At 38.2% G+C, this 72,089-nt stretch overlaps 3 protein-coding genes and 2 long non-coding RNA genes across 5 annotated transcripts in view; 2 read left to right on the top strand and 3 right to left on the bottom strand.

The window, feature by feature from the left end:
* LOC104217723 (protein ALP1-like) overlaps nucleotides 1-2,125 on the top strand; it is a 3,140-nt gene extending 1,015 nt beyond the window's left edge. The window contains exons 1-2 of the mRNA XM_009768028.1: nucleotides 1-323; nucleotides 2,024-2,125. The exon at nucleotides 1-323 is cut by the window's left edge and continues 1,015 nt beyond it. Of these exons, the coding sequence (XP_009766330.1) occupies nucleotides 1-323; nucleotides 2,024-2,125 (425 nt within the window). The remainder of the gene's footprint in view (nucleotides 324-2,023) is intronic.
* A 2,650-nt stretch (nucleotides 2,126-4,775) lies between these two features.
* Nucleotides 4,776-7,168, bottom strand: LOC104217719 (uncharacterized). Its single transcript, XR_708841.2, has 3 exons — nucleotides 6,242-7,168; nucleotides 6,009-6,135; nucleotides 4,776-5,300 (listed from the first exon to the last, which is right to left on the bottom strand). It is a non-coding gene; the product is annotated as an uncharacterized lncRNA (long non-coding RNA).
* Nucleotides 7,169-25,177: 18,009 nt separating this feature from the next.
* On the top strand, nucleotides 25,178-25,909 carry LOC104217720 (uncharacterized). Its single transcript, XM_009768026.2, has one exon. The coding sequence runs from the start codon at nucleotides 25,178-25,180 to the stop codon at nucleotides 25,907-25,909; it is 732 nt and encodes a 243-aa protein (XP_009766328.1).
* A 2,101-nt stretch (nucleotides 25,910-28,010) lies between these two features.
* On the bottom strand, nucleotides 28,011-32,424 carry LOC104217722 (protein NUCLEAR FUSION DEFECTIVE 4-like). The gene is made up of 3 exons (XM_009768027.2): nucleotides 31,997-32,424; nucleotides 29,756-30,639; nucleotides 28,011-28,651 (listed from the first exon to the last, which is right to left on the bottom strand). Exons 1-3 carry the CDS (start codon nucleotides 32,318-32,320, stop codon nucleotides 28,186-28,188), a joined length of 1,674 nt encoding a protein of 557 aa, XP_009766329.1. The 5' UTR covers nucleotides 32,321-32,424; the 3' UTR covers nucleotides 28,011-28,185.
* A 22,949-nt stretch (nucleotides 32,425-55,373) lies between these two features.
* On the bottom strand, nucleotides 55,374-56,780 carry LOC138882307 (uncharacterized). Its single transcript, XR_011403837.1, has 2 exons — nucleotides 56,495-56,780; nucleotides 55,374-56,391 (listed from the first exon to the last, which is right to left on the bottom strand). It is a non-coding gene; the product is annotated as an uncharacterized lncRNA (long non-coding RNA).
* Nucleotides 56,781-72,089: the final 15,309 nt, after the last annotated feature.

Raw genomic sequence — 72,089 nt, 5'->3', positions numbered from 1 at the left:
ACGAGGAAGATGAGAGGAGTTCTGAGGAAATGGCGTTTAATTCGGTGCATAGTAAAGGAATGCAGTTGGTGGGGACAGCTTTTGGGAGAGTGAGGGCAAAGTGGAAGATTTTGGCTAAGAAATGGAATGAGCAGTGTGTTGAGGCATTTCCATTTGTAATTGTGACATGCTGTTTGCTGCACAATTTTCTTATCAAGTGTAGTGAAGCAGTGACAGATGAAACCGTGGAGTATCCGAGGAGTGAAGAGTTTCCGGTGTTTGATGGAGAGGTTGATGAAAGTGGGAAGAAGATTAGGGATGCGCTTGCCTCACACCTATTTAGGGTAAGTCAGAGGGAATAAATTCTGGCCTTATTTTTTTATTCTGCTTATAATCTTATAGTGGTATGTGTATATTGGTAGTGTGTTAAGTTGGCCTGGATAGAAATTTTGTAGCCTTTTGCCTAGTTTTGACATCTCCATTCTCCTTGGTTTCATGTAGAATTATATGGAATATAAAGTAACATTTAGCTGCTGATTCGGTATTTGAAGTTTTGTTGTTGTTCCTTGATGATCAGTATGCTAAATCAATGGCCAGAAATGGGCTTGTAATTACATGGAATTTAAGGAAGGAAAGCCTTCCCACATAAGTAAAGGCAAGATAGGAGCATAGCCCAAACAAGTTTTATCTTAATGACCCGTTCAAATCACCAAAAAAACAAAGTCGAAAAGAGCCAATATTGGGCTCCTAGTTAAGGGGGTTTGGAGAGTGGGATCACCATATCATAAAAAGAATAATTTTATGGTAATGATTTCAATGACAGAAGAAAGCTATCTCACATTATTCATGTTTAGTAGAATGCCAGTAGAAATGCAACTTAAAATACCTGCTGCTAAGTAGGGTGATTGAAATAAAAACGACTGTAACCACCAAGAAAAGGTCTCTTGTGAGAATATAAAGCTTAACAAAACGACGGCAGTTGATGATTTTCTCCTTCAGGTTTAAGTCTCTCCCTTCACAACTCCTTTACTGTGGCACGATGGGTGGATTCCTCATTTACTTTATTCTCTTGCTTGTTACATATTTGGTTCCTTTTCTTTCTGAATAAAATGTGCTGATTATATTCATTATAGTAGTGTCAAAACTAACTTCTTTACTTTTGTCCTTCCAAAATTGTGATTATGGGGAAATATTGATGTAAAACCTTTGTAAATGAGGTCATGTACAACAAATCAAGGTGTTCGAATCCCACATCAGTCAAGTGCATGGGCTGTAACATCTTTATATGGTCTTGGGCAATTCTCGCTGCTTGAGCTATCTCTTGGGATTGAGTTAAGCGCAAGCCACTAGGTTCATTTTTTTAACATGGTATTAGAGCCAAAATTGGCAAGTACTTTGACAACTGTGTTCTCTCTAGATGTTCTCTCTCTCTCTCTCTCTCTCTCAACTTAGTCAGCGAGCTGCTTGGGCTTCTCTCTCTCAATTCAGCTTATTGAGTCATTAACTTTGCTCCAGACCAAAAAATAAAAAAAACTTTACTCCAGTAATCCTCTACCTGTTGAGCCTACTGTCTGCATGTGTTTCAAGCCCTCTTCTTAATCTGTGAGCATATCATCTGTGTGTGTGTGTATATATAACTACTCCCGTCTTGTCTTCTTAGGCCAATCCCACTTGCTCAAATAAAACATAAGAGAAAAACTGATCTAAGAAAACATAAGAGAAAATTTAAAAGCAAAAAAAAAAATTAAAAAAAATAGAAAGAGATTCAAATTCACGTGTAAGCTCTAGAACAGAGTTACAAATGCGGGAGCGTATTAGAGAATATATCACCTGTCTCTCATAGGTTATGAGGATTTCCAAAGGTTCTTAACAAATGAGGGCTAAAGTTCGTGTTTTTATAATGGCACGAGAGCTATAATTCTAGTGCTAGATTTATCCTTGATGTTGGGCCACCCATGTTATGATAGTTCACACTCCTGATTTGTGTGGAGTATGTCAGAATCCTACATTGGTTAATTGTATAAGCTGTAATATCTGTATACAGTCTTACATAATCTCACCTCTTGAGGTAACTTTTGGCGCTGATTTAGATCCAAGATCTATTTTCTTGAAACACGGTAAAAGTAAATCTGTTAAAACTGGATGAACTTAATCAGTGCATGTAGATGATATGCAGAACTATAGAACTCAAAATGATGCTTTATAATCCTACTCATCTCATAGACAGTATCTTCTCCAAGTACTCGTTTATCTATCTTCAGACCAAATTTTGTTCTCTCACAGCTCCTTCTCATTAGGTAAATTTCTCCTGGAATATTGTGTATAAGCTTCTTGTCAATTTGATGGTTTTGGTCTAATCTGCTAAGGGGTCGTTTGGTTTGAAGACAAGTTATGCTGGGATAAGTTATACCGGGATTAGTTATATTATGATTAGTTATCCTGGTATTATTTATTTCTTATTGACTGTTTGGTATGTTGTATTAAGCCTAGGTTATCCTGGGATTACTATTCCACCGTATAATCCCACCGTCTGGGAGGTGTAAGTTATCCCGATACTGGTTTTAATCCTGGGATAACTTATCCAGAAATAGTAACCAAACAAGGGACAAAGTGGTACTAACTTTTTATCGCAAGATTATTTTTGCTTATTCATCATACTAAACGAACCCTTAGTGTTTGAAAAAGTGGTGGGCGGGTTCAGGTATCAGCGTATTGAATCACTTGTAGACAATAACTTTCCAATTCCTTCACTCAGCAATTCCTGATTGCTGCCATTTTAATATAGGTAGGTAAGCTTTAATTCAAACAAAAGTAGCACTAAGATTGTGCCAAGAATTACAATTGGATCTTTACAAAAGCACAAGTTTCAGTTAGGAACCTAGCGGAAAGACAATTTTTGTCGGTACTAATCTGCACGGGAGCTGAGAAAATCTAGAAAACTATCTTTTTATCTTGTACATTCTGCATTTTGCAACAAAAGGCTAAGAGAGAGAGAGAAACAGTTGAGCTTCAGCTTGTGTATGCTCTTCCTTTTGCCTTCAAAACATATGAGATTTCGTTCTTTCAAAATATATGCTTTGCTGGTATGGTTGCCAAAAGCTTCTTCTTGCCCTTTCCCCCTCCTTTCGCTGTCCGGCACTATGTTGCACAGACTCTCCAAAATAGCCGCCGCATTCGTGTCGGATCCTCCTAAAATATACTACTTTTGGAAGATCCGACACGCACTCATTGACATTTTCAGAGAGTCCGAGTAACATAGGACTCGTGCAGAGGAGTTTGATTGTTCTTAGCATAGTTCACTTGATTGATATGAATAAACAGATTTCAAAGCTGAGACAATATTCAGCAGTGTAGAAAGAGATGGTTTGCATCTTCAGTTGCGCTGCCCGTAATTCCCTAGAAACCAGAAAGTTCAATGGCAGTTAACTATAGACCGTATTTCCTTTATATGGCGAATAAGAGTACTAAGAGAAAGAAGCAAGTAAAAATATTGATTTTGTTCAGAAGTTATACTCCTTTCACCCTGCTAAAGCAATAATCCTCCTCTTAATTATCTCCTCAAATTGGTTCAATTGAAAATGCTTCTGACCAAGTTACTGATAACCTTGTATAAGCAAGATCACCCTGCTTTAAATAAGAAATGTTTTGATCATTCATGCGGCTTTTGGATGCCGCACTTATTCATTCTCCTGTTTAGGCTGCGTATGATAGACCATCGTAGTCCGACCCTTCCCGGACCCCGTGCATAGCGGGAGCTTAGTGTACCAGGCTGCCCTTTTTTATATATTTATTTATATATTTTTGTCATTTTGAAAAGTAATACCACTTTTCAGTATACTTGATGAATGATAGACCAAGGAAAAATGTTACTTTAGTTGCCAGTTTACGTATTGAAGTTTTGGAGTTGGTCATGCGTTTTTTTTTTTTATCCATTGCGAAAGAGAAAAAAAAATGTACTAGTTTTTACCCGTAGCGGACAACATTATACCATATTAAGAGTATAAATAGCAAAAGCTCCCGATCTTTGCTTGCCTCTTCCCATATTAAAGGATCTTCTTTATGTCTATGACCTTCATTTGCCAAAAAGTCTGCACATTTGTGTTCCACTCTCTCCATATGTGTGTGATATTCTCTTTGACTTTGTTGGCTTCAAGCAAGTATTTGCAATTTTCAAGAATAGCCCAAAGAGGGTGTTACTCATGACATACTTACTATCAGAGGCGAAGTCAGAGTGCTAGTTGCGGTTCGGCTGAACCAGTAGCTTTTGTTCAAATTTTGAATTTGTTTTTAAAAACTCATTGATTATATATAATTTTCTAATGCAGATCCTAGTAACTTATTAGAATCCCAAATGCACAAGCTTGTATGTCATTGTTTTTGCTAAGTTTGACAACAAATAGGCAGTTCGTTTCACTTATAATTCTTCATGTCCCATTTCTTTGGCTAATTTTAGTTGTCGCTTGATGCAATTGTGGGACTTTATACCCTGTAAGGAACAAGCTATGTAATAATTTCTAGTAGCATATCAATATAAGTATCTTTTCTACCCCCCCCCCCCCCCCAAACAAAAAAAACACCCCTTTTGCAGATAGTAAAATTTAGCATGCCTTTTTATCAATTTCTTTAATTACCAAAACAATCTAACAAATTAAAAAGCAAAAATTGTGCACTCAAGATATTGCAGAAATGTATTTCATATGTGAGCACAAGTTTAGAACTAGAGCAAGGTAAATCAGAAACTTATCACGAATTTGACTGCAAATATATATAATTATGTAAATTAAAGCAGGAGGTCTGGTTAAATCAAGGATGGATTTAGTAAGTTCAAATGAGTCTTCCTGTATTCAGATGGAACTATGCAAACAAAATAAAAAAAAATAAAAAACATAGTATGTAATAGTAAATCATACCAACTGACGTCTGAACCCACTAACTCTAAATGATGGTATACTTGCCCTCTCCATCCACTCCCTGCTTAATAGCTCGAGCAGGGAGTTGAGAGAGAGGGCGAGGACTATCAGAACCCTCATAAAGAGTCAAGTCGAGACCTAAGGCCACCTCTTTGGAAGCCGCGCTTACCACTCGAATGGCCAGTCGGCTAAGCTTGGTTTTTTCCATTTGAACATGAAAGTAGTCATTTGGTCAATCAGAGGTGTCGATTTCAACCAAGAATTATACAGAAGGGTGGTCATTTCCTCCTAGTTGTGTCTATAAAATTGTTGACTTCTTTTAGTTCACTTTGCCAAACAAAACTCAGTATGAAATGTGCATTCTTTACTGGAATTTTGCTCTTCTGGACATCCTATTAACGTAGGCAGCACCTATATATCAAAGAAAATCATAGTAAGTTATAGAGAATATGCTAATGTATATAAGCCAAGCAACAACATAAAGAAAATGCGAGGACAGAAATATTATCAACCGCAACAATAATACCAGTGTAATCCTACAAGTAGGGTCTGAGAAGCTAATGTATAAGCAGAACTTATCCCTTCCTTGAGAAAGGTAGAGAGACTGTTTTTGATAAACCTTCAGCTCAAGGAAAAATGAAAAAGAAGAAGCTGTAGTAATAAGCAGTAACACCAGTAAGATAACCGTAATATTACTTGTTGAGTATCCTACATCAGCTAAGGGATGGGGGACTTCGTCTCGACTTGGGCAATCCTTGCCTCAAGAGCTAGCTTTTGGGGTTAAGTTAGGTCCAATGCCCATATCTGTATCATGTTATTAGAGCCGGACCCATCCCAGTTCTTTGTTTCACCGATGTTGGCCCCCACATTAAATTGTCCGCGCTCCAGTTGGCAGGTCTGAGCATGCGGGGAGGGGGGAGGGAGGGTGTTGAGTCTCCCACATCGGCTAACGGATGGAGGAATTAGTCTCTTTATATGGCTTAGATAATAATCTTCACCTCAAAAACTAGCTTTTGGGGTTGAGTTAGGCCTAATGTCCATATCTTTATCATTATTGTTTCTGACAGTAATATTATCCCTTGCAATGAAAAGAAAAGATAAAAAAAAAAAAGAAATTACCTGGAGTAGTTTGCTATTTGTACTTGTAAGTATGGACATGATCGCTGGCTGCCCGAAACCCAAGGACATTAAATCATCTATGAATGATAATTTCTCTTGGATCTTCATAAATAAGGATGATCCCACTCTGCAATATTATTGTCAATAACATTCATATATAACTTAAACCAAATTCAACAAGTAATGTATAAGTCAAGAGGAAAGAAAAAAAAAGAACGAAAACTAGCTCTTACCTGCCTGCAAGTTATTACCAATATCCGGCCTTCAGAATAGTTGAACTTTTGAACAAAGTGATAGAGGATTGGTGAACCAAGTAGCATCCACAACTCCAAAGATTGTTCTTATTGTGCTCGGGAAGTAAAAATCGAGTGTGGCTCTTTCAAGTGTAGAAGGATCCATAGATAACAAGGGCATTGTGTCACCCCTAAAATAGAATTCTGTTATATTTGGAGCTTGAATCTTGACTTTTTCTAGATTCTTGCACCGTGCTAAGGTCAACTCTTGAGTTTTTCACTCACGATATCAATATTTTTCAGGCTATCGCAAAATATTGATTCCAATTCTGAAATGTTTGAGTATTTAGCGAACTGATGTTGAAGTTGTTGGTCTGTGATGTTGGTAGTTCTCAGTTTGAGTATTTGTAAGTTATTATAAGCATCCACATTACCAATTTCCCAATTCTCCTCTCCATATTCAAAGCTTCGAAGATTTGGAGCCTGGACTCTTCTGAGATAGACTTCATCTAAATAAAGATATTTATGATTACAGAATCTTATGATGTTGTTTGTGGTGATAATAGTATCAAATTCAAACTTGCAATTACTTAGTGTCAGATCTATCAGCCCTTTAGCAGTATAAATTGCATCAGGTAAACTATAGTAATTACCAGAAAAATGCAGTTGCAGTACCTTGACGTTAAGTTTAACCGCTAAATCAATCCATCCATCGATACGAGGAGTCAATTTTGGATTATGATGAGTATATGTTGAAACCGAAAAGTGCAAAGCTTTTCGTTAAATCAATTAATAAAGAAACGAAGGGTAAATCTTAGCCAAACATAATTAACTCTAGATCTAAACATATTGAATATGAGAATCGAAAGAGACCGAGCTTATATAACATTTCTTAAGATGATTAACAGACATCAAATGTAAATGATAAGCTTACATCTTTGATATATTGTTCCGTACTTGTAAGAGCAAAGAAGGAAAAGAGGGAAAGTTGTTGATAACTATGAGATCTATCTTTATTGATCCAACGATAATGATTACAAAAGGTTGTAACTGAAATCCGGGCTTTTGGTTTGTTGTTGGAGCTTTTGTGCCATCTCTCTCCCCCCCCCCTTCTTCTTGCTTTCTTCTCACATATATATTATCAATTTTCTCCTTTATCCAACGGTTTTTAACCAGCGTACTTTCTCATGAATGTACTCCTCTTTACTCGCCCAAGTATTACGACATGTGTTCTGCCGTGTAAGCCTTATGATGGCTCGATCTCGGCAATGGCCGAGACTAGGGGTGTCAATGGTTCGGTTCGGCCGGTTATTTTATAAAATTTGTACCATACCAATTTTTCGGTTATTCTATTATGTATAACCAAAATTAGACTTTTCGAAACCGTCCCAATCATGTCGGTTTCTCTTCGGTATTGGTACGGTTCGATTAATTTTTGGTATTTTTTTAATATCATATAAAAATTACCAGTAGAAGTAGAATTGCAATAGCATACGTTCTTTTATAGGACTTAGCAAAACTCTCTAGACATTTTTATTGTTTAAAGGGTGATGAATTTTAAAAAAATGGCTAGAGTATAGATCCATTAACTATTCTACAACAGCGTAAAAGAAATCAAACAAAGGCAAAGAAAATATTAATCACACGAGTTGAAAGATATACCAAGCTGGGACTCAAGAATAAAGTCAATCGAAGATTAAATATTCAAAAAGATAAATCTAAATTATATGAAAGAAAACATATTCAATACATTGTAGTTTGCTACTCATAATCGCTAGAATACTTTGTGTCTTGCTAATAAAGATACTTGAAATAACTTAGTTTAAGTAGAAGTAGCATAATAGGTTTTAGGAATTAGTATTTTGAGTTTAATTACTTGTTGGCTTGTAATAGTTTTCATAATTCCAAGGCTCAAAGAAAATTTAATGCATTATTAATTTTAAACTTACTAAATAAATATAATTTCTACATGTAAAATTTATTCGGTATGGTTCGGTATTTTTTCGGTTTATTTTTATAAAATAAAAAACCTACCCTAATTATCGGTGCGGTTATATATTCATATAAAAACCTACGGTTTCTTAAAAAGAAACCTAAAAATCGGTTCGATGCGGTACGGTTCGGTCGGTTTTCGAATATCCATTGACACCCCTAGCCGAGACACTCGTTGCTATTACGCCTTGTGGGCACGACTATGGCTTGGTTGACCCCTTACCATTCCTTTTAATGATAACCATCTTGTGGCCAGATTTTGACCCATACAGTTAGTCCCTCCGCCCGTCGGGGTCACCTTTTGGCGAGCTCGATGAGCGGATTCTGTTGATTCAAAAGTTAGGAGAAATCCGAACATTATGCAAGGAACGAGGTCCTTATGGCGAGGTGGGGCGTGACGTTTCAAGGATTTCATTGGACCGTTACGTCAGTTCAGAGTTAGATCTTTACATCGATTCAGGGTACCATGAATACCTTTTATGCATCATTATGACACACGTTTCCCAGGCACCGTATCGTTTCCCGTGCCCTTTGAGATTTTTTTTTGATTGGCGGCTCTTGGGTTTCCCGCTCAGGACATGTATGTCCCTATAAATAGGGGGAATCCCTCATTTGATTGTTGTGCTTTTCAATTTATCTGAGAAAGAACTTTGCAAACTTCCTCCTTCTCTAGTCTTTCATATTTCTGCTTTCGCTAGAATTCGACGTGACCATTATCTCTTTTCCTTCATCGTTCTTGTTTATTTCGATCAAGGAAGATAGATGGCTAGTACTTTTTCCCAATTCGATAGAGCTGTTGGTGCTCCGGTGCCGGAAAGTGATGTATCCCTATTCGAAGAGGGAGTGGAGGTGGTGGAAGACGAGGGATTTCCGACGGTGGACGAGATAGTTCCTCGTCCGGGGAAGGCGATGACTGATTTTTATAGCCCTTCTAGAAATGAACCGGAACCCGTTCCTTACACTATGGATGAGGCGGCGATCACGGCGCTTAAAGCTAAGTGGGGAATCCCTGCTCATATTGAAATGGTGTCGGCGGGGAAGGACATTGTGCATTTGCACCGCCCGGGCTACTGTGCGTTTTACGCGTACCCCTTCGTCATCGGATACACACTCCCATTCATTCTCTGGTGGTGGATTTCTGCCGCTTCTACGAAGTGTGTCAAGCTCAACTCTCTCCGTACGCGTACAAGCTCTTTCGTATGCTCATCAAGTATGCGGAGCTGGCCAGCCAAAGAATTTCCTTGGGGCACATGCTCCACATCTTCGCCCCTCATTTTCTTCAGGATATGATGATTCATATGCGCCATCGAGGAACCAAAGGCTTGGTGGTGAAGATGGACGATAAGGCCAATCGCTGCTTTTGGGAAAACTACTCCTATGTGCGGACAGAGCACCTTGTGGCAAACTCAGCAGGGTTTCCAGAGACGTGGAACTTTGCTCGTAAGTTTTTTTTTGTTTACTTTTGTGATTTTTTCTCAAGATGGTCGTCGAATCGTCTTCCTTTTATAGACTTTGCTGAGGACTTGTTTTATGTTTTTATAGTCGAGAGACTACCTCCCCCGTTAGTTGTCGATATTCGCGAGTGGGTGAGCGCAATTCTCCCCTACATGGTGAGGATTCGTGAGTGGGCGCTCTTCTATGAGAAGTTTGGGCGCAAGCCTCTTACTGGTGAGTTAGCTTGTCGTAGTTTCAATTTGTTCCCTACTTCGTAGTTTTTTTTACCTTGTCGTTGTATGATCTAATCCCTCCTCATTAGCAGGTCGGAGAGGAGTGAGGAGGACGAGGGCTCCTCCGCTCGCATTCCGTCAACCAGCGACAGCTGCCCATCCTGCGCCGAGGGCTGCTGCCCAGCCCGCACTAAGAACTACTGACCATCCTGCACCTGCGACCGAAGCTGTGCGCTTGGAAGTTACTCAGCCGGGGATTCCGACTCCCGCAGTCCGTTTAACGGGTGAATCTTCCCGCGCTAGTGGTGGGGAGGCCCCGTCGAAGAGACGAAGGGTAGTGTTGGAAGGGGTTTCTCCAGCCGAAACTTCTTCGAGGGATGTCCTTGCCCCGGCGGTGACTGAAGTTATAGGTGGTTCCAGCCCAGTCGTGGGGACGACGCCAATTGCGAGTGTTCAAGGGGCTAATGTGGCGGAGAGACGGAGTTCCGAGGATGCCACTGCTGTTTCGGGCGGCCCTTCAACATCTCGGTGAAACTGTACCCCCTCTCCGGCCAATGAGAGGCGGAAGGGCGCCATGGTTGAGGATTATGAATTCGAGTCCGATATTGACCCAGAGGACATGAGGATGTTTGAGGAGGGCTTCACCCGAACTGTAGTAAGAGAGGGAGGGCCTTCCCGAATACTCGAGATTTTGTTTGATCTCAACCTGCTGTAAGACACGGTGGACTTTGTGCCGCAGTTCGATCTTCTGTGCTCCGCTGCTGAAAGCGGAGCTCTTCAGGACGTCAATGACTCCGAGCTGTCTCGTGGTGTGGCTGCAATGGGCCTAAGGGTGAGTTCCTTTTTTGTTTCCTTTGCTTTGCGACCTTGGTTTTCACTAACTTCTTTTTTTTAGACTTACATGTTGTAGGTCGAGAGTGCTCGTAGGGCCGAGATACGGGCCGAGATTTTTCTGAAGATGGCTGAGAAGTATCTACGGTACCATAACAGATGCCGTGAAATGTACGAGCAGCTTAGAGCGGGCGCCAGTACCCAGTCTACCAGGGAGGAGTTGGAGAATAGGGATAAGGAACGGATGCGGTTTATTCGCAGATGCAGTGAGCTGGAAGGGCTGCTTCATGCAAAGGATGAAGAGCTTGAGGTGGGCAAGGGGGTTGCCTCGGAGTGCGAGGACCTTCAGGCAAAGGTATTGTCTCTACGAGCTGAGCTGGAGCAAAATGCTACTAAGGTCAACGCTTTGAGTGCGGAATGAACGGAGAATGTGGCCGAGCTGGAAAAGAAAGTGGCCGAGATGGAGAGAGCCGAGGACACTTGAGTGTCGGCTTTGGCGAGGGCGGCAACATTTGAGGATATTATTCGCGTCCTCAAGTCCGAGCAGGAGTTTGAGAGAGCGACGGCCACGCTAAGGGAGGCATGTCTCGAGGAGCGAATTGGTGAACTTGATCGGGACGCTTCGATCTTGGGAGACCGAGTTGCGGCCTTCGATGCTGAGAAGGCGCAGTTATTGGCTCAAGCTCTTCCTCAAGAGTCTGCTTCGGCCATCGTTCCCCAACGCCTGTATGAGCTATGGGTCCATGCTGAGGTCTATTAGAATAGTTATGTGAATGTATGTAATTAGTCCTAGTCCCTTATGTAATAGGAGTAGGTTATGTGTTATGTATACATATAAATAAGGCTTATTGTAACATAGTCAAGATTAATCAATAATATTTTCTCCCGTGCATTCTCACATGGTATCAGAGCTTTAGTGAGAAACCTATCGCTGTGCATCATTCCTACGACTTCCGAGAAGAAAGACCTTGTCGCTGTGCAATTTTTCGGCGACTTAGAAGGTTGTCCGTAAGCACATCATTTTCTATTGGTGTTGTGCAAAAAAACCAACACCACCACAGGACTCCTCAAGCTCCGGTGACTAAACCCCAGTCAACCCCACCGGAAAACACACGTCCACGCGCCCTCACGCGCCGGAAAAGGAAGAAATTTTCCGGCGAGATCTGACCTACGCGCCAGCGCGTGAGCCCTGTTCTGGCCAGATTTTGAAAAACTTCTAGTTGGATAGCCGGATCGCCTAGTAATTTCGAGTCTACCCATACCTTTTTCTTTTTGTTCCGATCACTTTGAGATTTTCCAGCAACTACACTAACTTTCCGGCAGCTACAATGATTTTTTTCTGGCAAATCTTTTTTGGACAGCTTACTCGGGAGGTTATTTCGAGTCTTTTCATTTAAGTTTAAATCAAATTGCGAAGACTTTTATATTCTCCGGCGCAACATTATAAAGGCATTTGTATGAAAAGCCTTTAACTCACAATCCGTTGGATCCAATTCATTGGATCCAATCCAGATGGTTTCGTTACCAGATTATATTGAGTTTCTTCAGTACAAAGCACGTAAACAGACATCTTCAGGATTAGCCTCCGTTGTTCCAACAAATAATAGCATGACTTGTGTCTCCCAATCTTCACCTTCTAAGTCTTAGGTCATTGATTCAGGTGCATTTGATCATATTTCTGGTAACAAATCTCTTTTCACTGGTATTTCATATTCTCAATCTCTTCCAACAGTCACAATGGCCAATGGGTCTAAAGCTATGGCAACTGCAATAGGTCAAGCAAGTCCACTTCCTTCCTTACCTTTAGACTCAGTTCTTTATGTTCCTGGTAGTCCTTTTAATTTCATAGTCGTTAGTCGCTTAGCCAAATCACTTAAATCTGATGTTTTATTTCTTGATGACCTTGTTTTTATACAAGAAAGCAGTACGGGGCGGATCAGTGGTACCGGACGTGAATCAGATGGACTTTATTACCTTATCCTTGAAAAATCACATGGACTCGCATCTTGTCTTCCTTCAATAACTTTTCCCGTTACTGATTCAGCAGATTTTTTACATAAACGGGTGGACATCCTAGTTTGTCAAAACTTCAGAAAATGGTACCTAGCTTATCTCACTTGTCCACTCTAGAGTGTGAGTCATATCAGCTCAGAAAGCATACCCGCTCCCATTTCCCGCAGCGTCTTGATAATCGAGCCGAGTTACCTTTTACTTTAGTCCATTAAGATGTTTGGGGTCCTAGTCGGGTCAGTTCTACCTTGGGATTCCGCTACTTTGTCAGTTTTATTGATGATTATTCCAGGTGCATATGGATATTTTTGATGAAAAATCGATCTGAGTTGTTTTCTATTTTCTAGACCTTCCATGCCGAAATTCAAAATCAATTTGGGGTTTCTATCCACACATTTCGTAGTGATAATGCCCTAGATTCTTTGTCTTCCCCATTTCAGCAGTTTATGAACTCCCATGAGATTATTTATCAAACATCTTGTCCGTACACATCCCAACAAAATGGGGTAGCTGAAAGAAAGAATAGACATCTTATTGAAACTGCTCGTACCCTACTCATACAATCTCATATTCCGCTACATTTTTTGGGGGACGTAGTTCTTACATCTTGCTATCTTATTAATCGTATGTCATCTTCAGCTATCCAGAGTCAAGTTCCATTCTCTGTCTTGTTTCCCACCTTACCTTTATTCTCTCTTCCACCCCGTGTCTTTGAGAGTACGTGTTTTGTTCATGACCTTACTTCAGGAAAAGATAAGTTAGCTCCTCGTGCTCTTAAGTGCATATTTCTGGGTTACTCGAGAACACAAAAGGGATATCGATGTTATTCTCCTAACCTCCAGCGGATTCTTATGTCTGCTGATGTTACCTTCTTTGAAACCCAATCATATTTCACAAGTCCAGTTAATCACTTAGACATTTCTGAGGTGCTACCAGTTCCGTCTTTTGGAGATTCAGTTACTATCTCCTATTCATCTTCCTCTATAACTCTAGCTTCACCACCTACAACTCCAGTTGCAGCTCAACCACCTATAGCTCCAGTTTCACCACCTAATCTAGTACAACCTTCTACAACTCCACCACTCCTAACTTATCATCGTCGTTCGTGCCGAGCATCAAGCCCAGCTGATTTACGTCCTGCACTTGACCCTGCTAATACTGCGGACTTGTCTCCTCTTAGTCAACTGATTGCACTACGAAAAGGTATACGGTCCACACTTAATCCTAATCCCCATTATGTCGGTTTAAGTTACCATCGTTTGTCATCATCCTATTGTGCATTTGTATCATCTTTGTCCTCTGTTTCCATCCCTAAGTCTATAGGTGAAGCACTGTCTCATCCAGGGTGGTGACAAGCTATGATTGACGAGATATCTGCTTTACATAGGAGTGGCACTTGGGAGCTTGTTCCTTTACCGTCGGGTAAATCGACTGTTGGTTATCGTTGGGTGTATACAGTTAAAATTGGTCTAGATGGCCAGGTTGATCGACTTAAGGCTCGTCTTGTTGCCAAAGGGTATACTCAAATATTTGGACTCAATTACAATGATACTTTCTCTCTCGTGGCTAAGATAACATCAGTTTGCCTTTTTCTATCCATAGTTGTTGTTCGCCATTGGCCTCTCTATCAGTTGAATATTAAGAATGATTTTCTTTATGGTGACCTTGATGATGAGGTTTATATGGAGCAACCACCTAGTTTTGTTGCTTAGGGGGGGGGTCTAGCGGCCTTGTATGTCGGTTGCGTCGGTCCTTCTATGGTCTAAAGCAGTCTCCTCGAGCCTGGTTTGGTAAGTTCAGCATAATTATTTAGGAGTTTTTGCATGACTCGTAGTGAAGCTGATTACTCTGTATTTTATCGACATTCTGCTTCAAATCTCTGTATTTATCTGGTCATTTATGTTGACGATATTGTTATTACCAGCAATGATCAGGATGGTATTAGTAAGTTGAAGCAACATCTCTTTCAGCACTTTCAGACTAAGTATCTGGGCAGATTAAAGTATTTTCTAGGTATTGAGGTCGCTCAGTCTAGCTCAGATATTTTGATCTCACAACGGAAGTATGCCTTAGATATTCTTGAGGAGACAAGAATGATAGGTTGTAGACCTATTGACACTCTGATGGATCCGAATTCTAAACTTCTACCAGGACAAGAGGAGCCTCTTAGTGATCCTACAAGATATAAGCGATTGGTTAGTAAATTAAATTACTTCACAGTGACTAAACTTGGCATTTCCTTTCCTATGAGTGTTGTGAGTCAGTTTATGGATTCTCCCCGTGATAGTCATTGGGATGCAGTTGTCCGCATTCTTCGGTATATAAAATTAGCTCCAGGCAAAGGCTTATTATTTGAGGATCGAGGCCACGAGCAGATACTTGGATACTCAGATGTTGATTGGGCAGGATCACCTTTTGATATACGTTCTACGTCTGGATATTGTGTCTTAGTAGGAGGAAATTTGGTGTCTTGGAAGATCAAGAAACAGAATGTGGTTGCTCGGTCTAGTGTAGAAGCAGAATATCGAGCAATGGCTATGGCAACATGTGAGCTAATTTGGACCAAACAGTTGCTCAAGGAATTGAAATTTGGTGAGATTAGTCATATGGGACTTGTGTGTGATAATTAAGCTGCTCTTCATATTGCGTCAAATCCAATGTTCCATGAGAGAACTAAACACATTGAGATTGACTGTCACTTTGTTTGAGAAAAGACACTCTCAGAAGATATTGCTACAAAGTTTGTGAAGTCGAATGATCAGCTTGCATATATTTTCACCAAGTCCTTCACTGGTCCTCGTATTAACTACATATGTAATAAGCTCGGTACATATAATTTATATGCACCGGCTTGAGGGGGATTGTTAGAATAGTTATGTGAATGTATGTAATTAGTCCTAGTCCCTTATGTAATAAGAATAGGTTATGTGTTATGTATACATATAAATAGGGCTTATTGTAACATAGTCAAGATTAATCAATAATATTTTCTCCCGTACATTCTCACAAGGCCCAACGTGATATATACAAAGGTTTATGGGAGGCGGGGAATGTTCCAGAGGCCGCCTTTGAAGATGCTCAAGCGAAGGCCCGCGAGGCTCGTACTGCCTGCGATTACGACCCTGCAACACCGGAGGCCGGTGAGGGTGTTGATGTCATAGATGAGCTCCCTTCTGATGATGATGATGATGTTGGGGAGGATGGCGATAGGGATGGCGCTGAGTGAAGCTTTTCCTGTAACCTTTTGTACTTAGTTTTTTTTTTTGATATTTTGTTGTTTATTTTCATCTTTTTCCCGAGGGCCTATTTCGGCCTTTTGTAGGGTGCGGCTGTCGCACATATATATTTGAATAAAATAGTTATTTTGCCTTCATTTAAGTATCTTTTGATTGATAATTTTTTTGAGTCCCTGATCTCTTTAACTAGAGTTCGGGCGAGGTTGACTTCTAATTTGTCAACTTAGGCAGAACCAACCTTAACTCAAACGAGGTCGAATTTAGATTTGCCATCTTGGGCAAAGTCAGTTTCGACCTATATATTCAAGTGGGATCGCGTTCAGACTTACCAATTTAGACGAAGTTAATTTCTGATTTATATTGGACGAGGTCGAACTGGAGTCCGTCGATTCGAGTGAACGAATTTTTACTTTTACTACGTGATGTCCGACAGCCACAAAGACGTGAATTTGATATCGAGATTGTAATCCGTTTTAAATTCAAGCGAGGCCGAAAGTTTCTCCTTTTTGATGGTGGTTGATGATCATATGGTATTAACTCGAGTGAGATCGAATTGTAACCTGTTTGACGATGGCCAGTGGGCGTAAAGGTGTTAATTCGAGTGAGATCGAATTGTAACCCATTTGACGATGGCCGGTGGCCGTAAATATGTTAAATCGAGCGAGGTCGAATTATAACCTATTTGATGATGGCCAGTGGCCGTAAAGGTGTTAATTCAAGCAAGGTTGAATTGTAACCTATTTGACGATGGGTAGTGGCCGTAAAGGTGTTAATTCGAGCGAGGTCGAATTGTAACCCATTTGATGATGGTCGGTGGTCGTAAAGGTGTTAATTCGAGCGAGGTCGAATTGTAACCCATTTGACGTTGGCTAGTGGCCATAAAGGTGTTAATTTGAGCGAGGTCGAATTGTAACCTATTTGACGATGGACAGTGGTCGTAAAGGTGTTAATTCGAGCGAGGTCAAATTGTAGCCTATTTGATGATGGCCAGTGTCCGTAAAGGTGTTAATTAGAGCGAGGTCGAATTGTAACCTATTTGACGATGGCCAGTGGCCGTAAAGGTATTAATTCGAGCGAGGTTGAATTGTAACCTATTTGACGATGGTTAGTGGCCGTAAAGGGGTTAATTCGAGCGAGGTTGAATTGTAACCTATTTGAAGATGGCCAGTGGCCATAAAGGTATTAATTTGAGTGAGGTCGAATTGTAACCTATTTGACAATGATCGGTGGCCGTAAAGGTATTAATTCGAGCGAGGTCGAATTGTAACCTATTTGATGATGGCCGGTGGCAGCAAAGGTGTTAATTCGAGTGAGGTCAAATTGTAACCCGTTGTATTATTTTTATTGGAGAAAATTACACGTCACCACACTATTTATGTGTGCGTCAGGGTGAGTCCCGGTGTGCTTGGTTTTGCTTTTACTAGAGAATATTGTGCGCTTCGTAGGTGAGTCCCAGTTCGCTTAACTTTACTTTTATTGGAGATTACTGCATGTTTCATTGGATATTACTGCATGTTTCATTGGAGATTACTGCACGTTTCATTGGAGATTACCGTGCGTTTCATGGGTGAGTCCCCTGTTCTGGAGATTTTCTTAACAGTCGACATGTGCTGAACCGTTTCTGTTATTTGTAATGCGATACGATTTAGAGGGCTTTGCTCGGTCGCTGTTTGCGAGGTAGTATGGTACGGAGCCTTTTCCTGGGGTGTTTTGGTGGCGCCCGTTCCTTGTTCGCATACTTGTGAAAGTGCTCGTGTTCCTATTCTGAACCAACAAGAGATCGTGATAAGTGAAAACCAAATGAAATTGCTTGTTACCTTGGCTTGGTAAGTCGGTGAAAGGAGGAACGACGCCGTATGGTCGCTCGCTTCGCCTAGTACTTGAATGATGGTTTCAGGTTGGTGGCCATGTTTGGCTCCATCGTTAATCGCGTCTAGGATTCTCGTGGATCGGACTTACATCTTACCCGTTGGGATGTCGAAATCGAGTTCCAATCAGACCCCGTCCGATATGCACAAACAATAAGGGAAACATGGCATATTTTGTTCATAAATCATCCTATGCATATGGGTACGAAAATAGAGCAGGATATGCCCGCTGTTTCGAAGGATCACACAGTAGGCTATTGTCCCATCCTAAGAGGTGGGAGTACGGGTCGATATATAAGGTAAATACGTCAAATGGGGTTGCGGTTATGCCAAGCGCATAGTGACCGTGATTCAATTTTGAACATGCATATGGCGTGCTAAACTCATCGCTATAGGTGAAGCGTGGGTTTGCATAGACATCGGTCACAATTTCTATTTTATGTAGAGATCTGACTTAGATTGGTACAGTTATCTCAAAAACTTACCTACCATTCTTTCGAGTTGGTGTTTATGCCTAGATGGTGAGGCTGTGACAGCCTGGTAGTGATAGTTGGCTGGTTCTAGATCTAAAGAAAACTAAAATTTTTGGCTAAGAAATCCCCACAGATGGTGCCAAATTGTTGAAACCGAAAAGTACAAAGCTTTTCGTTAAATCAATTAATAAAGAAACAAAGGATAAATCTTAGCCAAACATAATTAACTCTAGATCTAAACATATTGAATATGAGAATCGAAAGAGACCGAGCTTATATAACATCCCTTAAGATGATTAACAAATATCAAATGTAAATGATAAGCCTACATCTTTGATCTTTTGTTCCGTACTTGTAAGAGCAAAGAAGGAAAAGAGGGAAAGTTGTTGATAACTATGAGATCTATCTTTATTGATCCAACGATGATGATTACAAGAGGTTGTAACCGAAATCCGGGCTTTTGGTTTATTGGTGGAGGTTCTCTCCTGTTGAGAACCAAAATCTGAGAATTGTGCCATCCCCCCCCCCCCCTTCTTCTTGCTTTCATCTCACATATATATTATCAATTTTTTCCTTTATTCAACAGTCTTTAACCAGCGTACCTTCTCATGACTGTACTCTTCCTTACTCGCCCAAGTATTACGATATGTGTTCTGCCGTGTAAGCCTTCTGATGGCTCGATCTCGGTAATGGTCGAGACACTTGTTGCTATTACGCCTTGTGGGCACGACTATGACTTGATTGACTCCTTACCATTCCTTTTAATGATAACCATCTTGTGGTCAAATTTTAACCCATACAGTATATATAAGTATGAGTTGTTCAGGACGTAAGTTTTGTTCAACATGAGGTTTTAGGGATTGATCAACCAAATTGACAAACTTTTCTAGGGTCATATGACTGCGGCTCCAGCAGTCTGGTGATTGACTGAGTACCAGCTTCGGTCGTATAGTCCAATAAAAGTACCATCTCTTGGATAGGACACAAATTTGAGCCGCCTCTTTCGGTTCAAGGCTAGTGTGGCATAAGATATGATAAATGATATGTACATGCAACTTTGATATTCTATTCTCGTTGTCATCAATTATCTCTGTAAAGACTCTTTGCCGCCTGAAACTCTGTCTGCTTTACGTTTGATCCTATGTACCCATAAAATGCCTAAATGTATAACCTGCTGCTTCTTTTGCGTGTTCTTCTATAACAAAACGAGCTTTATTTTAAAGAAGAGTATGTGGGAATTGGTCACAACTTTCCTTTTCTTCTCAATGTAATAATTAATTAAAAGTAGAGTAGAATCCATTTTACCCCTTAATCTTTAAGGGTTGGGAAATAATACTCCCTCGTATTTTGAATGGGAAAGGGAACCCCTTATGCAGTACTTTTTTGGTGGGAGTTTCTTTTTTAAAATAAAGATTTCTCTCTCTCTCTATCCTTTTAATGGTGAAGTATAATATTTTTCATCCAAACCAATACTTAAATTTTGTTTTTCTTGCTTGTAAAATTTAAGATTTTTTTTTTACTATATTGAAGTTATATTGAAGCCATTGTTAAAAAATTTACAATAAAGAAAAAAAATTTGCACATAAAATTCAAGAAATATGTTGAACGCACATTGATGCTTTAGCATTTCAATTTGAAGGGAAAAAAATACACTGAAATAGTCAATTGTCTTACATATATATTAGATGAAATAATTGCTGCTATGAGTATTAATTTAGTTATGTATTTTTTTGTATATTAAAATTATTATACTAAAACAATTATTAAACTTTACTTATTTTGAAAATATTTTTATTGAACAGAAATTATAGTTGATAATGTCACATTTGAAATTCCATTATGGAGGCGTTTTTGCATTACAACATATCTTAAACTATGTAGGAAGAAGGCTAAAGGTAAACTCCATAAATTATATACATCCTAATTGTTTGCCATATCTTGAGCTTTTGTCTATAATGAAAGAACTTGGTTATTCTAAAATTATCTATTCAAAAATGAAAAGATTTTTATTAAAAAAAATTATTTTACCGGAAAGCTATTGCACAAGGGGGTACCTTTCCCATTCAAAACGTTAGGGGGTTCCTTTCCCATTCAAAACGTGAGGGGGTTATTATTTCCCAACCCTTAAAGGTTAAGGGGGTAAAGTGACTTTTACTCTTAAAAGTACTGTAAAGTATATTTTACTTACCATTTATTCTAGATTACTAATTAATGTTAAATATATGGAATAGCTTGCAATTTCCTTTTAAATGACATGTTTGTGTAAGAAGTTTTTACTCGTTTAGTGCTTGAAACATAAACTAGAGATGAATTCTATATATAACACTAAGTATTATGTGCCAATTACCATGTGCATGATCATCGAAACCTTCCAAATAAAGCAAGAGACGTGATCACTAAGTTTCAGTTTTAAAATTGGCACTTCATGATTTATTTCAGTAATATACACTAATATATTAATTATGGTTAGGTTATAGATTCTATGCACTAAGGGGTCATTTGGTTTGAAGACAAATTATGCTGGAATTTGGATAACTTATTTCAGAGTTAGTAACCAAACAAGGAATAAGACAATATTAAATTTTTATCTTTAGGTTATCGTATCAAACGCCCCTAATAGTTACACAATCAGGTCTGTAAGGTAATTATGGGCAAACTTTTATAATAAACACTAGGGACAATCAACACAAACCTCTTTTTTTTTGTGGTTTCAGATTTACACAAACCTTTGTTTTCAATTAAAATTTTGCTTCTTAAATTTTTGGAATACTTTCGGAGACACCCTTAGGTTTGACCTCATCACATTCACCTCCCTTATGTTTTACAATATTACACTTATCTCCATTGTTTTGAATTTTTTATAACAAATCTTTTAACCTATTTATATTAATTTTAAAAAAATAAATCTTGACCAATTTACCCTTATGATATACTCTTTTACGGCCTGAGCACAGGAAATAAACTCATTCAAGTTCAGAGTGATCTTTCAAACTACATTTCATAATCCTCGACCGAAGTACATAATTTTACAGCAAAGGTAAAAGTATTTTCACGTTCTTCCTTGAACTTTTAATTTAATCCATTGACATTTATAAGCTTTATGTTTGGGGTTGGGGTTTTTTTTTTTTTTTTTGGGGGGGGGGGGGGGGGTGACACCTTCAGGAAATAGTTCTCCTTCCTAGTTCCTACTTATAATTTGATACAACTATGCCTTAGCCCCAAATAAGTTGGGATTAGCTATGTTACTCTAGTTTAACATCTAAATATATTTTGAAATATAACTTTCAAACATTATAAAAAATAAATCTCAATCACCAAAATGTCTAAACAACAACAAATTTAACAAACCCATTTTGTAACTAAGAAGAAGAAGAAAAAGAAATTCTAAACATAAAAAGGAAAAAAAAAACAGTAGTAATAAAGAAGAAGAGAAAAAGTGTATGTATTTGAAGTTATTCAAATATTGGATATCAATTAAACCATTTTAAAAAAAACAGGTACAAATTTAATTGGTGACGCAAAACTGGACATCATATGAAAATTTTACCAAACTCAAAGAGTTACTGACTACAACTACTAAGGGCTTTTTGGGTGTGTTTGGTAGGAAGAAAAATATTTTCGAATTTTCCTATGTTTGGTAGATTTTTCTGGAAATATTATTTTTTATGTTTTTCATTCAACAATGAGTAATTTTTTTTCATGATATAAAAAAGTCTTTTTATTTTGACAAAAAAATACTTTCTTTTCATGTAGAAAAAGTATTTCTTTTATTTCAATAAAATGAGTATTTTATTTTCATGTTTTAGAAAGAATACTTTCTTTTTCAACCAAAAAAGAGTATTTCTTTTTAGTTATGGAGCACAAATTTTAACGTCGTTTTTGCGTTAAAAAGTAAAGCACCACATTAGTTCCTTTGGGTTTGTGTGAATTTTAAGAGACTTGGGGGAAGATGGGGGATGAGGAGAGTAGCATAAAAAATATTTTCTATTCTCTAACCAAACACTAGAAAATATTTTCTGAAAAATGTTTTCCACTCACCAACCAAACAAGAGAAAATAAGTGATAAAACCACTCATTTTCCATGAAAACATTTTCTAAGAAAACATTTTCCATGAAAAATATTTTTTTTCATACCAAACACACCCTTTATATCTTCTTCTTTTCCTTTCCTTTCCTTGTCAAGGTCCGCATTCATGTATGCCAAAAAATATCAGAAAATGACAGGAGTGCCCATGTGAAAGTTGAATTTAAGTGGCATTTTCTGAGCGTGTTTGGTCGTATAACATTTATGTATACCAAATAAATCATAACTGTTACATATAAATATTCTTTGGAATAGCATGCGCTCACTTTAAAAGCTCTTAGAAAAAGTTCTAATGGACGGTATGGACCCATAACTACCCGAGTGTAGAGCATTATGGTTAGAAGTCAAACTCAAACACTAGTTCCTCTAAAGTCTATGATTTTTATTTATTATTTTTTTTCCTTGTGTTAACCATGATTAGGGGAAGGAGAAAATAAAAAATAAAAAAAATAAACGGGACAATTGTGATGTAATTTGGAGATATAAATGTTGGGTGTGCATGCACAAAATCACAAATAAAAAGTAACCAAAAAAAACTACTTATAAAGAGTTTGATGCTCTTAATGGTATGAGGTATTTTGGGAAAACTGTCCAGGCATGATCCAAAGTGGATAATATAACACCATGTTAAGAGTATCTTTAGGTCGTTTTAGTCCAACAACTTGTATCAAAGCCAATAATTTGCGGTAGAGCTACGGAGATGGCGGTGTGGCGTGAGCCCGGCTTAGCGGCTTTGCCCGCCTACAGGGTTTATAACCTTTACCCGTAGCTTTGAAGATCCATACACAGCCTTTGGGCTACAACGAACATAAATTCTCAAGATCATGTGAGTGCCACACAGTTAACCTCCAAATTAGCCCATGAATGGTATTGGGTCATGTGGAACTTATTTCAAAGAAGAGATTATTGGGTGTGTGTGAACAAAATTCCTCAGGGCCCGCTTAGTCGCTTTGCCCGCCTACGGGGTTTACGACCTTTACCTATAGTTTTGAAGATCCATACACAACCTTTGGGCTACAACGAACATAAATTCTCAAGATTATGTGAGTGACACACAGTTAACCTAGCCCATGAATGGTGTTGGGTCATGTGAAACTTAGTTCAAGGAAGAGATTGTTGGGTGTGTGTGAACAAAATCCCACGTGGAAAGTAGAAAAGAAAAAGAAGCTACTTATAAAAGTTGAATACTCTTAATGGTTATGAGATCTTTTGCGGAAAATCGTACAGGCGTAGCAAAAAACGGACAATATTACATCATGTTAAAAATATTTTTGAGCCATTTTAGTCCAACAATAACCATACACTTATAACCATTGGACTACAACTTCAATTCACGGTCCATAATTCATTCCTCAATTTCCCTTATTCAGATGATACAAGTTTTCTTCTTTTCTTGGTTGTTTTATTGGATTCATTTGTTCAAAGTGTAATAAGAAAATGAATTTTCTAAGTTTGCAAAAGGGGATGAATTTTGCTCGAAAAGAAGAAGAAAAGGTCTTTAATGTCATAATCAGGCTAGTGGAGTTTGGTCTTGCCTTTTGAGAAATTGAATGTGGGCTGTGAGGACAATCTTGAAGTTTGGCCATGTGAGAAGTAAATATTTGCCCTTTGAATAAAACAACTCCTTTGTAGGTATGGGCATGTGGTTGTTAGCACTTAGCAAATCCCAATCAATAACTCCAGTACAATTCTAGAAATGTCCTATTTGAACCTTTTCCATTTCATATTTCATATATTTCTTTTTTTTTAAGTGTTTGAGCTAAGGCGTGCCACTTTGACCATTTTACCGAATACCTGATATCTTTCGCCATTACGAATATTAAGTGACTCCAGTAAGATTTATGCAGATGGTAAGAAACCTCTGAATTATAATCTCCTACCATTTTCAAGCCACCTATCGACTCGTGGGCGACTATAGATTTTCTCGTGTAATTCCTTTTCTCATAATTTTTTTTTAAAAAAAATTGACCTTGTATTTTGAGATAATTCAATTACATGTAGAGATTTCAACCCCTTATAATACTCAGCTTGCACATGTCAAGTCTTTGATGATGTTTAAGTTTGGCCAGTTTATGCTATTTGTTGAGGCAATGCAAGCAACAAGTAGATGGATTGGGATGTATATATGAATTAAATTCTATAAGAAGAAAGATGATTGAATTCACAACTACACACTTAAATGACTAATTAAAACCCATTTTGAAAAGGTCAAAATGCCTAATTTTCAAGCTAATTAACCAACAACCTATTGAATTTTATGACATAAATTGATTTAGCTACCCTATCATCTTAACCACCACATTATTTGCATGTAGTTTCCTTTTCAACCTCATTTACTTACTCTTGACCTTTTCCACCTTCCCCCCTACTCCTTTTGTCTTTTTAGTGAGGATGGACTGAGCTTTTATTATTTATTTTTTGAAACTTTTGGTAGGGGCTAGCAGAGGCAGATCCAAGATTTAATGTTTATAGATTCCTGCAACGATCTTGAGTAAATTCACAGTAACTGGGTTCACATTCAAACATTTATAGATATTTAGTGAATTTTTGAAACACATTTATATTGTTTGGACAAAAACTACTGGGTTCACATGAGCCCGTAGGTCGCAAGCTGGATCTGCCACCGGGTGCTGGAGGGGGGTGTTGGGTTGGGGTTCGGGGGGGGGGGGGGCTAGAAGTTGCTTCATATATGTAATATGTCTCATTATTAGTCCACATCACTTACTAGCAAACATAAAAAAAAAAAACATCTTGCATGTTTTAACCAAAGAAACCATGGATTGGTATTCTTGGTTATCCAAGACTACTCTTGATCAAACACTTATCTATGAATATGGTCTTATTTTACGCAGAAATGAGCTTCACAAAGAGGATTTAACTTACTTCAACCATGAGTTCCTACAAAGCATGGGCATAACTATAGCCAAACACAGACTAGAGATTCTCAAATTGGCAAGAAAGGAAGGAGGAACCACATCAAATGGCCTCTCAAGACTTGTTTTGGCAATCAACAAAACCAAGAAGCTCATTTCCAAGAACTTCAGCAAGCTCAGTTTTCACCGAACCTCGACTCATCTTGCTCTATCCGAGCTCAAACCTTATCGAACACAGTGGACCGGAGCACTAAAGATGCTCGAGAGCTCGAAGGAACAAAGGGAAGAGAAAGCCATAGTCACAACCAGAAACACGATGAAGTCAGGACCACTAGACAGAAGAATGCAAGACAAAATGATGGTTACAAGTAGGAATCTGAGTGTCTCAGGTCCTTTGGATGGGAAAATTCAAGAAAAACTGATGTACCCTAATAGGAGTCCAATGAAGTCTGGGCCATTGGACAGAAGGTACCAAAATAGTGCTGTTTATCCAAGCAGAAGCAATAAATCTGGGCCATTGCATGCAAAGGGCATGAGCCCAAGGCTTAATCACTACAATCAAGAAATGACACAAGCTGATGATGGGGTTTACTCACAATGGTCTTTAATGTTTCAAGATATGAAGCCCACTTGACAACTCATATGAAGCTATCATCTGTTAAACTAGTTGCAGATTACAGAATCCTAGGTTAGTACTATGTTTTTAGTAGATATCCTGTTTTGGGTTCTAGTAACAAAATGGCAGAATTCACTTTTAAGGTTATGGAAAAAGGTATGCCGGTACGTGTTGTGTTCATAATATTTTTCCGCTCCTGTTTCCTAGTATCTTGCCATTGTTACTGATTATTGATATTGTTTTTTCCATTTATTTTTCTGATTCTTAGGTCACTGGTACTATCTTTCTAGCCTCTGTTGTTGAAACAGTTCTATTGTCTCCTTCATCTTCTTGTGCCAAGGGTCTATCAGAAATAGTCTCTCTACCCCATGGTAGGGGTAAGGTTGGCACACATACTACCCTCCCCAAATCCCACTTGTGGGGTTATATTGGGTTGTTGTTGTTGGAAACAGGCATGGGGTTGCTGTCTCAACATTCCTTGTTCTGTTGTAACCTTCCTTTTCTGTATTTGTGTACTTGAAAGTCTTGAATTTTACTATCAAATATGTGTGACAGTTGGTTCATATTGAACAAAAAAAATGAGATTTTAAGCCATGCACATCTACTACAACTGATTCTCTCACTACAGAGCTACCAAATAGACAGATCAATCAGCTACAATTTCCTTCTTTTTGTGATAATCGAGAATCCGTTACCATATTACATTATTGTTACCATGTTACATTGTTGTTACTATTGTTTGTTGTTTGGTTGCTTTATTTTCACTGTTCCTTGAGCCGAGGTCCTATCGGAAATAACCTTTCTATTTTTATTAGGTAAGCGTAAGGTCTGCGTATATACTTATGGGATTACACTGGATTTGTTATTGTTGTTGTTGTGATAACCGAGGGGCTTGTGACATGTTCGAAACTTGGTGGATAATGGACCCACCCTTCAACGCTTCCCTAATTAAATACCAGGTTTGTGTCTGTCGCTAGGTTCGAACCTGCGACGTGCGCCTAATTCACAGGGCACAACCATCTTACAATTAGACCAAAGCACTAGACGCAGTTGACTTGTGTTTAGTGTGTTTTCTCAATTAGCTACAATTATATGCACAATGAAAGACTAGCAGCAAGAAATACAATCTATCAGCAAACAACAAATCACTCTTGGCATCATTTCATGTACGAAGTCAAGGCTATGCCAATTCCTTCTTCTTCACTCATGAGTAATGTGTAGCTATGCATATTAAGATCAAGATCATTCTTCCAACCGACGAATAGATACTTCTTTGATACTGAGAAAGACAGGTTTCATGTCATTCTGTGGTACTACAACAGTTCAGTGGCGGAGCCACATTAGGCTAAAGGGTGTCAAATGATAACATTAGGCTAAAGGGTGTTAAATGATAACCCTTCGCTAGAAAACTACACTACACTGTGTAGCTAGGTCAAACATTTATTTTTATGTAAATATATAATATGTTGAATCTCCTTAGCTTCTTCCTGTGTTTTATTTCTTTATATTTTGACACCTCTTAGTGAAATTCATGGCTCCGCCATTGCCACAACTTCACCAAAATTGACCTTATACATAGGCCATTAGAAAGTGGTAATCACAAAACTTGGAATTATTCCATCTCAAAGATCAATGCTAGCTCAGAATTAAAGTAAAATAATCTAAGCCAATTAAGATCATCAGCAATAACTATAGACTTTCTGGAATTTATTATAGGTCGGGCTATAACAAGATCGATATAACTATGCTTCCATAATAATGTTTCTGGTTTCTGTTGATAACCAAATCTCAGATTAGCTCCGATAACTGTAGTAGTATACATATATATATATATATATATATATATATATATATATATATAATGTTTCTGGTTTCTGTTGACACATGCAACTAGTTCTTAAGAATAACCATACACTTAGCTATATCGCATTGTATCATCGAAAAAGTTGTTGTAGCATTTATTTCAGTCTAAAGGAGACAATGATACAAAGTAGATGAGAGAACACTATTTCATACTATAGCTCGATGTATCAAGTGTTACAGCTCAGTAACTAGTTACGCTCAGTAGCTTAAGCATCTATTGCACAAGATGCTTCACTGTGGACACAACCTAACAAAAGCTAAAATTTCTCAAACATATCATACAGATCACAACAATTTTCAAATATATCATTTTAACAACTGAAACAGGTCGATGCTATCTAAAATTTGAACTCACAGGCAATTAGTACTGATCAATGTGCTCTCGTTTAGAATATTAGCACATGAAATTGGTCATGCTTTTTCAAGATACCTCAATGATTTGAATTTTGAGGTAGCCGAAAGGAACCTCCAGCATAAAGCATTTGGTAAACAGGTTTTATTCTCATGGTAAGAACAATACTAAGCATGGTGCCGATACCACATACTCCAGCGAGAATCAGGAAGGTGACTCTAAAGCAATTAGGACCCAAGCAAGTAGCAGAATGCTGCTTTGCTGCCTCGTTATCGTAGAGAAATCCGGCAAGGAGACCGGAAAAGAGATAAGCACCTAAAGGATTCCCCAGGGACATGAAATTGAAAATCATACCGAAATGCTTGAGACCAAAAAGCTCAGAAGCTGTTGGGACCATTGTTGTAAATTGAACACCGTAGCAGACTCCTAGTAACGCTGTCGCTGCATACAAGGTACCATTAAGTGCAGACGCAAACAGAAGGTAGGTAATGATCATTACTACTTGTGTGCATGTCATCCAAACTGTTCTAGGTACTGCTTTTAACCTGCATTGTAAGTTGAACAACAAGCAATTAGATCAGGCTAGTATTACATCAGCGTAACACTATAACTGAAACAAGCAGTCTAATTATTGTGATGAGAATCTTTAGTATCTTCAGCAAGTTATCTCATCCATAAATTTCTTTTGACTACCCTTTTTGACTATTCATCGACAAATACTTCAGATAAAAAACATTGTCAGTGCACCCAAGAGTGTGGCCTAGTGGTCAATGAAGTGGTGAGAACCATGAGGCCTCGAGATCAAATCTAAGTTGCTCCGACATGGCAGTTTAGGTGTCGAATTCGTGTTGAGACGACACTAGTATGAGTGAGGGTGTCGGTATGGGATCCGTACCGGATCTGTTCAAACAATTTCAAGTACTTTGACCACAATGGACTGAAAAATTCGAGTCGAGATACAATTTGATTCCCGAAATCATAACCAAAACTAGGCTAAATCTGAAGAAAATAGCATACCTTATCTAAGAAATCAATCTTTTATTTATGTACAGCTTGAGAATAAAAAAGAGATCTACACTTTGCAAGCTATATGTAGGTATTCCACAAAATTTCTCATAATTTAGAGATATTTTTATTGTTTTAAATTATTTTTAGCCGGGTCCCTGCACCCGTATCCGTACTAGGATCCGTATCCCCAAATCTTAGAATTTACCTCTCGAAGGATCTGACCTCTAGATCCGCACCCGTGTCGGACACACGCACCCGTGTCCGAGCAACTTAGGTTCAAATCCCAGTGGAGATGTAAACAAACACTAGGTGATTTCTTCCGATTTGTCCAATCCTTAGGTGGATAGAGTTACCTGGTATCCATTGCTGGTGGAGGAGGCAGGTATCCCATGGAATTAATCGAGGTACACGTAAGCTAGCCCGGACACCACGATTATCAAAAAAATTGTCCTTTCAATTTTATCGACTAAATCATAAAGTTAATCAGTAGCAATAACTGCTTAATTAGTTACTTTTGGTTAAGTTTTAAGTGAAGAAACAACCTATTATCATGTTCCTTTCTATTTCATTTTCCCATTGATTCACAATTCAAATAAGAGGGGATTAACAGAAATAGTAGCTAAGAGGCTCAAGGATCATACCTGACAAAATATTCTGATACAACTCCTCCACCAAGACGACCCACGAAGTTGCAGAAACTGAAGAGGGATAACAGAATCTTTGTATCATGAAGACCTTGAGCTATTCCAATCTGTGCTAGATTATTGAGAACGGTAACTCCAGAACCCACACCAAAAAAGTAAACCAAAAACAAAAGCCAGAAATCTGCTTTGACCAAAGCTTCTTTGAACTTGAAATCTTCGCCTCTTCTTGGCCTCCTCTTTTTCTTCACCGCACCTTCCCCTTCAGCCAGAAGCATATCCACTTCAGAGATTTCGTCTCCCTCGTTAAAGCTTCCTAGGTTTGCTGATGACGATGATGGTGTTAACAAGGGTTGTGATTTATCTGCACTGACATTGTCTTGGTCTGATACATCGGTCATCTTGCCGCGGTTTGAGGGGTAAAAGGTCATCTTCAAAGGAATGGCTAGTGGAGCCATTAGAAGGAGCACCATGATAACGAGAAAAGTATAAGAAACAAGGACATTTAAAGAAAATATATCTTCCAAAATTGTTGTTGTTAATACATAGACACCGAGCACAATGCTAGCTACTTGAACAAACAAAAAGTGGTATGACTCTGCAGAATCATCGCCTAAAGATGGAGTACAAGGCCTAATAAAGTACATCATCAATAAACTTAGCGTAGGAACCCCTAGTGCAAGGAAGAGCAAGAGCTTAGAAGAAGAATTGCAAAGCAATGCACTGTAGACTTCCGTATACACTGCAGCGCTTAGCCCTCCGTAGCCTTTAAGAACCCCAGCAACAGTACCCCGGCTTAGAGGAAAGTTTCTCATATTAGTCACAAGCACAGTTGTGCTGAACCAAGCACTGCTATTCGTGGCAACACAAAGTGCAATCCATAACTGCCAAACAACAAAGTACATCATATTGTTCAATTAAAAGAAGAAACGAGAAACCAAATACCAGAGAGAATTGCATTAACTCTCGGGATCATAAGTAGTGACAACGAAGATACAAGCAACAAATATGGGAACATTAGGAAATTATAAAAGGGAAAATGATCAATGGGCATTAGAGGGTATGACTTTGCGAAGTAGCAGTGAACAACTAAAAGGGCAACATGGAACAAATCAGAGCTGGGCAAACCCATTACATTACTGTGAATTAAGTCATGGAAAGCAGAGATAAAGGCCGAGCCTCAACCAGCAAAGATGAGAGCCATATCAATCCAAGCAGAAACGGCAAGATTGAAGGAAAAGGATTCAGCTTCCAAGAAGAAAAGATAAAAGATATACTGGTCTTCTCAGTTGTTAGTAGTGCCCAAGATCTTCAGAGTAAAGGGTGGTCACTAGTTACATGATCAATGCAGAAGCGGAGCCAAGATTTTGAACTCTATAGGTTCTGGATTTAAGAATGACGACTTTAAGTGCTAATATTCGGGTTCTAAATTTAATATTGTACCTATCTAATGAATTTCTTAACCAAATACACTGTTTAAAAAATTACTCAGTTTGGCTAAACCCGTAGCCGGGCTTCTAGCTCCGCCCTTGAATTAATGTAATAACAAATGAGTTATTTTTTAGCCATGCAACCTAAACCCTCCTCAGACCCCACTTGTGAGAACTCACTAGGTTTTTTGTTGTTGTTGCAACCTGGTCTTTAGCCGAGGGTTTATCGGAAACAGTCTCCCTAGTCTCCCTGCCCACCAGGGTAAGGGTAAAATGTGGGTACACACTACCCAGTTGTTGTTGTTGCAACGTAAACACTTCTTCGTCAGAAAATATAAGCTAATTTTCTTACATGTCAAACACAATCCTGATAGTTGAACTAAAATTGAAGAGGCTTTACTCTCAGAACACTTAAATAGGATAGGCTACTGCTAGGATTTCAACATAATTTCAGCTATGAAAATCATTGTAAACCACAAAAATTCAATTATTCAATCAAGAAATTCTTCAATTTCTTCTCTCACCCCTACATGCATCAATTTTGGAGCAATCACCACTTTATAAAACCTAATCTTTCCAAAAATTATATATTTACAATGATCTCTCTGCAATTACAGCCAAACACATAACACATGGAAATGCACCAAATCAATCTCTTTTCCCCAAAAAATTGGATTTCACTAAAACATATAGTTAGATAGTAAATTCCAAAGCTAATCCAATCATCTCACAACAAGAAACAAGATTGCAATAAACATCAGCCAAAGATTAGATCATTAACATAGATAAACAAAAAAGGAAGAAATTTTACCAGCCAATAAGGCAAGTTCTGAACAGTTTGACTAAGTGCAAGCCAAAGAACACCATAACCAAAGAAACAGGCGAAAGAACCAATTAAAAGAACAACCCAAGGTGGGAACTTATTACAAACAAGTCCAGGAATAAGTCCAACATTCTCTCCTATATCATTTGCAACTCCAAGCATAGTAAGCTGCTGTTGATTAAAACCAAGAACTGATTTTAACGAATGAGAATAAAGGGGGAAATTATATGCATTTCCAGAAGCTATTTGTAACCAAACTGCAGCTCCTAATCCTACCCATGGTGGTCTTGTTCCTCCTTTAATGTTCACCATATTCTTGGAATTCTTTCGTTTTTTTGTTTTTAAGGTTTCAAGATTCTTTAAGAAGAGTTTATATTAAGAAGAATTTTAGACAAAGAAAATGGAAGAGGGGATTTTTATAATATTGATGTAGATGGGATCACCTTGGGGTTGGAGTTTGGGTGTTTGGGGGGAGGGGGATGGATCTTGCAGGGTGTTTTGTCTGAAACGTTAGTATGTACAAACAGAGAACAGACGAAAATTCGAACAAACCAGGTTTCTTGGATTTAGTGGGGCTTGCGTTTATTTTTTCCTATTCGGTATTTTGGACATAAAAATTGAATTTTAAAACAAAATATATTTAGAATTAAGCTGAAAAATAGATTAGAATTTGAAATTATGTTGGTATATGCATTTCACTTGTAAAAATATTTCTATTTTATGATTGAAAAAGAAAAGTTTTTCTGTTATGAAATAATAAAAGAAGAAAAAAGTATTGTAGAGAAAAGTAGAGAGATAATTCTTATTTATATTGGGATGAATAACAATGGAATAGAATCTCTCTATTTATAAGGAAAAAATGACTTAGCCACCAAGTAAAATCCCTACAATCTCTCTAAAATATAGACATTCACCTTAAATAAAATACTATTTATAACAAACCTCCTTGAATGTCTATTCAACAAATAATGTGCCTTGTTAAAACCTTAACTAAAATAAAACTTAGTGGGAAAAAAATTCTAGAGAAAGAAAAAGAGTACACATATTTAAAAATACGCCTTTTGGCTGCGTCATTAAAAAACCTTACAAGAAAAACTCAGTGGGACAAAACCTTGTAAGGGAAAAAAGTGCAAATCCTTGAGTCTTCACATCCCAATCTTGTGCACTAGCTTCTTGAAGGTTGACGTCGGCAGAGATTTGAAAAATAGCCATATTAACTCCAATGAATATGTTGCACCTTGAAAATCCTCGCTATCACATTATCATGTTTATAGTTATAGCAAGATACATTTGTGCACAAATTGCACTAAGGAAGCGGTACTTATCAAGAATTGTAAATGCTTCAAGCTATTTAAATCCTCCAGGGATTATCATATAAGTGTAGTCAAATAAGCCATATAAATAGACTTTAGATGCTTATCAAGTTTTTATGTCATGCTAGACAAATAAGATACCGAAAATCGATTGCACATATCATTGACTTTATACTTTCAAGTATTTGAATTGCAGATCAAAAACTATATGTATTTCATATGAAATAAATTCTATTCGAATTGTGTCTCTTTCATTTGGCCAATAATTTTGTATCTGTATTCGACAGACTTAAGATCCTCATCTATACTTAGCGCTATGACAGATGTCTTCTACGAACATTTTATATCATTTTCCAATATTTATTTCATAAAAATATGACATAGAGATCTCTTTATTCATATTTTCATGTACTTAAACCTCTCCTGAGATTGTATGAAGTATTATGTCATGTGATTTTCCAGATCATTTGCCTCCTTATTATGACCATTTCGATCATTTACTCATCTTCTTTATTAAGAATTTTATTTGAAACCGATTTGTCTATATGCTTTAAGCGTATAATTGTCATGATCCGGATTTTCCACCCTCGGAAGTCGTGATGGTGACTACTCGTAAAAGCTAGGCAAGCCGAGTGTTACAGATTTCATTACCTTTTTTCTTTAACCTTTTAACAATTTTAAATTAACATGTGATCAATAGCAAAATAATAATAATAATCAAAGTAATACGAAAGACGAAATCTGATAATTTAACCGAATACTAGTACGAAAATCCAAAATACAACTCTATCCAGAACTAGTGTCACAATGTCACGGACCATCTATGAATACTACAAACAACGGTCTGAATAGAAAAATACAAGTATGCCTTTGAATTTAATAAAAACATAATGAAAATGATAGAAGGGGACGCCAAGGTCTGCGTACGTCTGCAGGACTACCTCGGGTTTCCGCTGGACTGAAGGCAACAACCTTGCTATGGTCCAAAAGCTCCAGCACCGAGATCTGCACATAGTGCATAGTGTAGTATCAGTAAGATCCCATGTGCTGGTAAGTGTCGAGCCTAACCTCGGCGAAGTAGTGACGAGGCTAGGACAAGACTACCAAATAAACCTATGCAGTTAAAGCATATACGGCAAATAATAATAACAGAAACTAGCAGTTAAAGATTGGAAGGAGGAACATGCTACGGGAAATATCAAGTAATAACAAAATTTCAATAGAGAAATATAAGGAAACACAATAATTTCATATCAACAAGAATAAGGAAAAACAATAACGAATTAATATTCACTTTTATTCTTTCTTGTTGCGCCGTGCAATCTGATCCCAATCATATAATACGGTTGCGCCGTGCAACCCGATCCAAATCATATAATGATATTGCAGCGTGCAACCCGATACCACATGTCCACCCTTAATACTCCTTGTTGCAGCGTGCAACTTGATCCCATATAATATTGTTGCGGCGTGCAACCCGATCCCATATAATATTGTTGCAGCGTGCAACCCGATCCCAATATACAAATCAACACCAATCACAAAAGAATCCCGGCAAGAGAACAATAGTATAACAACAATATCCCGGCAAGAAAAATAAAATATCATAAGCAATAGCGTCCCGGCAATGGAAACAATATTCTAAACAATAACATCCATGCAAGGAAAACAATAACATCGCGACAAGGGAATCAATAATATACCCCATCTCGTTTCCACCATTACTTCACAACATAAGTCTCAACTTGAGCCAATGCTCAACAATGGTCAATTACCAAGAATACTTTTCTAAGCCTTGTACAATATTTATAATTAACATATTAAATATGGATAATACACAACGGAGTCACAACAACCATAGTATAAGACCCACGGGCATGCTTGACACCAACGTATAGATACTCATCACCACACCTATACGTCATACTCAACACTTAACACATAGCAAATAAGACCACAACTCTTATTTTCTCAAGCTAAGGTTAGACCAAACACTTACCTCAATGTCACGAACACAATCAAGCCTCAACTACCGTTTTACCTCTCGATTCCACTTCCAACCCGCTTGTATATAGCCACAATTTACTTAATAATATTAATAAATGCTACACAAACCAATTCTAATGCGTGAAAATAGGTTTCCCAATGTTTTTTCCAAAAAGTCAAAAATCGACCCCCGACCCGCTTGGTCAAAATCCGAAGTTCGAACCAAAACCCGATCACCATTCATCCACGAACTCAAATATATAATTTATTTTAAAATTGGACCTCAAATCGAGGTCCAAATCTCCAAAGTTTAAAAATCCTAAGTTTTACCCAAAATCACCCAATTTCCCATGAAAACCCCTTGATTTTGAAATGAAATCATGTAAAAATATGGATTAGATTGAAAGAAATGGGTAAGAAATGACTTACAAATGATGTGGAGAAGAACCTTTCTTTGGAAAATCGCCCAAGATATTTTAGGGTTTGCAAAAGTTTGAAAAATGAGTAAAATCCCATCAAAATCCCACTTAACAGGTCTCAGTTGTCGCAATTGCGATTGGGGATTCGCAATTGCGAACCCTTTGAAATCCTGCCAGCTTCGCATTTGCGAAGGAATGGTCGTATTTGCGACCCCTGTCCCTTTCGCATTTGCGACTAAAATGTCGCATTTGCGAGAATGGCCTGCCCAGGCTTGGTTCGCAATTGCGACGCCTGGGTCGCATTTCCCAAGCCTGAGAACTTCGCATTTGTGAAGCCTGATCTCGCAAGATCAGAGGCCTGGGAAAAAATAGCAGATACCAGCTGCAATTTCCTAAGTCCAATTCACCTCGTAGCCTATCCAAAACTCATCCGAGCCCTCGGGGCTCCAAACTAAAAATGCACGCAAGTCTAAAAATATCATACGGACTTTCTCGTGCAATCAAATCATCAAAATAACATCAACAACTACGAATTCAACATCAAATTCATAAAATTATTCAAGAACACCAAAATTTCCGTTTTCTCAACTGTACGTCCGATTTATACCAAACCAATTCCGATCTTTACCAAATTTTACAAATTCAATTTAATCGTTATTTTAAACTTGTATCGGACTCCGAAACCAAGATACGGGCCCGATACCATCAAGAAAATGCATCATTTCACTTCTAAAGGCCTTTATATTTTCCAGCAAATAATTTTCTTTAAAAAAAAAATTCTCGGGTTTGGGACCTCGAAATTTGATTCTGGGCATACGCCCAAGTCTCATATTTTACTACGGACCCTACGAGATCGTCGGATCAAGGTGCCAGATCCGTTTACCAAGAATGCCGACCAAAGTCAATTTTAATCAAATTTAAAGGCCAATTTCCTTATTTACTTAAGTTTCACATAAAAGCTTTTCGAAAATGCGCCCGAACTACGCACACAAATCGAGGTGAGACAAAAAGAGGTTTTCAAGGCCTCAGAATACAAAATTGACTTCTAAAATAAGTGATGACCTTTTCATTATCCACCTCTAAAACAATCGTTCGTCCTCGAACGGACATAAGGAAAGTACTTGAGTCGGAGAAAAAATTGGGATATCGGCTCCACATATCGGACTCGGACACCCAGGTCGCTGCCTCAACAGGCTGACCTCTCCACTGCACATGAACTGAAGGGAAATTCTTCAATCTCAACTGACGAACCTGCCGGCCTAGAATAGCTATCGACTCCTCATCATAGGTCAAGTCCTTGTCCAACTAAACAGTGCTGACATTTAACACGCGGGATGGATCATTGTGATACTTCCGAAGCATGGACACATGAAACACTGGGTGCACAGCTGATAAACTTGGCGAAAACGCAAGTCTGTAAACCACCTTTCCCACTCGATCAAGAATCTGAAAAGGACCAATGAATCTAGGGCTTAGCTTGACCTTTTTCCCAAATCTCATCACGCCCTTCATGGGCGACACTCGAAGCAACACCCGCTCTCTGACCATGAATGTCGCATCATGAACCTTGTGGTCGGCATAACTTTTTTGCCTGGACTGAGCTATACGAAACCTATCCTGAATGATCTTAACCTTATCCAAGGCATCCTGCACTAGATCTGTACCTAACAACCGAGCCTCTCCCGGCTCAAACCATCCAACTAACGATCGACATCGCCTACCATATAAAGCCTCGTAGGGAGCCTTCTGGATGCTCGGCTAGTAACTGTTATTGTAGGCAAACTCTACTAATGGCAAGAACTAATCCTACAAACCTTCAAAGTCAATAACACATGCTCGGAGCATATCCTCTAAAATCCGAATAGTACGCTCGGACTGTCCGTCTGTCTGAGGATGAAATGATGTGCTCAATTCGACCTACAAACTCAACTCATACTGTACTGCCCTCTAGAAATGCGAGGTAAACTGCGTACCCCGATCAGAAATGATAGACACGGGCACACCATGAAGGCGAATAACCTCCCGTATATAGATCTCATCCAACCGCTTCGAGGAGTAGGAAACAGCCATAGGAATGAAATACGCTGACTTGGTCAGCCTATCAACAATAACCCACATTGCATCGAACTTCCTCTAAGTCCGTGGGAGTCCAACAACGAAGTTCATAGTGATACGCTCCTTCTTCCACTCAGGAATCTCAATCCTCTGAAACAAACCACCAGGTCTCTGATGCTCGTACTTTACTTGCTGACAATTCAAACACCGAGCCACATATGCAACAATATCCTTCTTCATCATCCTTCACCAGTAATGCTGTCGCAAATCCTGATATATCTTCGTGGCGCTCGGATGAATAGAGTACCGAAAACTATGGGTCTCCTCTAGAATCAACTTATGAAGTCTATCCACATTAGGTACACAAATACGACCCTGCATCCTCAAAACTCCATCATCTCCAACTATCACCTGCTTGGAACTGCCGTGCCGCACTGTGTCCCTAAGGACAAGCAAATGAGGATCATCATACTGCCTATCTCGGATACGCTCAAATAATGAAGAACGAGCGACTGTGCAAGCTAACATACGGATGGGCTCAGAAACATCCAACCTCACGAACTGATTGGCTAAAGCTTGAACATCCAAAGCAAACAGTCTCTTACTGACCGGAATATACGCAAGACTGCCCATGCTAACTGACTTTCTACTCAAATCATCGGCCACTACATTGGCCTTCCCCCGATGATATAAGATGGTGATGTCATAGTCTTTCAATAGCTCCAACCACCTTCACTGCCTCAAATTTAGCTCATTTTGCTTGAACAAGTACTGTAGACTCTTGTGATCTGTGAACACCTCACATGACATGCCATATAAATAGTGTCACACCTCCTTTTTCCGCACCCGAAGGGCGCAAGGGAGTTTTTTCCAATTAAAGGACAATCGAAACGGGATTGGTTTAATTATTTCAGAGTCGCCACTTGGGAGATTTAGGGAGTCCCAAGTCACCAATTTTAATCCCGAATCGAGGAAAAGAATGACTCCATATTACAGTCTACGCACCAGAAATCTGGATAAGGAATTCTGTTAACCCGGGAGAAGGTATTAGGCATTCCCGAGTTCCGTGGTTCTAGCACGGTCGCTCAACTGTCATATTCGGCTTATTTATCTGATTTTAAAATACAATTATGAACCAATGTGCCAATTTTAACTTTTTACCGCTTTATTGTTATTATTTCAAAAGAATGTGAACATCGCTTAAAACATGTCTTTGGACTGCGTCACATGAAATGCACCCACAATCTGGAACATATTTTATTTGATGTTTTGGGATTTGGATCTGGGTCGCATGAAATGCACACCCCAAGTTTTAAGAAAGTAGATTATTAAACACGCACCTAAAGAGACTATCGTGTTATTATTTTGGGAAGGCCACGAAATTCGCTGAGCGGCCCTCCTGAATTCTAAGTAACTTTAAAACAAGTATTTACTGAGGGCCCCGCAATTTGCATTTTTTGTTTGTCGAGGCTCGTCCCATTTATTATTTAAAAATGAATTTGCAACGTCATGGAAATGCATCTCAGACCACGTCACAGTCAATGTACCCGTGATTAGAGACACATTTCGATTTCGTTGAGATTTGGATTTGGGTCCCATAAATGTGCACCCGAGTTTAGGGAGATGACATTATTAAAGGCGCGCCTAAAGCAACTAGCGCATTATTATTTTGGGTAAGGCCGTGAAATTTGCTAAACGGCCCGTCCCAGAATCTAAGTGTTCATTATGATACATATATCTGTGAGGGCCCCGCAATTCGTCCCTTTTATTCGGCGAGGCTCGTCTCATTTTATTTATTTATTTATTTCTCTTTTTTTTTCTTTTTTTTTTCTTTTTTGTTTTTAGAAAAAGGACAAGGCTAAAATGACTACATTTCTTTGCTACTTTGCAGGGTCATGGGTTGTAGATTAAACTTATTTGATGAAACGAGTATTTTTTTTCGCGGGATTAAATTACTACTATGATTTTAACATTACTACTACATGTACAAACAACCATTAAGACAAACATTTAGATAGCAATAATCTGAGCATGGAGAAACAAAATGCCGAATAACTACTTAACATGACGAAACAAAGGAATACATTCACGACCAAATTTCAATATCATACGGAGTTAATTAACAAGAAATAGCAATTTGCAAACATCATATGAATATGTCTCGCTCATTTGCATACTATTCGCATGAACTAGGATTGTATTTCAAGAAACACATGTACATGTTACTAAACAGCAAATATGAAGGACACGGACAGAGATGACCTACTTGATATTATCGTCCGATGCGTTGGACCTGCAATGAAACCTCGGACAACAACCTCGACGGAACTCAAGCCGGACCTTACTGAACGAGGAACAACGACGAAACCTCGGAACAAACTCGATGAACCGGACCTCGAATCAACTTTTGGACTTTGGACTGGAACTCGACTTCAACTCGACCTTACTGACGGACTGTTTGGTCGACGACTGTGGGGTCGATGGGCAGTGTTTAATGGCTGGAGGCATCGCTGGACATGGGGACGACGAACAGCAGTGGTCGTCGGGGCAGTGACGCCGTGAGGGAGTAGTGGTGCGACTGGTTTTTTTTTGGGGTTACGATGGGGAGGCGACGGAAAGGTTTTGGAAGGGTGACGGGCAAGCAACAGCAGTTGCTGTTTGACAGAGGCGGAGGCGTGGGTGTCGACGGACGTTGGTGGTGGCGTTTTGGACGTGAGGGAGTAGAAGCGGCAGCAATGGAGGAGTGGTCGTGGTCGACGGAACTGGCGTTGGTTTTGGACAGTCGGGAAGGTGACGGAGTGGTCGTTTGGTCGTTGGTTGGACAGTGACGACGAGGGGGGGAGCTGGAGGTTGACAGTGGTTTTGGGGTTGTTGATGGAGGTGGAACGATGGTGGCGATGGAGGAATCCGGACTGGTTTCAATGGAGGGAGCGTTAGGGTTTTGTTCTTCTCCTTTTGGAGAAGATGAACAGTGGTCGACGGAGAAGCTGACGGACTGGTTGGTTTTGGGTAGTGATCGACGATGGAGCTAGGAGGAAGAGGGATGGTCGTGGGTTGGTGTTTGGGTGGTTCGACGATGGTTTGGGGTCCGGGTTTTTCAGTAGGGTTTTGCTCCTTCTTCTTTTTGAAGAAGATGAACTACAGTTCCCCTCAAAAAATTTCGAAAGTCCTCCCTTTCAAAACTTTTCAGTCCGTGTATTTGTGCCCATTTGCCCAGAAAAATGAGCCCCACGCGTGGTGGGGTTCGAGGCTTGTGTTCCCCACGCGTGGTGGGGTTCCCCGTGTATGGGATTCCGTCCGTGTTCTCCACGTGTGGCGGACTCGGATTATTATGGGCTAAGTCCGAAAATTAGGCCTAAAACCGGGTAGTTTGAACCCGAATATTATTCTTTTGCCCGGACCCGAGAAATAGGAACACGTTGCTTAACTAGTCCTATGTAAGCAAAATAACTACCAAAAATAAGACTAGTATTTAAACAAAACTATATCTTTTTAAATATTTTTCAAGATTTAAAATAGCTACAAAATATTAATAAAACTATTTTTTGTAATTTTCGTTTTTTAAATATTAAGATAAAATATGAAGTAATATTTTTTTGTATTTTTCAAAGTTAAAATGACTATAAAATATTAATAAAACTATTTTTTGTAATTTTCGTTTTTTAATAAAGACAAAATATAAAGTAATATTTTTTGTATTTTTCCAAAATTAAAACGACTACAAAACATTAATAGAATTATATTTTTTTGTAATTTTCGAATTTATATAAAGTACCAAAATAAAGTACAATTTTTGTATTTTTCAAGTTTATGAGAAATACATAAACTAAAATTTATATATATATTTTTGTGATTTTTTCTTTTTGCAACGAAATAAAGTAAAATAGTTAAAATGGCTATATTAGACCCAATTTCACATATTCACGCTAAAAATGTGAAAATTCTCGGGGAGGGTCAAAAATCCGGTGTCTACAAATAGTGCCTCCAAATATTTAGCGCGTGAACAATGGCTGCTAACTCCAAATCATGAACTGGATAATTCTTCTCATGGATCTTCAACTGTCGCGAAGCATAAGCAATGACCTTACCATTCTACATCAACACCGCACTAAGTCCAATACGAGATGCGTCACTATATATTGTATATGGCACTAAACCTGTAGGCAATACCAACACTGGCGTCGTAGTCAAAACCGTCTTGAGCTTTCGAAAGCTCGCCTCACACTCTTCCGACCACCTGAACTAGGCACCCTTCTAGGTCAACCTGGTCATCGAAGCTGCAATAGATGAAAACCACTCCACAAACCGACGGTAATAGCCACCAAACCCAAGAAACTCTGAATCTCTATAGTTGATGCGGGTCTAGGCCAGTCCTTGACTGCCTCTATCTTCTTCGGATCCACCTGAATACCCTCTGCTGATACAACGTGACCCAAGAATGAAACTGAACTCAACCAGAATTCATATTTTGAAAACTTAGCATATAATTTACTGTCTCTCAAAGTCTAAAGAACAACTCGAAGATTTTGCTCGTGCTTCTGCCGACTGCAAGAGTAAATCAAAATATCATCAATGAAGACAATTACAAAGGAATCCAAGTAAGGCTTGAACACTCATTTCATAAAATCCATGAAAGCTGTTGGGGCATTTGTCAACCCGAATGACATCACTGAGAACTCATAATGCCCGTACCGAGTGTGGAAAGCTGTCTTAGGGACATTGGATGCCCTAATTCTCAATTGATGGTAGCCAGATCTCAAATCAATCTTTGAAAACACCTTGGCACCCTGAAGCTTATCAAACAAATCATCAATCATCGGCAATGGATACTTATTCTTGATTGTGACCTTATTCAACTGCCGATAATATATACACATCCTCATTGATCCATCCTTCTTCTTAACAAATAACACCGGCGCACCCCAAGACGATACACTAGGTATAATAAAGCCTTTATCAAGTAGGTCTTGCAATTGTTCTTTCAATTCTTTCAACTCTGGCGGGGCCATACGATATGGAGAGATAGAAATAGGCTGAGTGCCCGAAGACAAATCAATGCAAAAATCAATATCCCTGTCGGGCGGCATCCCCGGTACGTCTGAAGGAAATACCTCTAAAAACTCACGAACAATCGGTACAGAATCCATAGAAGGAACCTCGGCACTAGAATCAGGAATATACGCCAAATAGGCCAAACATCCCTTCTCAACCATACGCCGAACCTTCATATATGAAATAACCCTACGGGTAGAATGACCAGGAGTCCCTCTCCACTCTAAACAAGGTAAACCCAGCAAGTATATGGTCACGGTCTTGGTATGACAATCCAAGGTAGCGTGGTAAGGTGATAACCAATCCATCCCCAATATGACATCAAAATCAACCATATCCAAAAGTAACAGATCTACTCGGGTCTCAAGACCCCCAATCACAACTATACATGCACGATGGATACGATCTACCATAATAGAATCACCCACCGGTGTAGACACATATATAGGAGCACTCAAATAATTACTAGGCATGACCAAATACGGGGCAAAATAAGATGACACATCAGAGTATGTAAACCCTGGATCAAATAGAACTGAAGTATCTCTACTACAAACCAAAATAATACATGTGATAACTACATCGGAGGTCTCAGCCTCTGGCCTGGCTGGAAGAGCATAACATCGGGGCTGGGCCCTACCGCTCTGAACTACGTCCCTCGGACGGCCTCCTGTTAGATGGCCTCCACATCTAGCAGCCTGGCCTCCACCTCTAATACCTCTACCTCCACTTCTAGCACTTCTACCCCTACCTCTAGCTGGCTGAGCGGGCGGTGGAACACCCTGAGCCTGAACCATGGCACGGGAACCCTGCTGATGTGACTGAACACCCACTAATCTCGGACAAGCCCTCCGGATATGACCATACTCACTGCACTCAAAGCATCCACCTGAGTGATGCGGCTGAGGAAACTGAGGCTGACCCTAGTGGGCTGGCTGACCATGATGATAGCTCTGAATAGGAGGTACTCTGATAGGAGCTGGCTATCCTGAAGGAGGTACATAAGAATCACGCCCCCCTGAAGCTCCATGAGATGCCTGTAGCGTTGAATGAAACAGCCTGGAAGGATGACCCCTACCAAAAGAAACCCTACCTCCAGATGAGGCACCACTGAATCTGCCAGAATGACGGGGCCTCTTGTCAGACCCCTAACCACTCCCATGTGATAAAACCATCTCTACTCTCCTGGCCACATTGGCCGCATCCTGAAAAGAAATCTCGCTCCCCGTCTCCTTAGCCATCTACAATCGAATAGGTTGAACGAGTCCCTCAATGAACCTTCTCACTCTCTCTGTCTCTCTCTCAGTGGGAAGTATAAGAAGAGCATGATGGGCCAAGTCAATAAATCTGGTCTCGTACTGAGTGATGGTCATAGAACCCTACTAGAGATGCTCAAACTGCCTCTGATAGTTCTTCCTCTAGGTGATAGGAAGAAACTTCTCCAGAAATAGCTGAGAAAAATAATCCCAAGTTAAAGTAGGTGACCCAGTTGGTCTAGCCAAACAATAATCCCTCCACCAAATCTTGGCGGATCCTGACAGACGAAAAGCAGAAAAGTCGACCCCATTGGTCTCCACTATCCCCATGTTCTGTAGAACCTCATGACAGCTGTCCAAATAATCCTGGGGATCCTCAGAAGATGTACCGCCAAAAGTAGTAGTGAAGAGCTTGGTGAATCTGTCCAACCTCCACAAAGGCATCAATATATAGCTGCTCCATTACCGGTCTAAGCCACAACTCCTAGCTGAACTACCTCAACTGGCTGAGCTGCTGGAGTCTGAAACTGGTGAGCAGAAGTCTGTACTCCTCCCCCAACCTGAGAGACGGTTGATGCTACAGGAAGAAAGCCTGCCTGGGCAACACTCTTCATAAGGCCCACTAGACAGACCAGAGCATCCTGAAGTACCGGGGTGGTGATGAACCCTTCTGGGACTTGAGCTGGCCTTGCTGGAACTGTCTGGGCTGGAATCTCATCGTCAAACTCAACCTGAGGCTCTGCCGCTGGTGCTGCTGCTCTAGCTCTGGGCTGAGCTCTGCCTCTACCTCGGGCCCTAGCACGGCCTCGGCCTCTGCCCTTCGCAAGAGATGCTACTAGGGGCTCGAGCTGCTGGTCAGCTGATGAAGTGGTACGTGTTCTCTCCATCTGTTAAAGAACAGAGTGGAAGTTCAATTAGCATTGAGAAATCAAGTCGCACCACTGGAAAGAATAGATGTGAAGTTTTCCTAAACTCCGCAGCCTCTAAGGGATAAACACAGACGTCTCTGTATCGATCCCTCATTCTACCAAGCTTGTCCATGAATTGTGATACCAAAGCAATCTAGAACTCTGATACCAACTTGTCACGATCCGAATTTCCCACCGTCGGGAGTCGTGATGGCGCCTACTCGTGAAAGCTAGGCAAGCCGAGTGTTACAAATTTTACCCTTTTTCCTTAACCTTTTAACAATTTTAAATTAACATGTGATCAACAGCGGAATAATAATAATAATAATAATAATAAAAGAAATACGGAAGACAAAATCTGATAATTTAACCAAATATTAGTACAAAAATCCAAAATATAACTCTACCCAGAACTGGTGTCACAATATCACGGACCATCTATGAATACTACAAACAATGGTCTGAATAGAAAAATACAAGTCTGTCTCTGAATTAAATAAAAATAAAATGAAAAGGATAGAAGGGGACGCCAAAGCCTGCGGACGTCTACAGGACTACTTCGGGTCTCCGCTGGACTGAAGGAAGCAACCTCGCTATGGTCCAAAAGCTCCAGCATCGGGATCTGCACACAGTGCAGAGTATAGTATCAGCACAACCGACCCCACGTGCTGGTAAGTGTCGAGCCTAACCTCGTCAAAGTAGTGACGAGGCTAGGACAAGACTACCAAATAAACCTATGCAGTTAAAGCATATACGACAAATAATAATAAAGAAAACTAGCAGTTAAAGATGGGAAGGGGGAACATGCTGCGGGAAATATCAAGTACTAACAGAATTTCAGTAGAGAAGCATAAGGAAACACCATAATTTCATATCAACAAGAATAAGGAAAAACAATAATGAATCAATATTCACTTTTATTCTTTCTTTCTGAGTCGTGCAACCCGATCCCAATCATATAATACTATTGCGGTGTGCAACCCGATCCAAATCATATAATGATGTTCCGGCGTGCAACCTGATCCAAATCTATAATGATATTGCGGCGTGCAACCTGACCCCACCTGTCCACCCTTATTACTCCTTATTGAGGTGTGCAATCCGATCCCATAAAATATTATTACAACGTGCAACCCGGTCCCAATATACAAATCAACACCAATCACAAAAGAATCCTGGCAAGGGAATAATAGTATAATAACAATATCTCGACAAGGGAAAACAATATAATAAGCAATAACGTCCCGGCAAGGGAAACAATATTCTAAACGATAATATCCTGCAAAGAAAATAATATCATAAATAATAACATCTCGGCAAGGGAATCAACAATATACCTCATCTCGTTTCCACCATTACTTCACAACATAAGTCTCAACTTGAGCCAATGCTCAATAATGGTCAATTACCAAGAATACTTTCCTAATCCTTGTACAACATTTATAATCAACATATTAAACATGGATACTACACAACGAAGTCACAACAACCATAGTATAAGACCCACATGCATGCTTGACACCAACATATAGATACTCGTCACCACACTTATACGCCATACTCAACACTTAACACATAGCAAATAAGACCACAACTCCTATTCCCTCAATCTAAGGTTAGACCAAACACTTACCTCAATGCCACGAACACAATCAAGCCTTAACTACCGCTTTACCTCTCGATTCCACTTCCAACCCGCTTGTATCTAGCCATAATTTACTTAATAATATTAATAAATGCTAAACAAATCAATTCTAATGCATGAAAATAGGTTTCCCAATATTTTCCCCAAAAGTCAAAAATCGACCCCTGGTCCGCTTGGTCAAAAACCGAAGTTCGAACCAAAACCCAATCACTCATTCACCCACGAACTTAAATATATAATTTGTTTTGAAATCGGATCTCAAATTGAGGTCCAAATTCCCAAAATTTGAAAATCCTAAGTTTTACCCAAAATCACCCAATTTCCCATGAAAAGCCCTTGATTTTGAAATGAAATCATATAAAAAGGTGGATTAAAATGAAAGAAATGAGTTAGAAATGACTTACAACTGATGTAAAGAAAACCTTTCTTTAGAAAATCGCCCAAGATGTTTTAGGGTTTGCAAAAGTTTGAAAAATGAGAAGAATCCCGTCAAAATCCCACTTAACAGGTCTCAGTTGTCACAATTACGACAGGGGGTTCGCAATTGCGAACCGTTTGAAATCCTGTCAGCTTCACATTTGCGAAGGAATGGTCACATTTGCGACCCCTGTCCCTTTTGCATTTGCGACTAAAATGTCACATTTGCGAGAATGGCCTGCCCAAGCTTGGTTCACAATTGTGATGCCTGGGTCGCATTTCCCAAGCCTGAGAACTTCACATTTGCGAAGCCTGATCTCGCAATTGCGAGATCAGAGGCCTGGACAAAAATACCAGATACTAGCTGCAATTTCCTAAGTCCAATTCACCCAGTAGGCTATCCAAAACTGATCCGAGCCCTCGGGGCTCCAAACTAAACATGCACGCAAGTTTAAAAACATCATACGGACTTGCTCGTGAAATCAAATCATCAAAATAACATCAACAACTACGAATTCAACCTCAAATTTATAAAATTACTCAAGAACACCAAAATTTCCATTTTCTCAACTATACGTCCGATTTATACCAAACCAATTCCGATCATTACCAAATTTCACAGATTCAACTTAATTATTATTTTAAACTTGTACCGGACTCCGAAACTAAGATACGAGCCTGATACCATCAAGAAAATGCATCATTCACTTCTACAGGCCTTTATATTTTCCAGCAAATAATTTTCTATAAAAATTCTTTTCTCGGTCTTGGGACCTCAAAATTCGATTCCGAACATATACCCAAGTCCCATATTTTACTACGGACCCTACGAGACCGTCGGATCATGGGTCCGGGTCTGTTTACCAAGAATATTGACCAAAGTCAATTTTAATCAAATTTAAAGGCTAATTTCCTTATTTTACTTAGATTTCACATAAATGCTTTCCGAAAATACGCCCGGACTGCGCACGCAAATTGAGGTGAGATAAAAAAAGGTTTTCAAGGCCTCATAACACAAAATTAACTTCTAAAATAAGTGAAAAGGTCATCACCACCATAGACTTTGTCATTCTAGGACTTAATAGGAGCATTTGCAACGAGAATATAGTTACTTTCTTTAGGTCAGCAAATGCATCTGGCATGCTTTGCAATATACTGCAAATGAATTATCTTTTTTATGAACCTCAAGTTCATATTATCTTATTCGAGGATCTAGATGTACATAAGATAATTCATTCCACGTAACTTTTTCTCAACTGTTTATCATGTCTCCCCCTCATGTTAAAAAAACTAACTTTATTCCTTAATTTTGGAAACTCGCCTTTGTATGTTATGGTGTTAATCAAAATATATACCGCATATTAATAATAATAAGATGAATTTATTTGGTTCCTAACCTTGAACCACTTGTGAGGGGAGAATGTAATATACTTTTGTATATAACCTATATCAAACTGATATAGATAACTTTGTTCTCATAAGCAATAGTTTAGCTATTAAGTGGAGGCACTCAATAAATTATTTTGCTAAACCAACTGTGATGTAAACCAACTTATCAAGATGAACTTCTTCAATAGAAAATCTGAAAATTATGCTCGAAATTGAATTATTGAGCAAGTTACCTCGCAAAATACCATGTTGCAAGTTAATAATAATTGCACATGTAACCATCTCATAGATACATCTTATGTGTTATACATGACGGGTGAATGCGCCCATATTCACCTTTGATATTTTCAGCATTCATGTGATTCAATTCCAATTTTAGTTGGTCTATTAATTAATGAGAACAAGCAACGTAAGAGAATTCGTAAAGAATTTTATAGTTCTTTAATATTTTCCCATGTGAATTCTCTTTTATTTTTGCACATCATACTTAAATTAACATGGCTAAACTAATTATGCCAACTGAATAAATTATCAATATTGGTAAACTTCAGATTTACACCGTCACGTGTGCAATTATCAATAGACTCCAAGTTTATTATGATATGGGTTTTTATATCAATAAACATCCACTTTATTGTGGTATTCTTTTATTTATGTAGTACAAACTAGAGAATAAAGCGGATAGATTTTCACATACATGTCACCCGCTACAAGTTGTAGTAATATAAGATATTAAATCTTTCCTTAATTTATAGTCTTAATATAACCAATCGCTTCAGCGAATACTTTAGAAACTAAATAAGTTTCTTTAAGACTTACTACAACATAATGTCTTATTGATAATCAATTTTATTCCTCCAAAATAGTAATAATTGGCTCTTCCAGAGCTCTCAATTAGTAATGTACTACCACATATTCATCAACATCCATATGGTGAATATCTCTTTTAAAGAGAAAGTTATACCATTATGGTTATGGTCAAAATTATATGCAAGATATATTTCTTGCATTAATGTTATTCTTTAATAATCACATTACCAAAATATTTTGGCGTGCAATAGGTACGTGACAAATGACCATTCATGCCATAATGATGATATTATTTTCTTATATCATCTCAAACCTCCTTCTAGAGGTGAGTGTGGTATATTCACTACCACTAGCACGTTCATATTCTTCCAAGAATGAATATGTATTCATAAATCAGATGTTGTCACATTCACATCATGAATGGATCATAATCATCTATATGTGATTTATAAAATCTCATGTCAAATCGATGGCAAATATTACTTTCACAAAGTGAAGGATTATTTTGAGAATTCTTATTATTCTCATTATCACAATGATGACGATTATAATTTCATCTATTGTCACGTCCACATCCAGTGATACCTTCACGGTAATAATTTTGTCTTCTTTCAGACTTATCATATATTGTTATCACATTCTTTTAAGGGAATGAGAATGAAGCAAATTCAATGAGACGAGTTTTCACTTCTTGTGCTCACGATCATACATGACTTTGACCATGGCAAGACATACAATTTTTACCATTTTGTGTAATTATAATTTCATTCAAACTCCATTAGAGTTACAATCAAAATTTATTTTCTTTGTTTGTATTTAAAATCAAATTATAGAATAAAAGAGAAAAATACGATAAAATACATACCTTAAATCCAGAATTTAATCATGAAGGAAGTTCATAGAACAATTGACAATCATTGTGCTCAATCCCAAAGCTTCTACTCAAGTCTCGTGCTGATAACGTGTTATGAAACAATAAAAGAAGAAGAAAGTATTGTAGAGAAAAGTAGAGAGAGAATTCTTATTGATATTGGGATGAATTACAATGAAATAGAATCTCTCTATTTATAGGAAAAAAGTGACTTAGCCACCGAGTAAAATCCCTACAATCTCTCTAAAATATAGATATTCACCTTAAATAAAATCCTATTTATAATATATTCAAAAAATTTGGAAAACTCATTTTCGAAAAATATCAAAAACCTACAAAATTTCATGAACAAATACAATTTTGAAAAACAAAATCTATAAATAAACGGATCCTAAATTAATTCGCACCAAAAAATTCAATATGTAATAAAATGTTCTTTACCAAAAGGCGATTCCATATGAAAGGTTTCAACCTTAGACATATTTAAAATGTATGAAATAGTTATCATCCTACCATAATTTTTTATAATAAATTTATATCTAAAAACCGTTAATTGAGGACCATAACCTTTGATGATGGATTTATGCCTACTACCTCCGCAGGAGTCAAAAATATATTTTTTTTCACCATAACTATTTAAAATACTTTGAATTACATAATATTGTGAGTTATAGTGGCTTTTATATAGTCTCTAACTATATAAATTTCGTTTTGAAAATTTTACATCCAGTTCACACAAAATAACCATTAAATTTAGCTTGACATTCGCACTTTAAACTGGTTATATAAATGTGAGTCCGAATAAATTTAGGTTTTCGCCGAAAAGTATCATTTTGGGGTTAAAGCGCTTCTTAACAAAGACGAATTCATACTCAGGACTCGAAATTGAAGTCTCTGATTAAGGATGAAAGAGTATTTACTACTATATATAGTGTTATTCATATTTGTGACGCAAATGATTTTCATTATTTAATGTAATTTGAAACTAAACTTGAACCAACATTTAATTTAAAAATATTATATAAAAATTTCAGTGTCATATTAGTTACTTACAAAATATGTTTTCAAGTTTAATACATAACTGATTCATTGAAAGCAAAAAAGTGAAATTCAGTTAGGAATTTAGGAAATATATACATATAGAAGCTGCTATTAGTTCTATTTGAAAGCTTCTCCGTAATTATTTCCTTCCCATATAGATTTTAATTTTTTATATCTTTTTAATGTCACTTTCAAGTAATAAATTTTTATATATAAATAAATTGGTCAATCTTGTGTATCTAAGTATCTACTCCATTTGTTTAAATTAAAACAAAATATAATTGAATATTCTATTGAGGAATTTTTTGCTTTTTCATGGGAAGTCAAAATGAAGCTGCTCTTTGCTTAATTTATGCTATTTGCTTGACCTATTTATTTTTGTTGCATGTTGTGCTTTGCTTGAGATATCAGCAACTGATTATTTTTTTCAATTGTCGCTGCTCTGATTGTGAGCCCGTCGTAATCCTAAAGCATCAATTTTTCAGAAAGCATAAACTAAGTCAACTGGTTGGAATAAAGGTCCAAAATAATTTTTAAGAAAAGGGGAGTAAATTGTTTGATAAGTGAGACATTTTGCAGAATTGTTTTAAATATTTATGCAAGTGCAATTTTCAATCATACAATGTATACTCTTAGTCAGACTTTTAGCGGCAGTTAGTTGTCCTCGTTCTCCTCTTTGAATTGCCCTATTAAGTAAGGGTTGGAATTTGCAAAAAAAGTTGAGCCGACGGGTTAGGTACCAGTAGTAACAATAGCAAAGGGGGGACAAATACTAGTTGTGCGAGTGGAATGACCCAACAAGACCTAATTAGCATGAACCGTTTTGCAGTTCTAGAGGATCTTGAACAAGAAGAGGCAAAGACGATGCCAGTTTCCATTATAATCATTTACGTTATTGTTTTTACAAAAGCTAGCGATGAATTAATACTTAATACACTAATGTCATAATTTAACTAAGGTCTTATTCCACTACTTTAATAGTACGTATATAATTTTATGAACTAATTTCTGATATTTGAATGCAAAAAGAGTATTTCTTACTCGTATGCTGCAAATTAAAAAGTGATATTCCATATATTACTCCAAGTTAGCTTTGATTCTCTCTCTCTCACTCTCTCTTTTTTTTTTTTTTTTTTAAATGTTTGGTCTATCAAAGTAAGATTGCTAAAAATTGTTTACTTTTGGCGTAACTAATAGAACAAAATAAGATTTGAATTGCATGGTCTGTCTTGGGTGCATAGGAATAGTGTTAGAATAAAATATTTTAATAATGTTGGGATTAATAATGGTGAGATTAGTTATACTGGAATTATTTCTTATTTTCTATTTGGTTTGGAGTAATAAAAATAACATGCGTTGCATAGAGGTGTATACATGCGTATCGCTGTGATTTGCTATGTATTAGTAATACATACGATATAATATCAAATATGTTGTATATAACTAATACATGTAGTATTAGTTATACATAAGTTGAAAAATACTACCAAACAAGAAATTAATAATATCGAAGCTAATACACATATTATTTTCCCCTAATACACTGTTTACTTATATACCCAGCACCCCCTCCCCCCAGGGACTCAGCGTCCTCGCTGAGGTTTGCCTCACTACCATTCAATATTGCACGCGGAGTGGCTCTGATACAATATGTAATGAACCAACCCACTAGTGATAATGTCCGCTTTGGGCCTAGGCCCTCACGGGTTTAAAATGCGTTACTAAAGTTTAAGGCATGTGTACTTATATATCCAGGATCTCTCCCGTGTTTTGTCGATGTGGAATTCACCTAGGATGTCTCATATACAGGTTATTAATAATAACAAGTAGCAACTATAATGTTGAGTAAGCAAAAAATTTAAAAAAAAAAAAATTAATTGTACCAAAGCCCAAGGGAATTAGAGGGGTAAAAGCCTTCTTTCGTGAGAAGGGTTGGGTAAAGGAATATGTCTGAGAAAGTAAAGAGGACAAAAGGAGGTTTTAGTAAGAAGGCCAAAGCAATTTAATTGCTTTAGGATTTAGGCAACACAGAGAACGTAGAAAGCCGTAAAAATTCAAGGTTTTGCAATTTGCCATTCTCGAAGACCAAGAACTCAACTCTTCCAAATTCCTATGGTTATTATCTCTAGGTGAAAATTTAGTCAAAACTCTTAAGTTATCATTCTATGAAATTATTTTTTTTTACGTAAGTTTAAGTATTCATTGAAATAAATTGATAGAGCTTTTGAGGTTCATATTTTCTAGTCATGGCAGAGAAGTTTTCTTTGAATGCCCATATGATAAAAGTTTATCTTTTAGTTGGTGCCAAAGTTAATTGAGAGATTCTTCCATATCTAGTATTTAATTTTAGAATACATAATTGTTGTATCGTTCCTGGAACCATTTGATTGTATATGTATATATAGATTATAAGAAATATAACGGATGTTATGGGTCTGGAACCAAGTATTCATAATGAGGTCACTTCATCTATTTGTAAAATCAGTTTACTTAAATTCATGGCCTCGTCATTTATATACCTTTGTGGAAGAACAAAAATATTTAGTTGAAAACTATAATTGAATCAGTGAGGTGAGAGTTTCTAGATCTATAGCTAAGTTATAATGAGTAAGACTTGATAGCTTATGAATTGACATGGTTAAGTTTATTATTGTAGATTTCGAGTCGTCGAATACTCGGAAAACTTAGAGCCCGTTTGGACATACATTTTTTTTGCTTTTTTTTTTCAAAAAACAATTTGAAAACAATGTTTGGATATACAATTCTTATCATTTTTTCTTTCTTCGCTTGAAAATCTATTTTCAAATTTGAAAAAGTCGTTCTCATCACTTTTTCAATTGAAAATGGGAATTTTCAAGTTTTTAAATTTACAAATTTACCCCATATTTTTAAACAATAGCATTTTGATTGTTTATGATATATCTTTTGTTGATTTTTTGGGTTGCTACTTCTTTTTCTTTGTAACATCTGCATCTTCTTGATGCCTTTGGCTAATAATATTCACTTACTTTATCAAAAACAAAAAAAAATAGTATTTTGATTGTTTATTTCAAGTAGGATAATCAAATTGGGGTGATTTTGATATTTTTTACAAGTTGTGGGGTATTAATCATGTTTTATGGTTTTAAAAAAAAGACATCCAAATAAGTTGCAAAAATTATAACCAAACACTAATTTCATCTTTAATTCAAATTTCAGTGAAATTTCAAATTTAAAAAAAAAAAATTGGAATCATGTCTAAATGCCTACTTAAAGATACGAATTGCAGCTAAAGTTTTAAGGTGAAATGAGGCTCACTCTCCTAGTAGAGAATTCCATCAGAATCCTCGTGCTACATATGTTCGATAAATCTAAGCCATATCTTCTTGTACTTTATTACTCAGTTCACTTCATTCTTATTTGGTACTACTTTATATGTGACGGAATTACCTACTTACTTGTATTACCACTTGTTATATGCCTTTGTTTGTGATATTTATGTTCAGTTCAGTATTTCAGTTTCAACATTTATTCATGCATTAATATGATCACGTTCAGAAGGGAGAGCTAGTCGACCTCCCCTTGCGTGAGTGCTATCAGGGCCAGGGTTAGCTAACCCACACTCGTAGGGGCTATTGTTTGTTGGGGAGATAGACCGACACTCCCCAGTGTGTGTTGCTAGATCTCACGTACGTAGGGCCATCATGAGTAACTTAAATTCTATTTCAGTTTAACTATTACCTTAAAACTTCAGCTTACAATTTTAGTCTTTAGTGTATTATAACTTTTCTGACCTTAAACTGCTTACACGCTTTATATGAATATCTTTTCTTCTTGTTATGTTTATCCCAGAAGGTCTCTCTGCCTTCTTAGGAGGTAGACTATGAGACTCGTTGGGTATCCCATCATGATACTTAGCTTGTGAGGGTCTGCTTTCATTTTTCATGGATACAACTACTGTTGATCACATCCTTGTCATTACATGATAGGAGTAGCTTTCAACCTAGCATTTCCCACTCCTCTTCTCGATGGAGACTCAAATTTAATATTTATTTGCATTATTTTAGCGTTTGGGGGTATGCCCCAAAGTCGTAAATGTTCAGTATTCTTAGAGACTCATGACTTAGTCTAGTGGGTATTATACATTTTTCATTCTCATTTCGGTATTTTGTGGAGATTTATGACTTAGCACTCAGTTTGAATTTAGCTTTCAGTTAATAAATATGTCATAATATTGTTTTGGGATTAATTTAGTCATCATGATTCTTAGTACAACTTAGTTAAATGTTCCTTTAATAGAAGGACCTCTGACCAAAGAAGATATGGCTAAAACTGTAGCTTCTGCTTATAATCATGGAACTTAGGACCTCTCGGCTCTCTACCATCTATCTTACCATCCCTCAAAATATCATAAACTTCATTCATAACACTTTCATCTCACCCAACCCAATCAAGGAAGATAGAATGATCTGGGGAGTCACCTCAAATGGAATCAATTCCACAAAATCAGCTTACTCCCTTTTGGACAACCTTCAACATCAAAGAGATGAAATCATAAGTAACAATTACTTATGGATCTGGAAATTAAAAGTCCCTAACAAGATTCAATCATTCTTTTGGCTACTCTTCCATGATAGGCTCCCCATTGAAGCTTTTCTCCATCATGTTGGGATACAAGCAGATCCCACATGCAGCTTTTGCAATCAAGCTACTGAAACATCAGCACACATCTTCTTTGAATGCACAAACTCCAAGCTTTTCTGGCCAGCAATCCTCTCACAAAGCACAAACAACACCACTACTATTTTACCATCATTCACAGCTAGGGATTGGCCAAACACATAGGCATCACTCAAGAAAGAACACTACAACAACATCATCACCTAGAAAGAACTCCTACCTTTCTGCTTCTGGCAAATCTGGCTCGCAAGGAACAACAATCTATTCAACAATAGAAAGGAGGGGATGGACACCAAAAGTGCTATAGCTAAGGCAACTGAATATGTAACCATTATGATTGAATAAAGCATCCAAAATTCAAAAAAATATCTGGGTCAAATGGGAGCCCCCAAAAATCAACACTTACAAGCTCAACACTGATAGAGCTGCAACAGGGAATTCTGGAAGGGGAAGGCTGGGAGGAGTCTTCAGAAATGCAAGTGGGAATTGGGTACTGGGCTACATAGGATCCATCCAGCACACCACCAACACTCAGGCAGAATTGCTAGCGATTCTAAAAGGGCTGCAAATTGCAGAAGAAAGACAGTTAACACCGTTGGAAATAAACGCTGATTCAACTGAGGTAATTAGAATGCTACTCAACGTGAATCTTCTTTTTGACTCACTTATTTCTGAATGCAGGTCAATTGTCCAAAGACTAGGCGCCGTGGTGGTGAAACACAGCTACAGAGAGACCAACATAGATGTTGACCTACTGGCAAATAGGGCACTAACAAGAACCTTTTTGAAAATATTTTATAACAGCAGTTCCTCCGGTATTTATCACTCATGTTTTTTAGGCAGACATTGTAGGAAATGCTTTCCAAAGATAAATTATGGACTGTAATATTATTAACAATGGTCAGGCAGTGGGTGATTTGATATATCCACCCACAAACAATCCGTTTGTAAGCCCTAACGAGTAGTTTTTTGTTATATAATGCATCCAGTTTAACCAAAAAAAAAGTTAAAGGTTCACTCGATGTATTGCTTAGGTCAGGTGCCAATCACGTCCTACCCCAACTTTAGGAGCGCGACAAATTTTTTTAGGTAAACATAAGGAAATTACCTAAGTTTTGTTGTCTGCGATGGGACTTGGAGTCTGATTTTGCGACATTTATACCTACTCTATTAGTTATTGACACCCTTAGGTGCCTACCACTCACACCCTCACCAGAACAAGATTCCGAATCCAAAATTATTTTAATCAATTTGCCAAACAAAATGATGCAAAATGTATACATATATTATGTGATACCTTTAAAGATTCTAATTTTATAAATCCAATTCATGTGATTTCTAATCTAGAGATCTATTCCTTGTCTAAACTTTGGAACTTTGCAGTCCAGAGGCGGATCCAGGATTTAAACTCTGTGGATTCAACTTTTATAATATTTAGCATTAAACTTATTATATTTTTAAAGCTATGAGTTCAAATCTACTACTTGTTACAATTTTAGTAGATTTTACACATAAATTTATGTTCCGTATCGAAAGTTATGAATTCAATTGAACCCGTCTCGTATACGCTACATACGACCCTGGCTGGGTCCAGTAACTTGTAACAAGTGCTTGTGACGATGTTGAGTAATAGATCTCTGCAGATGGAATAGTGTCTTTCTTTTCCTTTTATTTTCTCGTTCTATTTTATGTTTTTTTTTAGTTGAGATTAAATCTTAAGATTTTTTATATTATCGCACCGACATGCGTAAATAAAACCGAACTTTGCACATTATATATTATAAGATACTAAACTGTCAGTGGTACTAAATAGACTACAAACTATTTGTTTTTTTAGTGTAGCCTTAGTAAAAATGGCATGGGGTAGCCACTATTTAAGATAATATTTATTTTTTATCCAGCAATTCTAATGTTGAGCAAAAATAGTCACTGTTCTATTAAAATTAATATGAAAAGATATTTTTACCCTTTCTTCCATTACTTTTCTTTCCAAACTCTCGTTTCTCTCTCTCAAATCCCATAACAGTTAATTAGTTGACACAAATATAAATGAATCGGAACTTTCCTTGCTCCCCAACTGAACAGTTTAATGTTGGGATCATGCAATCTGCAGAATCTCACCTTCCTCAAGAACTAATCAGATTGTCTATGTTAGATCTCTCAAACAACAAACGTACTGGTGAAATACCAAACTGGTTCGTCACTAAAAAGTCCACATTATTTGCTCGTTGAAGACATCTTACGTTCAAAATCTAAACATGTTTTTACATGAACTATGATCTCTGCTATAAACTTATGCGTTTGGCAGCAATTAAGGATCAACATGTAATAGTTCAGGACTACCTGTCCTTAATTTCTATGCTTGTAACTCTAAATTATGGATTACATTTCCTTAATTTCTGTGCTTATACCCTTAAGTTAAGGACACTTGGTCCTGAACTTAGAGTTACAAGTTCAAAAGTTAAGGACACTTGGTCCTGAACTTAGACTAACAAGCTCAAAACTTAAGGACAATAGGTCCTGAACTTACAGTTACAAGTTTAAAAGTTAAGAACAATAGGTCCTGAAGTCCTGAACTTAGACTAACAAGCTCAGAAGTTAAGGACAATAGGTCTTGAACTTAGGCTAAGAAGCCCAATAGTTAAGGACAATAGGTCCTGAACTTAGACTAAGAAGCTCAAAAGTTAAGGACAATAGGTCCTGAACTTAGACTAACAAGCTCAAAAGTTAATGACAATAGTCCTGAACTTATACTAACAAGCTCTAAGTTAAGAATACTTGGTCCTGAACTTACAGTTACAAGTTCAAAAGTTAAGGACATTTGGTCCTGAACTTAGACTAACACTCAAAAGTTAAGGACAATAGATCCTCAACTTAGACTTACAAGTTCAAAATAGTCCTTAACTTAGAGTTACAAGCACAGAAATTAAGGACAGGTGGTCCTGAACTTCGAGTTCCAAGTTCAAAAGTTAAGGACATGTAGTCCTTAACTTAGAGTTACAAGTTCAAAAGTTAAGGACATGTAGTCCTGAAGCCCTGAAGTTAAGTTCAAAAGTTAAGGACATGAGCAGAAGGGTATTTTTGTCCGGGCAGTTAAAGTTTATTAAAGCAGTGGCTAAAAACTAAAAATATTTTAAACAGTGACTTAAAAGTAAATACATGTGTTATTAGTGGCTAACCGTGCACTTCCCCGTAGCCTTAACCTCATACTTTATTATACCCAAAAACAAAAAAAGAAAGTGATGACGCTGCCAAATTATTAAAGCATTTATACTCCTATTAAAATCATTTCCATATGGGAATTACAATTTAGAATGTGTCTTATATTAATTGTCTACTTTATAATTGACACGGTTTTTGAAATGAAAAGCCAATGATTATAAATCTTATTTTTGTAAAAAATGGGGGTCATATTTTGACTCATTTTATTTTGTCAAGATAGAATTCACGATAAAGATATATTCACTAGAGTTAAAGTTTGGTTCTTGAATTGTGGAAAATCATATGCAGAAATCACTGCAGTGTTTGACATTTGGCATTTATATTGGAATCTCGATTAATTCGCATTCACGTTACATAAAATTCATTAAAAAAAACTCAAACCCAAAATCTCTTATGCAGAGATTTTATCAATTCCATCACAAACCTTAGGTGGTGAATTGGTTCGCCTTGAGAATGAACTCTCCTCAATTAGCCATGAGGGTTTTGATAGATTTTAATACCAACAAATCCTTTTTGAGAACCTTTTTGATGGGATTTTAATCTTTATGCCAAACCTCCAATATATTATTACTATTTTTTTTTTAAATCAGATGTCCACGAAGGGACCAATAATTATATTCACGGGTGAATTATTGTGCAGTACGGAATAGTGTCTTCCTTTTTTCTTTTTTTCCTATTGAGACCGACTCTTTATAAGTTTTTTACAATATTTTGTATGGGACACAAAGGAAATTTAGATTACAGAATTGTTTTAAATTCATTTTCATATAGAATTCGTTTTCTGCTCTTTCCCCTAAGTGAGGAAAATATAAATAGTATAATAGAATTCGTTAAAACATGTAGGGTCATTCTTGGCTCGTAGATTAAAAAAAAAAAAATTCTCATTGTAGACGCGTGATTTTTGACCCTCCCCGAGAATTTCCACATTTTTAGCATAAATATGTAATTTAGGTCTAATATAGCTATTTTGACTATTTTACTTTATTTCGTCGCAAAAAGAAAATTACAAAAAAATATATATAAATTTTTAGTTTATGTATTTCTCATAAACTTGAAAAATACAAAAAAATAGTACCTTATTTTGTACTTTATATAATTTCGAAAATTACCAAAAAAAATATAGTTCTATTAATGTTTTGTAGTCACTTTAATTTTGAAGAAATACAAAAAATGTTACTTTATATTTTATCTCTATATAAAAACGAAAATTACAAAAAATAGTTTTATTAATGTTTTGTAGCTATTTTTATCTTGAAAAAGTATTAAAAAAGATATAGTTTTGTTTTAAATATTAGTCTTATTTTGATAGTTATTTTACTTACATAGGATTAGTTGAGCAACGTCGTGTTCTTATTCTCGGGTCCGGGCAAAAGAATAATATTCGGGTTCAAACTACCCGTTTTTAGGCCTAATTTTCGGACTTAACCCATAATAATCCGAGCCCACCACACATGGGGGACACGCGTGGGGAACACGGACGGAATCCCACACACGGGGAACCCCATCGCGCATGGGGGACACAAGTCTTGGACCCCTACACACGTGGGGTCCATGTTCTTTGCACAAGCTACAAAATACATAGACTAATTTTGAAAGAGGGGGAGACTTTGAAAATGGGAGGGCTAGCACTGTTCATCGTCTTTTTCCTCAAAGAAGAACAAAGAAAACCCTAACGACCCTACGTCCAAACGCCACCCACTCTCTCACGTCCAAACGCCATAACCGACGCCAAGCTACCAGCCTCCCCATCACCTTCTTCGTCGTTCCAGCCTCATCGTCCCATCTCGTCCAGCTCCAAACCTCTCTGTCACTGCCCCTCGACCCTACTGCCCAAACTACCAGCGAACCACCCACCTCCTTCACGTCCGTCGACCACTGAACTCCAGCTTTGCCAAATGACCCTCAACCGGCACCCCGTCGAACCTAGCCCTCAAAAGTAACGAGCGTCCAAATGACCACTTGGAAAAACCAGTAGCAGCCATGACTCATTCTCAGTCCGTTCGTGTTCGAGTTTCTGGCGCGAGCTATTCCGTCCGAGCTTTGATGACTGTTTCCATGGGCTCCCGTTTGAGGTTGTCCTTTGAGGTCGATGTTGAGGGCTGGTCCATGGCTCTATCCGTTTCTGTTTGTTCAGGTTAGTAAACCTCAAGTATTAGATAAGGAAACGTTACGTTGAATGTTCAAAGATACAATATAGAAATTGGTATGGTAATTTTCTGCTTATGTTTCACCGTATGCATTTTGGTTTATTTTTGTGTTATGTTATTCTTGTTTATTTGATGTCATTTGATCAAGTTGTATTACGTGTTCTACGACACAGTTTGACGTTAATTTGTTCGTCCCTTCCTTTACTTAGTTCATTTAGACAAAATTAGTATTAGTACATGTTGTTACTACTCCCGAAACACTCATTCGCTAAACTCCTTTTATTAAATTTCTAACAAGTTATGAGATTTTAGTTGTAAAAAGGCTGTAAGGTTTGGTATTGTTAAAAGCATAAAAATGGCATCCTTTTAAAATAAAATTAAAAAAAAACGAGACGAGCCTCGCCAAATAAAAACGTACAGATTGCGGAGCCCTCACAAAAATATATGTATTAAATACTTAGGTCTCGGGACAGGCCGTTTAGCGAATTTTACGGCCTTCCCCAAAATAACAATATGCTAGTTGCTTTAGGCGCGCATTTAATAATGTTATCTCCTTAAACTCGGGTGCACATTTATGTGACCCAAATACAAATCTCAACGGAGTCGAAATGTGTCTCTAATCACGGGTACATTGATTGTGACGTGGCCTGAGATGCACTTTCATGACGTTGCAAATCCCTTTTAAAATAATGGATGAGACGAGCTTCGACAAACAAAAATGCACAAGCTGCGGGGCCCTCTAAATGTATATATTAAAATACTTAGAATTCGGGACAAGCCGTTTAGCGAATTTTACGGCCTTCCCCAAAATAACAATACGCTAGTTGCTTTAGGCGCGCCTTTAATAATTTATTTTTCTTAACTCGGGTGCACATTTATGTGACCCAAATTCAAATCTCAACCGAGTCGACATATGTCAATAACCACGTGTACAATGATTGTGATGTGGTTCGAGATATGTTTCCACGATGTTGCAATTCGTGATAAAAATAACATTAAATGATAAAAGCGGTTAAAAGTTAAATTTTGCACATAAGTTCATATTTGTATAAAAATCAGATAATCAAGTCGAATATAACAGTTGAGCGACCGTGCTAGAACCACGGAACTCGGGAATGCCTAACACCTTCTCCCGGGTTAACAGAATTCCTTATCCGGATTTTGGTGCGCAGATTGTAATATGGAGTCATTCTTTTCCTCGATTCGGGATTAAATTGGTGACTTGGGACACCCTAAATCTCCCAAGTGGCGACTCTGAAATAAATAAACAAATCCCGTTTCGATTGTCTTTTAATTAGAAAAAACTCCCTGGTCCCCTCGAGGGGGCGGGAAAAGGAGGTGTGACAGCTCTGGCGACTCTGCTGGGGACAAGACCCAGAACCACTGGTTCAGGGTTAGAAATTCGAGCTTAGATAAATTGTTATATTTGGTTTTATCTGATTTTGTTACATGTTTGGGCTCAATGTGCTAAATGATGTGTTTTACCGCTTTGATATTACTTGGATTTTATATATAAAATGTGCCGAAACCCCTCTCTTCTCGCTCTTGAGGAGTGCACGCTGGTCGTGACTTCTTTTTGTTAGTGTCATATACCAAAATAGAACGAGGATTCGGAGAAGTTGCAAAACCGGATGGCCCTTTGGTTACCGGTACACAGCTCCCATCCTCGGCTCGAGTTGTCCGCTCGGGTAAGCCAGGTCTAGAACAAATACCCAGGTTATGAACTTAGAATAACTCAGCTTCATGCCGGATCCCTAGTAGGAACGTTTATTTTGCATCATGTGCATTTGACTTAGGGGACTCAACACAGGGGTTGGGTCCGTCTAGGACAAGCAACCTAAAAATAATAGACCATCTTAAGGCATCCGATGTGCTACATGTTGTATTTATTCAAGGGTAAAAGGGTCATTTGGCGGATCAATGATAGTTAGGACAAATGGCACTTCTTATCATGTTGATCACGTTAAATAAGAAAGTTGCACGATTTTTTAGATAAGCATGCTATTATGTTAATTAAGCACATGGGGAACATTTGTGGAATTCAAGAAGCCTTGGTATTCCATATGTCCCCCACACTTCATTTTTGGGAAAAGCACATGGAGAACATTTGTGGAATCCAAGAAGTCTTGGAATCCCCTATGTCCCCCATGCTTCATTTTTGGGAAAAGCACATGGGGACCATTTGTGGAATCCAAGAAGTCTTGGAATTCCCTATGTCCCCACATGCCACATTTTTTAAAATAATGGGGAACATTTGTGGAATCCAAGAAGTCTTGGAAATCTCTATGTCTCCCATGCCACATTTTGAAAATAATAATAAATAAATAAATAATAAAAAAGGAGCATTGAAAATTCAAAAAGACTTTGTATGTTGTCATCATTTCCCGTAAATTAGAAAATCGTGAAAAGAGGAGAAAATAACAGTGTAGAGATATAACTACTTATTTGTAAGGAAAAAAACCAATGTCCAAGTAGTGTCGAAACTCTGCCAAAATTTTGGAAAAAAGAAGAAAAGAAGGAATGTTTTATGTTTTACGTTAGTTCGTTTGTTTGATATGAATGAAAAATAATAGTTTGTTTGTTTGTTGTGGAAAAAATAGAAAATGGAAAAGGGTCTTCTCAAAAATATTTTGTTTGCCCGAACTATGCGGGTTTGATTCTCACCGGATGTGAGATACGTAGGCAACCCTCATCGGGTCCAACCCCACCTTTTGCTAAAATAGCCAAAAACAACAACAACAACAACCCAGTGTAATCCCACAAGTGGGGTCTGGGGAGGGTAATATGTACGCAGACCTTACCTCTACCCCGAGGGGCAGAGAGGCTGTTTCCAGGAGACCCTCGGCTCAAAGAGGCAACAAGAGACACTATATTAGTACTATCAATAGACTCATAATAAAACAACATAAAATACCATAAAATCCATAACATAACATAAATACCATAAAAAACAAAGTAACAGCAATATAAGAGATATAGGAAATACGAGAAAGATGTAAGGTATTAATACACAGAAGATAAAGCCCATCATCAGTAGTTGATCAATAGCATCCTAAGACTAATTCCTAACTGGCTAGTCTCACTCTAGTGCGCTGTAAAAAAGACATCACAATTTCCCCTAACCTACAACCTTAATGCTCGATCTCCACAATTCCCTGTTTAGGGCCATGTCCTCAGTAACCCTAAGTCGCGCCATATCCTGCCTGATCACCTCTCCCCAATACTTCTTAGGTCTCCCTCTACCTCTCCTCGTACCCACCACCGCCAGTCGTTCACACCTTCTCACCGGTGCATCAGTGTTCCTCCTCTGAATGTGCCCGAACCATCTGAGTCTTGCTTCCCGCATCTTGTCCTCCATGGGGGCCACCCCCACCTTCTCTCGAATATCTTCATTTCTAATCTTATCCTTCCTTGTATTCCCGCACATCCACCTCAACATCCTCATCTCTGCAACTTTCATCCTCTGGATGTGTGAGATCTTCACCGGCCAACACTCGGTCCCATACAACATAGCAGGCCTAACCACTGCCCTATAAAATTTACCTTTCAGTAACAGTGGCACTTTCTTGTCACACAGGACTCCCGTCGCTAACCTCCATTTCATCCACCCCACCCCTATACGGTGTGTGACATCCTCGTCGATCTCCCCGGACCCCTGAATAAACGACCCCAGGTACTTGAAACTACCCCTCTTAGGGATGACTTGAGAATCAAGCCTCACTTCCACTTTCGCTTTCGTCGGCTCTGCCCCAAATTTGCACTCAAGGTATTCCGTCTTCGTCCTGCTCAACCTGAAACCTTTGGACTCAAGGGTATGTCTCCAAACCTCTAACCTCTCACTGACGCCGCGTCGTGTCTCGTCGATTAGTACTATGTCATTAGCAAATAGCATGCACCATGGCACCTCCCCCTGAATACCTTCCCCTAAAATAGCCAAAAACCAATAATAAAAAAAATGTCAAAATTTTAATTCTGTCATAAATAAGTCAGGTGATGCTGTTTTGTCAAAACATAGCCGAATGTTCCCGAAAGGGACGCCGGAAGGCTGACTTTGCATAAACAGCCACCTTTGGGTCATGTTTAAAAATTTGTTCAAGTTGACCCACACAGCCTTAAAAATCTTCGTCCCCGAGGCGCTGAAGGGCCTTGTTTGCAACACCACGTTTTCATTGTAATTTGAAAAAAAAAGTCAGCGGTCAGGTGAATACCGTTTGAATTTTTAGTCAAAAATAAGTCGAGTCAGCTTCGGTAGTGTCTTAAACCGTTCTTGCCAAAATAGCCTTAGAGTATCTTTCAGTTGTCGAAAGGTTATTTTTGTAAAAGAATGGACAAGTTTGTAAAGTGTCATAAAATAATCCTCACGGCCTCAAAATTCATGTGAAACTTGGAAGGGGCCACGTTTGCAAAAATAACTGTTCGGTTGCATTTGTCAAACGGAGAAAGGAAGCTGACCATTTGTTTTTGGAGTTTGTAAATCTTTTAATTAGAATACGTGGGTTGTTTGATTTTCGAGTTTGTAGGTCATCTTCAAACCTTTGGAAACCAGTTTGTTATAATATGAAAACTGAAAAAAAAATGTTTAGTATTGTTTATCTTTTAGTGGTCCGAACTACGTAAGGTCTGATTCATGCGGGGTCATGATACGTAGGCAATCTCCATAAGATTCGACCACGACAAAAAAAAAAAGAAAAAAAATCGAAAAAAAAAAGAAGAAAAACAAAAAAGAAAAAAAAGATGTTGTTAATGAGGACCGACGGAGTCCATTCTAACCTGTTTGTTTCGCAAATAAAGTTAAGGTGTTTGGTTTGTGGTAAGCCGGACAATGACACCCAGAATCCTTTACTTGCACCTCATGATACACACTCTGCGGGGATCAGGCCTGATAACAGAAGCACTCGAATCCTATTGGGAACTTGTTGACGGAGGTTGATGATATTGAAGCTGGTGGCTAAGATGCCAGTTTTGATAAAGTGAGAGGACGCTCCGTTCCTTGGTTAGCAAGAGAGAAGCTTGTGGTGGTTTATTTTGTTGTCATTTCTGTTGTTCGGATTATTAGGATTGTAATTCGGATATTGTTTTGTGTCAATATCTTTCCGCTTATCTTTCCGTTTTGTCATAGCGGTTTGTTTAAATTTTGTCCAGGTTGTCTAGGATTTTATTCCGGTTTGTTTTTTTTAACTATTTCACCGGTAGTCCAATGCAAAATCCGGTCTTTTATTATTTCCAGTCATCTCTTTGTTTAGTCCTTTTATCATTTTTGTTCAGTGCCGATTCTAGTGACATGACATGCGCACACAGTTTGGGCCTAATCTTAAAAGTTAATCATAAAACCCTGGAAAGGCGATCAGGCCATTTAAAGGAAATAAGGATGGTTGAGATTATTCAGAGCTCGAGTCATATGGAACTGGGGCAAGTAAAATATAAAGAAAACCGTTAAAAGCAAGATTCGCCAAATTGGCATGATAATGAGAGTGTCGCCCAACGGTGCTTTAGAAATGACAAATGAAAAAGCAAATGCGAATATAATTGTCAAATCCAGCACCATCAGAAGAGACTGCAAATCTTTGTTTAATTGTGTTGTTTGCACTTGGCATGTTTTGAAGACTGGAATGACGAAGGCATTTTGTTTTGCTACCTAAACACTTTATCCGTCGTTAGCCCTTTGAGCCTTATTTGTTTTCTTTCATACCCCTCGTTCGGAATCAGTAGAAACGAATAGAAAACGCAAGCATGGCAGGTAAAGAAAAAAAAAAGAAAAAAAAACAACAAAACGAAAAAGAGAAAAGAAAAAAGAGAAAAGAAAAGGAAAATGATAACAAAAAAAAAACAAAGGAAAGTCAAATGAAAAAAAGGGATTGGGAACTACGTTTGACCTGATTCCTCAAAGAGGATACGTAGGCGCTTCACGGCTCGGTCATAGTTTTGAAAAATGGAAAAAATAATCAATTAAGATATCCCCAAGCAAGAAACTGGGGCAAAGTTTGCGTTTGTTGTAAATAAATCTAGTTCCGAAGGTTGTAATTAATAACCCAAAATCGATGCATTTTTGAGCCTTTAATACCCTTTCTTTCTAGCCCTATCCAAAACCCACATTACGGTCCAAAGAAAGACCTTCTGATCAGTCTTCAAAAGATGTCAAGTCAGACAAATGAGAGTCTTACCGGTGAACATAACACTCTGTTCCACAGCAGAAAGGACTCTAATCCCCAGCAGAAAGAGTCATGCCGGCAACACGCCAAATCCCCAGCTGGAAAGTGATACAAATGAGAGAGTCTTATCGGTGAAAATCTTTACGGACACCATAAGGCGATGAAAGCTGAGAGAAAAACCAAAATAAGAGAGACTTGATAGTGAAAACCTTCGGGCACTACAAGTCGAATAAGATTGAGAATCAAATGGGGAATCGCCAAATGAAGATCTTGAAAGATGATTGACAGTAGAGGATAGGCCACATGTGCATGTCATGACTATTAAAGTTGGTATCTGCATTTGATAGGTTTTTATTTATAGTTTCTTTTGTTAAAGAGTCATCTTTTTCCTTTGTCTTTTATTCTGTCCCTTTTTTTTATCTTTCTCCTTTCATAGAAAATTTCCCAGTAGAGTCTGTTTGGTCAGAACCAGTGGGAAATGACTTCAAAATAGGCCATCAACTTTCCAATCATACAAGATGAGATCTGACTAGTTCATCCAAATGGTATGGTCAGCAAGGAACAAGTGCGAGGCCAGTGTAAAAAAAGATATCCCCAGCAAAAGGGAACTGACAAAAGGATTGACGAATGTCAAGAGGGATACCCTTGCCAAAATCAAAGGTTATTAAAACCTCAAGGCCGAGGCCCGTGGACAAAGCAAGGAGAGCAATGAACATGGTGTGGGAAATTCATACTAAACTAAAGGGTCGGGGAAATGCCAGTTTCCGAGCTATGCCACAAAAGAAGAGGGATATCCCCAGCAGAAAGGGATTATCCCCAGCAAATAATATCATCCCCAACAAGTTGTGGAACACAGAGCAAGGAAGGAGAAAGGGAAAACCATCCCAGCAGGAGTATCACAACCAACCACTGCATTTTAAACTAACAAATTTTGTTTGATTTAAAACAGGTAAAAGAAATGGCATTGATGACAGAAATGCATGTCACAAGGGATATTATCAAACTGGGGCAGAAAATTTTCCTTCCATTTAGAAAATTTTCTGGAAGTCAGGTACCCATTCGGGGAAGAATAAAGATAACGCCAGTCTCAAAGGAAGTGGTCTTAGAACCAGTGTTGCCCCAAACATAATAAGTTTCAATGGAGGAAGTTGTTCCCTAGCAAAGGGATGAAACTTGAGCTCAGAAAAAGTAGAAGGCCGGTATCATTCCCAACAGCCTTCAGAAGACTGAGACACTAGTTTTGAAGGAATCAAAATCCCCCAGCAGTGTTATCCTCGACAGCGTTATCCCTAGCTGATAACATTTTATCCCCCAACCGGGTTACTCAGCGGTTCGCAGTGTTATCCCCAGCAGATCATCGAGATGTAGGAGCATCCTCGACAGAGTTTCGACCAAGTTTCAAGAGGGTCGAACAACCCAGAGTGGGTAAGGAAGAAAAGGAAAATTCGTCCCCAGCAAAATAATCCCCAGCAAGTTTTGAGGTAAAATATTTTCAAGTTTTGAGGATATGTCGGGTTCATCCGCCCTCGAATAGGATATGTTGGGTTCATCCGCCCTCAAATAGGATATGTTGGGTTCATCCGCCCTCGAATAGGATATGTCGGGTTCATCCGCCCTCGAATAGGATATGTCGGGTTCATCCGCCCTCAAATAGGATATGTTGGGTTCATCCGCCCTCAAACAGGATATGCTGGGTTCATCCGCCCTCAAATAGGATATGCTGGGTTCATCCGCCCTCAAATAGGATAGTTCGGGTTCATCCGCCCTCAAATAGGATTTGTTGGGTTCATCCGCCCTCAAACAGGATATGTTGGGTTCATCCGCCCTCAAATAGGATATGTTGGGTTCATCCGCCCTCAAATAGGATTCTATTTTCAAAATTGTTGTTGAAAACAGGCGCCCACCTGTATAACGAGAGGAATATATTTCTGTCTTTTCATTTCTATTCTAGGTCGCCCACCAGTATAATGCGGGAATACATTTTTATTCTATGTCACCCACCAGTATAATACGGGAGTACATTTCTGTCTTTTCATTTCTGTTCTAGGTCGCCCACCAGTATAATGCGGGAATTCATTTCTGTTCTAGGTCGCCCACCAGTATAATGCGGGAATTCATTTCTGTTCTAGGTCGCCCACCAGTATAATGCGGGAATACATTTCTGTCTTTTCATTTCTGTTCTAGGTCGCCCACCAGTATAATGCGGGAATTCATTTCTGTTCTAGGTCGCCCACCAGTATAATGCGGGAATACATTTGTGTTCTAGGTCGCCCACCAGTATAATGCGGGAATACATTTTGTTCTAGGTCACCCACCATTATAATGTGGGAATACATTCTGTTCTAGGTCGCCCACCAGTATAATGCGGGAATACATTCTGTTCTAGGTCGCCCACCAGTATAATGCGGGAATACATTCTGTTCTAGGTCGCCCACCAGTATAATGCGGGAATACATTTTGTTCTAGGTCGCCCACCAGTATAATGCGGGAATACATTTTGTTCTAGGTCGCCCACCAGTATAATGCGGGAATACATTTCTGTTCTAGGTCGCCCACCAGTATAATGCGGGAATACATTTTGTTCTAGGTCGCCACCAGTATAATGTGGGAATTCATTTCTGTTCTAGGTCGCCCACCAGTATAATGTGGGAATACATTTCTGTCTTTTCATTTCTGTGTCAGGCGCCCACCTGTATAACGAGAGGAATACATTTCATTCTTTAAATTTCATGCCAGACGCCCACCTGTATAACGAGAGGAATACATTTCAGTCTTTAAATTTCATGCCAGGCGCCCACTTGTATAACGAGAGGAATACATTTCAGTCTTTAATTTCTTGACAGGCGCCCGCCTGAATAACGAGAGGAATACTTTTTGTCTGTTCATTTCATATTCTAGGTCGCCCACAGGCGCCCATTTTTCGTTCTTTACCAACAGGCGCCCACCTGTATAATGAGAGGAATATTTTCATGTCTTTACCATTAGGCACCCACCTGTATAACAAGGGAGTACACTCCACGTCTTTACCAATAGGAGACGCACTTCCTAAGTTAAGTTTTACCAATAGGAGACGCATTTCCTAAGTCTAGTTTTACCAATAGGAGACGCACTTCCTAAGAGTAGTTTCACCAATAGGAGACACACTTCTTAGTTCAAAATCATTAAGGTTTCACCCATAGGATACGCACTTCCTAAGTTTATTTTACCCCTAGGAGACGCACTTCCTAAGTTTAATTTCATGCATAGGAAACGCACTTCCTGAATTAAGTTTTCATTATAGGAGACACACTTCCTAGTTCGAAATCATTAAAATTACACCTATAGGAGACGCACTTCGTAGTCTGGGTCGTTCAGGTTATATTTTTGCTTTAGGAGACGCACTTCCTAGTTTGGCTTTTTCAGGTTATATTTTATTTCAGGAGACGCACTTCCGGAATTGAGATTTCACCCTTAGGAGATGCACTTCCTAGTTTGATTCATTTTAAGTTCGACCATAGGAGACGCACTTCCTAGTCTAGTTTACTGAAGTTTTACCTGTAGGAGACGCACTTCCTAATCAAAGTCTTTCAAGTTTTTTAGGAGACGCACTTCCTAAATTGAGATTTTATTCATAGGAGACGCATTTCCTAGTTTTAGTCACCGAAGTTTTCACCCCTAGGAGACGCATTTCCTAGTTTAGTCTTTAGTTTACTCTCACCATTGCATCAGTAGTATAAGTGGGTTACAATTTTTCTAACGACTCACAAATCTTCCCAGTGCAAACTGGGTTAGGAAATTTCGTTTGTTTTGTTTGTTTTGGTTGTCAGGAGCTCGCCTGTAGAACGGAGGTTGTTATATGTTCAAGATGAAGAAGTCAGGAGCCCGCCTATAGAACGAAGGTTGTTAAATTCAAGATGATGAAGTCAGGACTTCGCCTGTAGAACAGAAGAACATCTTTCAAGGTCAAGCAGTAACCCATTGGAAGGCAGAAGGATACAACAAAAATCCCCAGCATTCAATCCAAGTTGTAAATAGCAGAAGCTCGCCTCAAGAATGCGAGTCAACAGTTTGATATGATCCACAGAAGCTAGTCACAAAAACAAGAAAAAAAGAGAGTAAGCATAGAAAAAAAAGAATCCAAAGTATGGAAGTGGAGAACATATGTGGTCTGCTCAAGAACTAGCACCTACAACTAGCAAGTATCAAGGTTCAAATCCAAAGTCTGTATGAAGCACCATTCAAGACTCAAGATCAAGTTTCAGAGGACTTATAGATAAGAATCCTTGTAACTAGTGGCTGATAAGCTTAGTTAGTCTTTTTAAGTTTTCTTTTTTGATATAATGACAGGACCGCGGACCGGAACCTCAACGGAACGACACCTCGATCGACTCTTTACCTCGGTACACTCTACCATCTCTCTCATTTCCGAACTACACGTGGCCTGATTCCTGTATAACCAAGGATATGTAGGAAGCTCAGATACCAGGGCTCAGTCACATCCCCTTCCTTTCCTTAGTGTAGTCCCTCCAAATAATGGTCGGGTCAAAAACATGTCTAGTCGTTCTTTGTCGGAAAACTCTTCGTGTTTCTAGTCAAAGAGGGGCAGCTGTAGACGCGTGATTTTTGACCCTCCCCGAGAATTTCCACATTTTTAGCATAAATATGTAATTTAGGTCTAATATAGCTATTTTGACTATTTTACTTTATTTCGTCGCAAAAAGAAAATTACAAAAATATATATATAAATTTTTAGTTTATGTATT

The sequence above is a fragment of the Nicotiana sylvestris genome, chromosome 11 (assembly GCF_000393655.2).
Source record: "Nicotiana sylvestris chromosome 11, ASM39365v2, whole genome shotgun sequence".
Lineage (NCBI taxonomy): Eukaryota > Viridiplantae > Streptophyta > Magnoliopsida > Solanales > Solanaceae > Nicotiana > Nicotiana sylvestris.
Note: the sequence above shows the minus strand (reverse complement) of the source record. Positions and strands in the feature narration are given on the sequence as shown.

What these genes read in the sequence shown, in the direction of transcription:
- LOC104217722 (XM_009768027.2), bottom strand. Translation starts at nt 32,320, where the DNA reads ATGGTGAACATTAAAGGAGGAACAAGACCACCATGGGTAGGATTAGGA. An exon ending in AGAACTTGCCTTATTGGCTG is followed by an intron (nt 30,640 to 31,996) that starts GTAAAATTTCTT and finishes GTTGTTTGGCAG; the next exon opens with TTATGGATTGCACTTTGTGT. An exon ending in GTATCAGAATATTTTGTCAG is followed by an intron (nt 28,652 to 29,755) that starts GTATGATCCTTG and finishes CTTACAATGCAG; the next exon opens with GTTAAAAGCAGTACCTAGAA.
- LOC104217720 (XM_009768026.2), top strand. Translation starts at nt 25,178, where the DNA reads ATGGATTGGTATTCTTGGTTATCCAAGACTACTCTTGATCAAACACTT.